The following is a 72089-nucleotide window of genomic DNA, read 5'->3' as shown; positions in this document are numbered from 1 at the left end:
AAGCTATTGCCACTTAAGATTTAGTTATGTTGAAGTTTATACAACACAAGGGAATCCAATCTGAAATATTTTGTGCATCTCTGAGCTCTAGTTTTCATCCATACATAACACAAAGATGCTTTAGCAGTATTTTTCTAAGCAAGCATCTTGATAAGTTTCTTTATTACTGTGGAAGTTAGTCAGTTTGCTCTGCTATTTCACTTAAAAGCCAGATTAATTGGCACTTGCTGAACACCATTAACACTATGAATATTCAAAAAAAATTGCAGAGGCTATCACACTAAAGTAGATACCCTTTAGTCCAGTTGTGCATCTCAGTGACAATACAAGGAATTCTTGGGTTATAGTTGCAGTGACTGCTTCAAAAAGTCTTGCTACAGTGTTAACCTGACTGTATATATTTCACAAATGTTATATATAAACACTTCATAAGATTTAGGTAGTATCCCTTTTTACTAGTAATGAAAAGGAACGAAACACGAACAGAAAAGCAGATAGAATTTATATTTTCTGGTAAAATGTTATCATAAAGATTCACCCTTAAAGCAATAGTATTGTTAGTGTGGACCTAACAGGACCATTTCCGTTCCAACAGTAACGTTCCTCATTTTCATTGTAATTTAGAACATCCTATCTTGTTACTAGTGCATTTTTTAATGTATTTTTCATTGTATGATGAGAAGAAAACAGTCTTTCCTCTTGTTTTGTTTCTTTTATCTTTTTGAGTGGGAAGACAAATATAGACAAAATAGAAGAGATGACAGTATTTTCTTGGTTGAGCTTCTACAAAAAGAGTCGTGGTCTCTTGAATTATCTTCCCCTTCATAACAATGAAAATATTTCCAGTTTCTGCTGACAATGCCCATTCTGACAGAGGCCTGATTATTATGACATCACTTGTTGAAAAAAAGAATAGGCGCCAAGCCTTTATGTACATATCAAATAAACACTTTTACCCTCATAATGCCCTTAGATAGCAACGAACGCTTTCCCTGAGATCACTGTTTCTTTCACAGCAACCTAATAATGGTTTTATTTGTTGGACTTTTTGGCAAAGAACTTAAATGGGAAGGTCTTTGATTTTCCATCTCATTCCTATTCTTTATTTGTATATAGCAGATGTGTGTATGTATGCATGGTGTGCCATGGTTAGGTTCATTTCAGAACACCGTGAAAGTTTCTGGATGCTGGGAATGCTCTCTGCTGCCCGAATGGATTGCACCAAATGCCTGCACTTCTAAACAATTTTGTTTAGGGTTCTTTAACTGTGTCAGTGTACAGTCATGTCAGGGATTAAGTCTTCCACTTTCAGATCTATCCCCAAGCCTCAAATCCACAAAACAGACCATGTAACTTCCATCCCAGTCTCAACATTCTAGATTTTAACCAACGCTGCTCCAACTTGTTAGCAGAATCACACAGACTTTTTCAGTCCATTATTCACTGTTTGAAACCAAAGAAAAAGCAAGATATTCCTAAGAGGTAGATAGCAAAACGCCTTAAAAGTAATGAAGTAGAATTTGTGAAAATGTCAAACCTTGCGTGTGCCCTGTTTTTTAAATTTCATATCACCAATTTAATGAACATGACTTATGTAAGTAATCTTTTCCAAAGTAATAATTAATATCTTTCAGTCAAAGGTTTGCTTATTTAAAGGTGATCACCACATACTCTTCTTCCTCTCAAAAGGTACAGTATTTTCTCATTACCTACTCAGTGGCTTATTTTTCTTGTTTTCAGAACCCTCAATACGTGTATATTTTTGTGTAGACGTGTGGCCTCCTGTAGGAGAGAAGAAACATTCATGTACAAGTATCTGCTTCAGGAATACATTTGGCTTTCAAAATTCAGCATACAGCGAGGTGCAGAAAGATAGATGTTAAAAAGCATACCAGATCCTTGATCAATATCCAATCAAAATCACTCAAAAGCTTCCTCAAGGCTCTGATCTGCTTTCAGATCAACTCCCACAAGTATTAAAAATTAAAAGCAACAGCAGTTCTGAGGATTACTTAGGAGCAAATCATGCTTTCTTGTATTAGAAGTCAAGCTCCATAAGGAGAAGAGAACTCATTTAGACTACTAATTTGTTGCCCAATTGGCATTTTGAAAATGTTGTTGTTTGATTGTCTAGGTTTGCAGAAGTACCCATTCTATGTTCAGGACAGGTCGTAGAGTAGTTTAATCCATTAGGATGTCACCAACTAAAATGAATTCAATCATCCTATTACAGAGCATACTGCACATTTATTTTCATCTGATGACTGTCCACTATTCAGTTTAGCATGACTGACTGGCATTTCATCTGGAAAGGTTAAAGACTTCACTGGAGTTATTAGACACAGACTTGAGTTCCATTGTTAAAAATTTTGAGAGCTGCACAAACACTAATGTGATTAATGGTTGCTGAAATGTAATTTATACAAATCTTTCGTTTACTCTTACTCAACAGCACCATTCATGTTCAAGAAACTGTCATCATGTGAATGTTTAGGAGTAAAGATTTTCCAAAACTGCCACTTAAACTTCCAACTTGTGATCAAAGAGCGAACTTTGGTGGAAACTATCATGATAAAAGAGGAAGAAAAGTCCTGAAACAAAACTTCAAGTGAAAATCTTAGTGGTTTTCTCAAATCAGAACTGTAAACCATGCATTTTAGGTCAAAGTAAAAGAACTGCTTTGGTAATTTTGAAGTATTGTGTTTTGATTTGAACTTTTAACTCTCAGTATAAACTAAGTTATATTTTAAAAATGTTATTTCTCATGAAAAAATGAACTCTTCATTTTGAGAGATCAAGATATGCTAACCTGATTTTTTCTTAAATTATTGTTTTAAAATTTATAACTGACATAAACATTTTCTGTGACAATCTTTTGGTTGTTTTATGAAGAAAGCTCTTTTCTATGGATGAAATCCTGAATCTCTACCTGTAGGAACATCAAATCAAAAACTGGGGTATCCAACACCTATCAAAAACAGCCCATGCATTGTGAATCTGAATGACAAGAAAGTGAATTTTAAGCAACTTCTGTTTAAAACCTCAGATCTTTAAGGACAGAGCAACAGGAGAGTACTGATAGAGTGGGGAGCTACCTAGAAAACTGTTGATGTGTTTCCAGATCTGTTACACAAGCACACTTGGAACAAAGCTCTTTTTTTTTCCTACTTCTGCTTCCTGGAGAGTTTCTTCATCACTGTAATATGAATGATGGCACTTTAAATGTCTTGTCATTCTTGATCAAAAGGCCCTCTAGCTACATTTGTGTTATCTTCCCAGGGTAGTCTTGAGGCTGGGATGATGGACAGCCATTAGTGATGGATGACTTGATGATTAATGATTGTCCCTGTTGACATTAAAGAGGATCACTGCAGGTGGATTTACTGTTGATCAGCTTTTACACATAAGGTTGGAGCTGAGGCAATATGTAGTTTATAACTGGCATTGGGGGGGAGGTGTTACTTGCATTTCACCCCAATTCCTGGTCTGGAAAGATTCTAGCATTTTTTTATTTGGCTCTCCCCCATGTAGATACATCTAAATATAGGTGATCTCCCAGCTCGGTCTTGGATCATTGCCAAGTCGAAATGGTAAGATGCATAAACCTGCATAGACCTTAGTTTATAATACGAATGCCCGCTGAACCCTAACTGCAGTCACATGAGAAAATCCCATAGATGTTTGTCTTCTCTAATAATGATGAATCATGTTAAAGTTAGTTGTCTTGGATATGAAAGACATTTACTATTGTACTAAATGAATACATTCTTTTTGGCACCAATTTTCTAAATGCAGACGCATGACATTGACACTGATAAATTCTTATTTTAATAACCACAAAAAGAATTGTTGATAGAAACTAAAAATATCATATATGCCAGTGAAGGCAAAAATAACAGGACATTCCTAATTTTCTAGTGTTGAACTGTAAGCCAAGAAATTAGCTATCTCTCTGAAACAGTTTATTGTACACATGACAGAAGTAATGCATCTCCCATTCTAACTGGAGTCTCAAAAATTTGAGAGCGTTGCTGTATTTATAGAACTAATTGACAGGAGATGAATTGCTACCATTAACATGACTGATTGAAACATAATAGAGTACCTGAAAAAAATTATTCTCATTCTTACTTTGTGATCTAATACTTACTTTCTCTTGAGTAGAGCTGGATTCACTGTATTTGACCAAATATTAAACAAGTGACAGAAATTAAGCTGTATATACCCTTTAGGCCTTATATTTATTCAAAGTAAACAATGAAAGCATGTATCCTTTAGAATGAAGACATTCATCTATCAGTTCTAGCCTTCTCATAGAAAAAAAAGAAAAAAAATCCAGAAATTGGCATCTAAAAACATTAAATCTAAGCTGTGTTCTGCATATATGACACTCACCAACATTAATATACATGAAATTATGTGGTGTATGAATGTCCAAAATATATAAAACACTTTTTAAGCATACCTGTAGAGAAAATATCTGATATAACCAACTTGTAGGTGATAATTTTCTTGACCTGTTCAAAGTAGTTTTACCTTTCAGAAGGTAAAAGTGACTTATTTAGTAGTACATCTATTATCTGATAAAGAGTAACTTTACAGGATGATTATGAACACTGGTGCACCTTGTTTACCTTGTTTGATTTACGGATGAACTCAAAATATTCTACAGTCAGCCACTGTCTGAAAATTAGCATCTGAACATCCGAAAAACAACACATAGCATGGCCGCAGTGAGTCTCTAGACCCTCCTCAGGACATGCTGGATATCACAAAACTAATGCTCACTGTTAATACAATTTAGAACTGCAGTCCTTTCTGACTGCTGTTGGCTAATAATGATCTCATTGCACATTTTACAGGACTTGCAATATTGATGCTTGTGTTTCCATCAGACTTTACATTGTCAACTCCATTTCATTCACCCCATTTTCAAGTGTGCATTATATGCCTGTGATTTTCTGTATGTTTTTTATTTTTTTCCCTCAACCATGTTGGAGATAATCCAAGTAGTAAAAGATATGCCTCTTTTTATTCCAGAAGTAGGGACTTTTTGGAAATGGATGAGGCTGTCTTCTCAGTACTTGCTTAATACATATCACAGCTCTGCAGGTTCCTCCTGGAACAGTAAATACACTGATCTAAAACAGTCAGATCTGCTTTTGTGTTGCCTTTAATCTACTTTGCTCTAGTTCCACCCAGAATGGACAAGATAAATAGATTGGGGAAGCTGCAGCAGACTTTGAGTACAGTACGAGAGCCTCCAATTTAGAATAAAAACTGGAGTATCCCTGGGTGGTCTTTCAGCTCCTTAAGGTACGTTTCAGTCATGCCTTAAAACAGCTGCAAGGCTAGACAAAACTGGAAAGCTTTAAGCATGCCTATAAAAAGTTTATAAACTTTCCAGATCCCATTATCATCCAAAATGTCCATAGTACAGGCAATGTTAGCTTTGCCTTCCACATACCTAGCACATCTGTAGCCCAGGAAAGACAGCAGGCTTTGATACTGTATTCTTGGTGATCACTCTATTTTCCACAGACCCTGCTCTGCAGAAATCCTCTCCATTGGCCATATACAGCTTAGAGCAGTTTTGCCCCCTTATTTTCCTTTTAACTTTTCTCAGAATAGATATTGGCATTTTACCCTAGATTTACTACAGCTCAGTCCTGACCTCTCCAGCCAAGCGGCACATCTCTAACAGCAAAATAATATTCCCTATCCCTGAAACAGAATGGTGGGGGGTACCTCAAGTCTAGCTGGTTAGACTCTCCTCTTCCAACAAACAGGCTGGCTTCATATATACCCTTTACTGCTCCCCACATTGTCCCTCTGATCATGCCCCTAAACTGTTCGGGAGTGTGGTATTTGGCTCAGGCTAAGTCCATTCTAGTGAACGTGCAAATAATTAAATACTATGTATGACCATGGGGCAGTGCTTGAGCTGCCTGGCCCCGCTTAGATTCTTTGTAAAGATATAGTCAGTAATTGCACAAGCAGCAAACTCAGTTTACTAGTAAAAAAAGAAATCAGAACAACTGAATTCCCCTTACACAAACCCATGATACCTTATTCATGAAAAAAAGATTAGCTACTGCAGTCATGTTTGCTTTCTGAGCCTAGTTTTAGAATACAGGAGGAATTGCAGTGTTACTGTTACTGATATATTAAACAAAACAGAAACACAAAAGAGTGAAGAATCACTCATGCTCATGATACACAGATACCTAACCGTGCATAAACTGCACATGAAATTATTCCAGTTAACATATTAATGTGAGACACATAGCAAAGACCCTGAATTATTTACTCATTTCATAATCTAAATAGTTAAAAAAGGTTAAAAAAGGTTAAAAAAGGGTTAAAAAAAGGTTGATTTAAAAGACAACTCTTAATGAAGAAGATTACTTTCTATAATTAGTTGCTATGTCTGTTTTTAATGTAATTTATGGGTCAGGATTAAAGGAAGGGCAGGGACAGGTGACATTATAGTGTCATACAGGCTGCCAGACCAGGAAGACCAAGTGGATGAGACCCTCTATAGACAGGTAGGAGCAGCCTCACTTTCACAAGCCCTGGTCCTTGCGGGGACTTCAACCCCAATATCTGTTGGAGAGACAACACAGCAGGGCGTAAGCAATCCAGGAGGTTCCTGGAATGCACTATTGATAACTTCCTTTTCTAAGTGACAGAGGAGCCAACCAGGAGAGATGCTATGCCAGACCTTGTTCTCACTTACAGGGAGGGGCCGGTGGGGAATGTAAAGCTCAAGGGCAGCCTTGACTGCAGTGACCATGAAATAGTGGAGTTCGAGATCTTTAGGGCAGCAAGAAGGGCGCACAACAAGCTCTGGACTTCAGGTGAGCAGACTTTGACCTCTTCAGGGATATGCTTGGTAGATAGAATACCATGGGATAAAGCCCTGGAGGGAAGAGAGGTCCAAGAAAGCTGGTTGTTATTCAAGGATCACATCCTCCAAGCTCAGGAGCAGTGCTTTGCAACAAAGAGGAAGTCAGGCAAAAACGCTAGGAGGCCTGCATGGATGAACAGGGAGATCCTGGACAAACTCAACCCCAAAAAGGAAGCCTACAAAGGGTGGAAGCAGGGACAGGTAGGCTGGGAGGAACCCAGAGAAATTGTCCGAGCAGCCAGAGATCAGGTTAGGAAAGCCAAGGCCCTGATAGAATTAAATCTGGCGAGGGATGTCAAGGGCAACAAGAAAAGCTTCTATAGATAGGTCAGTGCAAAAATAAGTCTAAGGAAAATGTAGGCCCTCTCCGGAAGTAAACAGGAGACCTGCTTACCCGGAATATGAAGAAGGCTGAGGTACTCAATGAATTTTTTGCCTTGGTCTTTACCAGCAAGTGCTCCAGCCACTCCACCCAGGTCACAGAAGGCAAAAGCAGGGACTGGCAGAATGAAGAACTGCCTGCTGTAGAGGAAGGTCTGATTCAAGAACATCTAAGGCATCTGAAGGTGCACAAGTCCATGGGACCTGATGAGATGCATCCGTGGGTCCTGAGGGAACTGGTGAATGAAGTTGCTAAACCACTATCCATCATCTTTGAGAAGTCATGGCAGTCCTGTGAAGTTTCCACTGATTGGAAAAAGGGAAACATCACCCCCATATTTTTAAAGAGAAGAAAGGAAGACCCAGGGAACTACAGGCCAGTCAGTCTCACCTCTGTGCCTGGAAAGATCATGGAGCAGATCCTCCTGGAAACTACACTAAGGCATGTGGAAAATAAGGAGGTGACTGGTGACAGCCAACATGGCTTCTCTAAGGGTGAACTGTGCCTGACAAATTTGGTGGCCTTCTCTGACAGGGTTATAGCATTGGTGGATAAGGGAAGAGCAACTGACTCATCTCCCTGCATCTGTGCAAAGCATTTGCTACTGTCCCACATGACATCCTTGTCTCTAAATTTGAGAGACATGGATTCGATGGATGGACGACTCAGTGGATAAACAGCTGGCTGCGTGATTGCACTCAAAGAGTTGCAGTCAATGGCTTGATGTCCAAGTGGAGACCAGCGATGAGTGGCATTCCCCAGGAATCAGTACTGGGACCAGTGCTGTTTAATATCTTTGTTGACGACATGGACAGTAGGATTGAGTGCACCCTCAGTATGTTTGCTGATGACACCAAGCTGTGTGGTGTGGTGGACACGCTGGAGGGAAGGGAGGCCATCCAGAGGGACCTGGACAGGCTCGACAGGTGGGCCCATGCAAACCTTATGAAGGCAAGTACAAGGTCCTGCACCTGGGTTGGTGTAATCCCAAATACATACTGGGTGGAGAATGCATTGAGAGCAGTCCTGCGGAGAAGGAGTTGGGGGTGTTCATGGATGAAAAACTGAATATGAGCCACCAATGTGCGCTTGCAGGCCAGAAAGCCCATAGTAGCATGGGCTGCATCAAAAGAAGCATGACAGGCAGGTCAAGGGAGGTGATTCTCCTCTTCTCTGCTTTCTTGAGACCCCACCTGGAGTACTGTGTTCAGCTCTTTGGCCCCAACAGAAGAAGGACCTGGAACTGTTGGAGCAAGTGCAGAGGAGGGCCATGAAGACGATCAGGTGGCTAGAGCTCTCCTATGAAGAAAGGCTGAGAGTGTTAACATTGTTCAGCCTGGAGCAGAGGAGGCTCTGTGGAGACATTATAGCAGCCTTCCAGTATGTAAAGAGGGCCTGCGAGAAAGCTAGAGAGGGACATTTTACAAAGGCGTGTAGGGATAGAATAGAGAAGTTGTAGATGTTGCATCCCTGGAAGTGTTGAAGGCCAGGCTGGATGGGGCTTTGAGCAAACTGCTGTAGTTGAAAGTGTCACTGGCCATGGCAGGGGGGTTAGAACTAGGTTAATTTTAAGGTCCTTTCCAACCTAGATCGTTTTATGTTCCTATGATTCTAACCTTGATCCATTTTAGAAAGAACATGCTCTAAGTATATTGCCAAAGATCTTTTTTTTTTTTTTTCAGTTATTTTACTTGTAAATTTAACGGGAAATCCATGTTTTAAATTTGAGAAACCACAATTTGCCAGCAGGGTGCTCCATCCAGAAAGAATGGCGTATGGGTCTCTGATGAGTAAGGTCCATACTAGTGGGGCTTCTAGCGTAACATTATTTTGGTGGTGTCAAATGTATAAATCACTCATGAAACTCTGTTAGAGCGGAATAAACTTTCACTACCAATACTAATTTTTGCAAATGTATGTTGTTTGGAGTTGCTCATCAGTTGCCTATTAATGGATAGGAATGTCAAGCTGCTAGTTTTGACTAACACTATTGTTAGTCATAATTTATTATTTCTTGAGAACATTTAGTAATAAAGTCACTTCCTGTTGCCTGCCCAACCTGTGCTCCATCCTGAAGCATGGTGAACATCTTGGTTCTGATCTGATAGCTATAAACATGTAGATACACACATTGAGGTTAGTTATGATAATTCAAACTTATATTACTAGAAGGACGATGAATTTTGAACACATCCATTCAGACAGTCTTAGTGCAATGAGAGCTTACATGAGACCTTTCAGGACTCCCTTCATCAAAATATTTTTCTTGGAAAATGCATAAAAATATGCCTTCCAGTGCAGAGTGCTAGTGATCTTTTGTCCTGGTTTGGCTGGGGTACAATCATAGGCCAGCCACGCTAGGCAGGCCATTAGCAGTTTTGAGTCAGCCAGGGCAGCTGGCCTGAGTGAGCTACAGCTGTAGCCCATACCATAGTATCACACTTATTATAAAGGTGGAAGGTTGACTAAGGAAAAGGAGCTCTTGTGAGATTCCTGATGGGGGTGTGGTTGGAGTCCTGCTGGTATTCCCCCTACTCCTCCTTTGGCTTCTCCCTGCTCCTGAGGACTACTCTTCTGTTGATTGTGTCTGCTGCATGTTTTTTTGCCTGAGTATAACTTTGTATGCTTTTGTTGGTATTAGTGATATTTCATTAAATCTGTTTTTGCTTTGACCCATGGGTCTCTTCTCCTTTTCCTGATTCCCTTCCTGGCTAGTGAGGGATTGTGGAGTGATAGACCAACTGTTGTAGTTTAGCCCTGCATATGGGCTAAATGTAGACATCTTTTTGATGACATAATTTCTACTTTAGGTCACAGTAAAATTACCTTGTCATTTACTTTCAGTTCATGAGAAAAAAAAAAAAAAGTACTTGTATGTTGTTCTCCTACCCATCTGAATATCATAACCCTCAAGATCTTAATGAAGTCAACTCAGTTTTACCTATTAGTTAATAATACTGGCAATATGGTATTGTGGACCCTGAATTAAAACTCTTACTGGAAGTGTACTTGAAGTCTCTTGTTATGTGCTTCTGCATGTGTGTGTATGTATGACAATTATTTCCAATAAACAAGGTTTCTTGATATTGTGAAGTAAAGGACATGGTTGGAGGGAAGCATTTCCAGACAAAGAAGCAAATCCTGCCCACTCTTTCTAAGAGTTTATTATATAGCCTGCCCCTTCCCTCTATAGCTCATTAAAAAGTCAAGAAGACAGAATAAGTTTGGGGAAACTGAAGACACTAGTCTTCTTCCTTACAATGATATTGCCTGACTAGATAAACTTAGCCACTTCACTTTGTTGTTCTGTAATTTTGTTTCATCTCTTGTTTTGTCTGTTTAGATTGTCCTGTCAGTCAAATGGGATTTCTCAGCTACCAGTCTTTCTTGGCAGGGTAATGCAAGACATACTGCACTCCATTCTAACGTATTGAGAGTGCTTATGGCTCCTGAACTAGTTTGGTATCTTTATTTTCCGTTGATATTCAAACTGCATATGTAATTTGATTTTTGTCTCATGGAGTTCTGGGCATAGACCAGCACAGAAGCCAAGCTTCTTGGGTGAAGCACTCCTGCAAAACAAATAATCTGAGAGAAAGAAAGGTCTTCCAAATGGAATATATTCAATTATTTCATATTATGTTGTATTATCTAGCAGATGCAATATGATCTTCACCCATCCTGGCAAATGATTTTATCTAATTTTCCCCAATGTTATTTATTTAAGAATTTTCTATGGTGCTCATTGTTAAAGTATTAAATACTTCTAACTTCTTTCTATTAGAAATATCTTATTTACTTTAGATATTGTTTTCAGTTCAGTTACAGGATATGTTATTTTTATTTTAGTGAATTACAGGTTGTACAACTTCTCTGAATTACAGATATCTTTCACTGGTCTTGGTAAGTAGAATATTCTCCATGGTACACAATGAAATACTGAAGGAGGAAGACATCTTGAGTATCACGATCAAAGTAAATATGCTTTGTCATACTTCCAGAAGCCCGTTACTTCTTCTCACATAACTTTAGTCAAACAAAGTATTTATTCTTATCTTTGTAGTTAAATTAATAGGGCAAAGATGTATTTAGATAATTATTTCAATAAAATACTAAGATTAGTTCATAGGTTTTCTGACTTATCCTAGTAATTAAATCATATAACAATGTATGATAATTCATATAGCAAACTTTGCCTTATCAGTTTAGAGGAAGTTTATCACAAGCACAAATATCTTTATTTGTGGGCTTGAATTGATTTCGGTGTTTATGAATGGTGTCTGAATTAGTATGTCAAAGAAGCAAAAGGGTGAAAGTAAAAGCAAAGTAATTATTTTCAACATTACACAACCCCTTTCTTATAGTAGATTAACATTACTATGGAATCAGGAGGTAGATACTAGCATTAATGATTGTGGTGGCTTGACTCTGTCTGGATGCCATGTGTCCACCAAGCTATTCTATCACTCCAGCTGCTCAGCAGGATGGGTGGGGAGAAAATAAGATATAAAACCCCCTCATGGGTCAAGATAAAGACAGCTTAATAAAGAAAAAGCAAAAGATTTATTTCCTAATTCCCATCAGCAGTCAATGTCCTTCCACTTCCTGGGAAGCAGGACTTCAGTAGACATAGTGGTTGCTCAGGAAGACAATCACCGTAATAAAGAATGCCTCCTCCCACCCACTCCTTTCTCTTAGCTTTCATTTCTGAGCATGACATCATATGGTATGGAATATCCCTTTGGTCAGTTTGGGTCAGCTGTCCTAGCAATGTAGTCTCCCAAGATCTTGCCTGCCCCCTAGCCTGCTGATGAGGGGGGAATGTTGGAGAGACAGCCTTGATGCTGTACAAGCACTGCTCAGCAGCAGGCAAAACACTGGTGTGTTATTGACACCTTTACAGCTACCAATACAAAGCAAGGTGCTGCAAGGGCTGCTGTGGGGAATATTAACTCCATGTTGGTCAGACTCAATACAACAATGTGCTGTTACAGCTGCAGAAGTCAGGTATTCCTATTCAGAGCAGTATTATGTATTTAACTTTCTTCTAAAACAGTGAGGTTTTAATATGACCTTAATTTTAGACATATGCTGAACTTATTCAATAAATGAAGATGAAATTGAGTATAGGTTGAAGACTGGGCATATGCTAACTGCTTTACAGAACTAACTTCCTGATTTCCCAGCAAAAAATAGTCTAAGTCCTGACTGCCACAAGAAAATGAACCGTGTTCGTTGTTACACTGAAGAACAAACATGCTCACTTGTGGCATAATTCAGTTGGACAGTTAGATGATTAGGCCAGTATAAATGTGTCTCTAATTAATGCAATTACATAAACTAAAGTAAAAGGGTACATTAATACTCCATGGATTAGCAAGCTAATTAAAATTTTTAGCCTCACCGGTGAAGTTTCCTGACAACTGCAGGGAAAGACATGTGATGAAAGTACAGTAGTATCCTAGACACAGCTGAGTGCTTTAGTCACTGGGTTACAGACTCAGGCCTCCAGTTGCCCATTTTTTTTTCCCAAAATAGTGAATTCTGCTGAGCTAATGTGCAGAAATGAATGTTTCAGTGAAAGTAATGAAGGATGTCCCAATGTACCCAGCTTGCTTTGAACTAACCCTCCCTTTTTATCCTATGGCTGGGTGGCTAGCGCACACTTCCAAATTGGATGAGTTCTAGATTGAAATACCTACATTTAGTGAAGAGGATGGAATTCAGGTTTATTATTTCCAAAGTGACTGATCTACCCAGATATGATACTAAAGTTATATACTGCTACTCACCTCCTCCTTGAAGCCAGGTTTTTTTAATGAAAGGGACTGGGATTGTCCATTTCTGTGCAGTGATGTGTGTTTTAAATGCCTACTAAATCAGAGGCTGCTGTTATTTTAGGTGATGCTTTGTAGCAATTCTGTGTACAGATGGTCAGCAACAGAACTTAAGTGTGAAATGAGTTATCGGACATTTCAAAATGGAGTGTCTGTCTAGATTTAGAATTCTATATTTGTGTATCTAGAGAATATCATGATCCAAAATGTTGGTGCCAGCAGAGCATAAAGCTCTCGAGCGTTTGGAAGCCATAATGAAGGTCTTTTCAGGATTGCAGTGGATTTTTTCATTTCCTAGAATGTTTTTAGTGCTTACTTAAGGTTCATTTAATCTACACTATCTCTGTGTTACGATGGATTGGGCGTGAAGTTTCCCGGCTTCAAAGATCTGCTGTGAGATTGAGTGCATCAGCAAGACCTTTGAGCTCTATGGAAGAACGAACTGTATGAAGTAGTGAAGCTTGACAGAAAAGATTTCCTTCTTGTTAAGTAAAACCAATGATAAAACAGGTTTATCCTTGAAAGATATCCAAAAGATTTAAGAAAAGTAATTTTCTATATTGGCCAAAATATTGATAACATTTTGCTTTACAAAGGAAAAGTGAAGTACTCCATAAAAAAAGAAGGCTGTTAAAAAATTGTCTTTTAGACCTAAAATATTTATATTTTTTAAACAGACTGAAGTAATCATTCTGGATTAATACAGCCATGGATAGTAACTAGAATGTAGGTAAACCATCTTCTTACCATATGTAGTGAGATGAAATCTGCTAGGAAATATTTCGTAACTTATGCAAAACATGGGGGTTATTGGTGTACGGTTTAAGTATTTATGACTAAGCAGAAGCTTAAGATTTTACTAATGCTGAAACAAAATTTTTAAATCAACCTTAATTTTCCTGGACATGATTTCCTAGTTACTGCAAGTAATACAATAGAGACATGTTGAATATGCTTAATACAGTCAAAGCCTAAAGTATTAATAAGCAAAGTGCAGTGGTCAGGGGCAGTCAAACCATGCATTCGAAGCAGGCAATATTTGAAAGTGTGGGTGACGTATGTCCTTTACATTAAGAGCAAGCTACCATGTATATCCTGTATTCTCAAAAGCTACTATAACAATTCATAGATAAGTGTTTCTGTTGATGACTTAATGTTCACAAGCCATGACAATTCACATTTTTGAATGATGTAGGCACACTTAGAAACATTTATTTACTCCTATTATGTCATTAGAAATTTATATCTTCTTGATATCCTTATTTTATACAGATTATTAAAAATATTTTTCTAGTGATTGTTTTTTTTGCATACTGTAAGTTTTACTCGTTTTTGCAATTTTATGAAATTATATAAATGTGCCTTCTTTTTAGTCTAAGTGCAGATTTTGTACTGAACTTCAGGCTGGTAATACAGCTAAAAAATACTCCCTTACTGACAGAATTAATTAATTCCATGTTGGAACCTTCTATTTCCCACCCACCCAAATGAAAACTCCTTAGGCTTCAGTTTGAAGAAGCAGCTACAGTTTGCATTTGCTCCCTCAGGGAACTTGTACTAAGGTAACTGTCTTGATGGGTTCTTCCTATTTTTATTTTCTAGGTATGTTTTTCCTCATAGCCTGTTTTCTTAACTTTGGTTTCCTAACCTGTTTTCACTGTCCATATGTGTAGGTGTGTAAGTGCCACTACTTAACAATTTTTGGAGCAGATTATTAATTCCAACTTAATTTGACATAAAGGGAAAGTCTCAGAGATACTAAGTTCCTAACAATTCTGCAGGACTGAAAAGTTGAGGAAAAATAATCTACCTGATTAGCGTTCTTACAGAGGGAAAGACAGGAGAAGAGTTAGCCTCTACCTATTCTATCTGGCAACACATGGCTGGCCTTCAAAATATGTGCTTTAACTAGTTAAATAGCACAGTCCTAGCCCACAGCCAGCTATGGTATTCATTACCTCTTATTTAGTCAACAGGATTGATGATAATTAATCAAAGAGGGAATACTGCAGAGGACATGGATGGAGCTGGAGGCCAGATTTGTCTCTAGGCATAGGGAAAGCTATTAAAGATAGGAAAGCTATTAAAGATAGCAAATTAGCCCTTGTCTAACTTCTTAGTTTCCCTATGTTGATATTGTAGAAATGAAAGATAAATGCTGTTGATAAGAGGACCAATTTGAGGAGTGATAGCTACTACTGGTGAGGTGACAGCCTTTCCTTTGATTGCACCAAGAGTTAGAAATGTGAGTATCTAGGACTGTTCCCTTCCTTTTGTGCTGCAGCTGCACAACTTTCCTTTTCTTTTCTTCCCATTGTTGGAGTTTGCCAAGGGCCCATCCAGTGTGGACTACTCTGCTGGAAAGCTTTGGGTTAACTCAGCTGGGGGTATGGAATTGTGAAGGACTGAGAAAGAAGGAAAGGATCTAAATGTCCTGAACGTGTTAGGAGGCATGACTAGAATCTTGAGAATGCTATGTTCAGGGACTGGGGGAGTCATTATTTTTGCACTCTGATAGAATTCTTCAGGAATAAATTGGAGATGCAACTTGTAACCGTTAGAAGAGAGTAGCAGAAGACACGCGTATTACTCTTGTTTTTATGGCCACCATGAAATCTTGATAGCCTCCGTTCCCAGATGGCAAGGGACTATTATTTTTAATGATCTGTGCAAGATGAGAACTTTAAAATTTTAGCCCACTAGAGCTGTATTAAGATTTATTGTAGGAAAGTCATCTAACTCATTTTGGAAGTGTCATAGAGGTTTAGATTAATATCTATTTCATTACTTACTACCCTTTTAAACTAGGCTTTAACACATTTGTCTTAATTTCAGCAACCAAGTGAGGTTGAGACCTTGTCATTATTCATTTTTCCATGTCTGTTCCTGCTGAGGCTTACCTAAGCATGAATGAGTTTTCTTGAATTTACCACTACTTCCCATTACTTTTGATATTGTATCCCAGATCTGCAGCTTTGTAATAAGTGCATTTCCTCCATTTATTGCTATTCTTGACATCTCTACCTGAACAATCTGAAGGCTTGACTTGTTGGCCAAATGAAAAGTAATAAAAAAGAGTCAGTGATTACCATGTGTAGGGATGCTGTACATCCTAGGAGGTTACTTGTCAGTCTCAAAAGAATAAACCTCAATGCAATGCAAGATATTATGAATCAGAGAGTTCCTTCTGGTTTCTTTAACTGAACAACCCATTCAGAATAAAATAATTAAATAATTTATATTGGAAAGGACTGCAAAAGATTATCTTGACCACCATTCTGCTTGGAACAGGCTCAGTTTCAAAGTTTGATACAGTTTCTTGGGGCTTAGTTCAGTCAAGATTTGAATTTCTCCAGAGACAACCTTTCTGGGAAACCTCTTCCTGGACTTAACTACCCTATTTGTGGTTTTTGTATATAACCAACTGGAAATTCCTATGCAGTAGCTTATGATCATTGTGTCTTATTCTTTTGCTGTGCCTATCAAGAAGTCTGTCTTCCCTATAACATCTTGTTAGGCTATTGAAGACAGAAGTTAAATTCCCCCTTCTTCTGGAGAAATATCTCTTCAAGATTTCTCCAGGCTAACAAATCCAACTCTTTCAGTCCTTTCCATGTACATCATGTGATTCCATCTCCTAACCATATTTGTGACCTTTCAGCAAATTCATTTGAGTTTGTAAATGTCATTCTTGTGCCAGGGAGCCCAGAACAGTACACAGTACTTCACATGCAGCCTCATGAGTGCTGAAGAGTGGGAAATAATCATTTACCTTGGTCAGCTGGCTATGCTCTTGCTAATGCAACCCAATATGTGTTTTGCCTGGATTGCTTCAAAGGGGTGTTCCTGACTCATGTTCATGGTGATGTCCACCAAGAAAACTTACTGATGGTAATATTTGGAGGATGAAAAAAAATTGCAGAGTAGTTACATTATAACTGAAACAGGTTAATATTTCAATTATTAATTGCTGTCACCGTGAAAAGGGTTTCATGGCAGAGCAAGTTCATTTTACCACAGGAATTAGAAATGCAGTGTCAAAACTAAAGGACAAAAATGTGAATCACACTTGTAGAACTGGAATACAGGCTGATCCTGCAAAAGACTCAAAAGTAATGGTAAATAAACATTTGAGCTCTCAGTACATTCCTGCAAATAATAATATGAGGTTCAGATGCATGTTCTAGGTGATATCAAGCTTTTAAAAGGTGGTGTGTTTCCTGTAAATAACAACAGTGAAGGTTACTACCCTGTTTATGCAGCAGAAAAATAATAAAAATTGGAAGTGGCCAGAAAAGTACTGTAACAATGCTGAATCTTGCTTTCAGAGCGAGTCAATACTTTATCCAAGATGAGATGAAGAACTGACAAGTTCACAACCTATAAGTATTTATAGACAGAAGGTAACATTGAAAACAGAAAAAAAAAAATAATAGAATTGTTCTAGATCTGAAAAGTGAAGCTGAACAAACTAAAAATAAACTACAGTGCACAATTTCAGCACTAAGTGAAAGATAACTAGAAATATGGTAGGGTGTTCAGTAATAGAAATCTAAAAATCAAAAGTGTTCTTCAAAGGACAAATGTCATTGTGAATGAAGTTATGAACTTGGCACAAGTAACTTGGTGAAATTCTGTGAGTGTTAGACAAGATGTCTGAATAGAAGAAATTTGGCTCCCTGTACAGATTTGAGAGCCTTGTCTTTCCTACTGTACCCCCCTCAGAATATTTTTCTTTTTTAGTATAACCTTCCACGTTGATTTATCTAAAATAAACTGTTTAGATAATATGTATTTAAACAACAGAATTATAAATTATTCAGTGTGTGTTCAAAGAGGTATTTCAGTTTTAGTACTTTTCCTGGCTTACTGTGTTTTTCTGCATAATAATTCACCCACTTGTAATCTTACTTACACATTTATTTCATTAAAATTCAGAGCTGACTCTTATTTTGTACTAGCTGGATACAAATGTCCCAATGATGCTGTGCAAGAGTGAGTTCTACTTTTCCATTTAAAGTAAACTTTATGCTAAACAATACCTCTGTCACTTCAGACAAAGGGATGTATCAGCTGTTTATTAAAAATGGACTCTGAGAGAAAATTCTTTGGCGGATAAAAGGAAAACAAACAATAATCACTGGAAAAGGAGAACGTGCAATAACATACATGTTTAATCTTTATTTTTTTTTTCCTTTTTTCTTCTCTGACACCAGTATTTATTTTTATGTGAGCAGATGTAGCTAAATGTTTGGTCTTTTTTATAAAATTTTTTAATTATGTGGTGTGTGTGTGTGTATGTATGTATATATGACTAAAGTAATGTATGTCAAAGACTGTACACTTCATTGTTACCCTTTCAAGACTGCCTAAGGTTAAATCAAAGGAAAAAATCCAAACATTTGTGTTACAAGACTCGTAGGAGGTCAGTGCATTACAGCTTCATTTATTGTTTCACATCTTTATCAATGATCTGGATGAGGGGATTGAGTGCTCCCTCAGTGAGTTTGCAGATGACACTAAATTGGGTGAGAGTGATGAGCTGCTCAAAGGTAGGAAGGCTCTGTAGAGGGATCTGGACAGGCTGGATCGATGGGCTGAGGCCAATTGTATGAGCCTCAACAAGGGCAAGTGCCGGGTCCTGCACTTTGGTCATAACAACCCCATGCAGCGCTACAGGCTTAGGGATGGGTGGCTGGAAAGTGCCAGGCTGAAAAGGGCCTGGGGGTGCTGGTTGACAGCTGGCTGAACATGAGCTGACAGTGTGCCCAGGTGGTCAAGAAAGCCAACAGCATCCTGGCCTGTGTCAGAAATAGTGTGGCCAGCAGGAATAGGGAGGTGATTGTGCCCCTGTTTTCAGCACTGTTGAGGCTGCACCTCGAATACTATATGCAGCTTTGAGTCCCTCACTACAAGAAGGACTTTGAGGTGCTGGAGTGTGTCCAGAGAAGGACAATGAAGTTGGTGAAGGGCCTGGAGAACAGGTCTTATGAGGAGTCACTGAGGGAACTGGGATTGTTTAGGCTGGAGAAGAGGAGGCTGAGAGGAGACTTTATTGCTCTCTGCAACTACCTGAAAGGAGGTTGTAGCAAGGTGGGTGTTGGTCTCTTCTCCCAAGTATCAAGTGATAGGATGAGAGGAAATGGCCTCAAGTTGTGCCAGGAGAGGTCAGACATTAGGAAAAATTTCTTTACTGAAAGTGGTCAAACATTGGATCAGGCTGCCCAGGGAAATAGTGGAGTCACCATCCTTGGAGGTGTTAAAAATGTGTAGATGTGGCATTTTGGGGTATGGTTTAGGGGACATGGTGGTGTTGGATTGATGGTTGGACTTGATGATCTTAGAGGTCTCTGCCAACTTAATGATTCCATCATTCTATGTTTTATTTTTACTCTATTGCTTTGTTTTTAGGATTATTCACTAACAGTGCATGGAGTTGTATTATGCTGTGTGAGATCCTTGCTGGACCAGCCCATTTGGTGACTGTACATTGAAATACAGAATATTTTCATCCCTGTCTGTGGCTCATTGGTGATCTGCCAGATTGATTTTGAACTATTTTTGGTCCCAGTGTTTTAAGAGATACTATTAATAACTTGATTTAAATCAAATCAGAGCTGTTATTGAAGAATTCAGAGGGCATCTTCAGACAGAACAAGAGAATATAATTTTTTTCATACCTTTTAAAGCCTTTCAGTATCTTTTTGTCCCATCTCATTTTACTACTGTATTGAAATCAGACTCAATCAATGTGTAACGTTGTTTGAATGAGGGGGAAATAGACTAGAGGGTCCTGCCTTACAGATATAGTAATAATACTGGTTGTGAGACTGTCAGAAATACGAACACCCAGAAAATTAGAAAGAGACAGGGCTATTGTAGAGATGAATGAAGGTCAGCTATGGAACACGGGTAGCATTGGTTTAATTGCATATATATTGTGATTTGAGAAAATGCTGCATGTCTGCTGTTTGATTTTTGGCATATTCCGTTAACAAATAACAATAAATCAAAATGCACAACTGTGCTTAAAGTGTGCTAGAAGTAACTTCCATTTATGACTTTTTTGTCAAAACTGTTTCAAAAGGAAAAAAGTTACCTTCAGCTAAAAGTAAGGTTCACTTACCTGCTTCTTATAACAGAATACTGTCAAATGTCTCAGAATTGTAGTTTGTAGACAGCATTACAACTACTACTGTAGTTGTCACTGGACTTTCACACTAGAACGCAAGTAATGTCATATCCTATGATTTTTCTTGGATTTCCTCTTTTGCTGTGAGCTAGAAACTTTCAAACACCAATAATGGCTGCTACAGAGGTTTGTCTAGCAACAGTTGTATGCAAACTTATTTGCTAAGAAATCTGATTCAGAAGCAGTTTAATTTTCAACGTATGTGCAGAATTACAACATAATTAATGGCAGTGACAAGGATCCTTTGTGGAGTCTTATGTCAAGTTTATTTTAAAATCATTGTGGTTCATTCTTGCTGGTGCCAGTTTACATCTCTTGTCACCAACATTGATTTACCATCACTGGCCTTTACAAAGGTAACTGTGTAGAAATTAAAGAAACTTAAATGATGCACAGTTTTAAGATATATGTATGTAACTCTTTGAGAAATACTTATCTTAAGATGAAGGATTTCTATCATAGATCCAACTCAAACAACTACAATTGCTTTCCATGATGTTCTGTAGAGTAAATTCTTAGTGTTATAAGTGTTTAGTTTACAAATTATAGCTATTATCTATCATAGTGTCCAATTGTACTGACTATACAAGATTGATGGAAAGTAGTATTTTTCAACTCTGAATCACTTTAGTGCTTTTGATACAACTGATCTTTTGCTTCATAATTAGAAAAGACTTTGCTTAAAAGTAGTCACCCTGTTACATTTGAATGGTAACACAGGGAATCAACGTATATAAACTGTACAACTGAAGACAATATACCGATTCAAATTAATTTAGATGATTAACGTGCTGAAGATAATAAAAATGTCTGTCTCTTCTGTATCCTTACTAATTTTATTTCTGGCAAGCTTTCATTGGTGGGGTAAATTATTTCAGAAGTCTCTGTGTGAGAGATGTAAAAATACTGCATAATGAATCAAACTCATTAATAACACCATCAATAAAGGTAGAGTGAGTTTCTCAATCTTCATTTTACTTTTTAGAAGCATAAAGGAATTTCACTTCTCACATTTGTTGTTGAATTGCTAGTAAATATCCTGTATTAGAAATTTAAAATAAATAAAATTCAGGAATTTTTCAGTGATAAAAAGACTATTAAGATTTACTTTATCCAAATGACCATTTTGCATATTTTAGTTTAATCTGCTATCCTTAGCTCATATCCAGTTCATCTATTTGATCTTTTAAATCGAGTATCAGAATGTATGATTAACTGAAGTCAGTCCTTGACCTCCTATACACATCTCCTAAAATGAAAATCTAAGCCTGTATATTACTTTTAAACTCTTATGAAGCCACCTAGCTTATTTCAGGATTGAAATTATAGAGCTTAATAGATTCAAAGCTAATTATAAAGTCATTCTGAGGCAGAACAGAGACAACTAAACCAGATGGAATCCATTACCAATCATACTCCTGAGACTGTCTGGCATTATTAAAATGAATAATATTTCCATGTAGCAGTGTCTGTTTTAATCAGTTTGGGTACCAACACTAGAACTACTTCTATTAGCTTTATATAGAGGTCAACTCCCCTCATTGTAGCAACAGGTCCTGTCATACCTGACTCTCAATCTAATTAAATGGACAAGTCCAAAAGGAATTGGGAGATTGTAGGAATCTTAGAGGGACAAAATCGCAGAAAAATAGTAATGGAGATATTAAAATGGAAAGAAATATAAAAAGCATGTTAAGAGCTGATGGGAAGACAGTGTTACTTTGGATGAACCGAGAAAGAAATTGTTTTCCATTTGGAAGCCTCAAGGAAAACTTTAGAATAAAAGACCATTTCTGGTTAACAGCCTCACCCCACCCTCTCATCTTAAGGAAGTGAAAGAGTAGGGAAGTAAGGCAGTAAATGCCACTTAAAGATTTTAAGCATCTGGTAATCTTTCAAAATTCATTTCACTGAAAGATAGGTCTCCATTTCTTATTCAGACAGATGAGTCCTTAAACCATCTATACTCCATGATAATGTCTGTGGACTAGTTTGTAGTAAGTCCAGACTAATGTATCTTGCTTCTCATCATGGTGAGTTGGATACTACTCTAACTACTGCTATATCACTTCCAGTGCAGAGCTGGCTTGGGTCCACAGGCCATTGAGCTTATGGAGGGGGGTTGTTTATCTCCAAAACTCTGCATTGACATAACACAGGAACCAGTCTAGATTTCTGTGTAAAAGGGAAATTTCATCAGTAAGAAATAGCTTCTATTATTTTTAAAAATTATCAACAACAGATATTAAATTAGGCATGAAATTACAAGTCTAATCATCTTGGTAGGAAACATAGCCAACATATTTACAGGGTTATTGATTATTCCCTTTTGTTGTTTTAAGTTTCACAGCTGAAGGACAGGCTCATGGAGGTGGAGATGTGGAAAATGAGATTTATAAATTAAGATAATAAGGTCTTAAGTTTCCTGTCACAACATAGTGTTACTCCTCATTGTGCATCACTCACTTCGTCTTGCACACACATGCAAACACAACATGGGGTTTAGCAAGATGGGTTATGAACCCGAGTTTCCTGCAATTGTTCTTATTCATTAAAAATCATGAATGAAAATAGAAATTGGTGGCTTTGACTCTTCTGTGTTACAGTCAGTAAAGCTACAGTATATATGTAGGTATCTAAAATTAAAAAAAAAAAACAACAAGTTCCATGTATAGATGACCCTGTTTAAGTTTAGGGACATGCAGCAAGGTACTACCTTTAAATACTTCCTAACCCAATGTACGTATTTGCTCAAATTTAAAGCAGGTATCAGTGTAAAAAAAAAAAACAAAACCAACCCCAAACCAAACACATACCAATATTATCTTCTGCTTATCAGTATTGGTTTGGATAATGTGTGCTTTGAGCAAGTCTCGTTCCTGCTGTCATCATCTTGGAGAAAGAACCTTGAATTGCTCATTTTGATATATAGTCCATTTCATTCAAATTTCATACTATGTCTGCCAGTTATGCTTTCCAAATTAGATCATTAGTTAAAGAAATTGAGAAGTAATTTGTCAAATACTGTAAAATAATACAGTAAATTCATACTGATATGTTAAAAAGTCACTGGTAAAAGTGCATAAATGGCACGAGGAATTGACCCCCTCTAAGCAGAGAGATGGAGGTTAGATCCTTTGCTTGAAGAATAGAAGCAGTGGACTCAAGACTTGAGGCTCATATAGGATTCAAAGGTTAAGTATCTATTTCTGGGTAAGTCTTCTCACCATGTGGAGCTAGTATAGAAAAGTCTGACTCCTGCTCTGATGTGCATTACCTGCCCTTAGGGAAGGCTTCAGAGCTCTGAACAAGTGGGTGGAGATGCTCACTGATGTTGTGTTGAATATTTATACCCTGTCTGACATCTTCTTCAAGCTAGCCTGAAGAAACTTTCTCCATCAGTTGAGTTGCAGTGCAATGGCTTCTAGCCTTTGTGTGGGAAGAAAATGTGCTTCATTTAGGAGTCCTAATCCAAGATGCACCTTTAAACCTGGATGATTCCCACTCCTGTGGGATTACTTCAGCACAAAAAACCCCCACCCACCTGAAATTAAGGGAAACCAGCCTTCACCCTAAAATTTATCTTTAAGGCAGAAATTTTCTAACAGGGTAGTTTTTCCCAAATTACATCTAGGAAAGTATGTTGTAACCGCCCCTGGAAAGACCACAACAGCACCCAGACTGAGTTGAAAAGGTTCATGTTACTGCTTCTCCAATGTCTTGGACCTTCATTCATCCAAGCTGGAGACTGGCCAGAGTGTAATACTACCCAGGAATCCCACAGTTCTGGGTTTCCATTTACTTTAAAGTAAGTACTACAGGTGAGATGAATCACCAGCTCAAGGTGCTTCTCTCCCCAGCAACTGTAGCAGGGATTTAGATGACTAGGTCAGACTAGAAGCTGAACTCTTAGATAGTAAAGTTAGGCAAGAAGAATCCCAACTTGACTGCACTGAGGCATATCTAGAAATTTCTTATGGATCTAACAGCCATTGGATGCCCTAACACAGAGAGTGAGGAAAAAATATTTTAGCAAAGAGTATGAATCAAGCTATGTTTCATAAATACTAAAATTATTCTTAAAAATAATGCTTTCTGTGTTTTAGTAAGACTAAAATAATTATTTAGATGAAAGGGCAGGAAAAAGAGCTGGTTTCTCCAGTTGCATATTATTGGATTTCTCATTTACGAACTTTATTGAATACATTCGTTTTCAAGCAGGCTAACTGAGCAGAGTTCTATATGAAACATGACAATCAGATCCCTTACCCTTATCAAGCAGATGGAAGACAGGTAGCACTAAAAAAATACTAATAGGGGAATCTAACTGATTAATGTGGCAAAAAATTTCTACACTTGCAGCACTAATGTGTTTATTGGCAGAGATGCAAATATGCATGTGGCCTACTTTCATTTTCCCAGAGCACAACTGAATTAATACTGTCATGTTGCTCAGGGTAACAGACTCCCACCTGAGTCCTCCCACGCCACAAGATCAATGGGACCATGGAAGCTACAGCAGAAAGAAATTAGAACGTGCACCAAATTGTTGAGGCTGATAAAGAAAATGCATTTGCCCTTCATGTATTTTTAAAGAGGTTCTTTTTCATTATGGCTTGTAAAGGGCTCCTCTGTGACCTACACAGATAAAAGTAAAACAGGCTTTTATTTTTTTCCCCTGCTTTTGGAAATTTGCATGGCTCCTGTCCTGAGGTTGCTAATATTTAAGGATCATAGACTAAGCTAGTCCACTTCCCCATTTTGAGTCAAAGTCGAGTATAACTGAACAGTCCCTGACAGATATTTGTCTTGTGTATTAATCATAAAAACACTCAGCACAGGTTCAACAGCTTCCCAGACTATCTGTACAATTAGTAAAATTTTCTAATACCTCACCTTATTAACTGTTGAAGTAAATTTAAATTAAACTGATTTTTTTCATAGTCCTGTGCTCTATAACTGTGGAATGTTACTCATTACTGTCTTCTTTGTTATAACATGTCACATATTCAAAACTTTTTACATTCTTTGCTCTGATTTCCTCCCTGACACTGTTATCCTACCTTTTGCTCTCCAGACTTAATGATCCAAGTCCTCTCAGGCTATACAGATTTTTCCAAATTTCCATTCATACTGATCTTCTCTGAGTTCCCCTTAACTAATTTTAAAATGCTCGAAACTGATCTGTAGATACCAGAAAGACCTTGGTATTAGAATAATTGCTGTCTTAACAATAATACATCTGACAATGACATCTGTATTTAATGGAAATGCAACCTAGTTAAAAACATATTTCCAGACTTTGTATTTCAACACTTTAAGCTTTACTTCTGTAGTAGTATGCTCAGCTAGTTAATTCTCAATTTGTATTTATGTGTTTGATTTTCATTCCTAAAGGTGATATCTCCATTTGATACTGAGAAAAATCTTCCTACTGGTATCACCATTTGTCCAGTTTAGCCACATAATTTTGAATTAAAATCTGATCCTTCAGAGCATTTTAAACCTTTCCCAGGTCAATATCATACAGAGATTTTATAAGCATGTATCCTATTTTATCATCCAAACATCTCACCAGGTATGTCTTTCTGATTGACAACAAACCATTGATAACTACATTGAGAATTCAGGTTTTCAACCATCTGTGCGCTCAATTAACAACATTTCCATCTTTTCTGTCTTTCCCTGACTTCCCCACTGCAATGCTGTATATAACCATGTCCAGAGGGATTTTTGAATCAAGATGCTGCAACCACACCTCTGGTATTCACAGACCAGTTACCCTGTCAAAGGGTTAGACTCATCTGACAATCCTTGCTTTTGACAAATTCATGTTGGTGGGCTGTTAGCTCTTCGGTGTATAAATAAGTTTCAGGCACTAAAGTTGAATGAACTGTTCTGTAGATCCATTGCTCCTGTATTTCTCCATCACAAGTAAGTTTTATCTAACCTGAGCAAATGTTATCTCCCTGTCAGAGAGATGTACAGATGTACTGTGTACCACATTATGGCATTAATAGAACTTCCTGTGGCAAGCGAAGGCCTAAAAGGGAGACACTGGGAGTGGGCAGGAACATCTTGAAAAAATGGATTTCTTCACGCTAGTGCTGGTGGCCTCTGAGCCAGAACAAATCCAGAAATTACTGAAATTATGTCCATGTGGTTAAAAAAACCTCTCTGTAATTACTGTCAGTTGAAAATACCTGTCCTTCCCTGATCTGATCTGAAGACAAGGATTTTGTTATTGATGGGACAAACCAACAGACTTGCAACCTGTCAAGAGACATGATAAGAGTTCTCAGGTTCCAGGTAATGAGAGCTGCAAAGCTAGCCACAGAAATGGGGGAAAAGAAGAAGTTAGAACTGCTCAGTGGATGAAATGGAGATTTCTAGATTGGGGTGAGATAAATCACTCTACTCCATTTACACTATTGACTAGATCTCCACTGACAAGAGGGAGATATGAGGCACTTGGTTTATATGTAGAAATCTTTGTTTAGATGCCTTAATCCACCAACTGAATTTCACTCAGTCTCTGAATGTAGATAAATTAAGTAACATTTCTGTCCTTGTAGGATGACTGTCTACTAATGATCTTCAAAGTAAACTCAAGTTCTCAATTGACCCATTATTTATTTTCCTTTTCATTTATTGCACATTTACCTATGTCACTTCACTGTTGTAAATGCATTCTTTGTGCGTTATATGTTCTTCACTGCTTTTTATTAATTTTGCTGAAATAGTAAGAATCAATCCTTATTATCTACTACTGTGAGAATTTAGATACCTTTGGCAAAACTCCTGAAACTGTATTGATTCCCATCTCAACTTTGGGAATCAGAACTTAACTCCCCCTTAAAAAAATACAAAACAGAACGTAAAACCACTGCAACCACATGATGTTGGCATGACAAACAGTCCCAAGATTGCCACTAATCTGTTTTCCTCATTCTCTGAGCCTGGCTTGAGACCCTGACCACAGCCGTACAAACAAGGGACCATATAATAACAAATTGCGATAAACTAGCTGATTTCTGTAAACTATTTACAGAAACAATCGTCTCAGGCATTTAACCTGAAGCAGTTCAAAACAGTGTCACTTTCTTTAACTTCCTAATGCAGTGTTTGTTCTTGCAATCTTAATAATTCAGTGTAGTCTTATGTATATACGTATGTGTGTAACTGTGTATGCATTGATACTGCATCTAGAATTAGGTTCTTGCCAACAGTTAAAGTTTCTTAAAATTTTGCTCGTGTTTTATTTTTTGGGCTGAAGATTTCCAAGACAACAATTGGAAACAGGCTCAGTTTTATTAGAAGTTTTCCTCTACAATATTTCGGTGATGCTAATATCAGACAATACACACCCCTCTTAAAAAAAAAAAAAGTCATTGTACACTGTGGTACATACACGTTTTGAAATGTAGAAATGAGGCACTCTAGAGTTACAGATACGCTCTGATAATGGTAGTGAAATGTATCGAACATATATATCGTTCCAAAAAGATATCTGTTCATGGTCAGCCACGTGGCTAATGGCCACCTCTGTGCACCAGCTGCTTATTCACTATGTTGACTTGTTACTGCTGAAGGTCTTTAAGGGATGGAAAGACTAAATTTTACTTTTTTCAGTCACTCCTTTTAGCTGATGGACACTATTTTAGGACGAGTTGAATTTGTGTCCTGATCTTGAAGTGAGAGCAGAAAAGCTTCTCCCTGTCATTCCACTATGGCCCAGGGAGCAGGAGGAGGAATGTAATGTAGAATAACTGTGAAACAACCAGTTTATTTGAATGCCAAAGAAGGTTAAAGGAGGCATAAGGCAAGCTAATATGGCACAGAAAGAGAGCACTTTGAAAGCACACAGAGCAAAATGTAAAAGTTTCCCAACTACTTTTCTTGTTCCCATTCCAAAATTCCTGTGACCATGATTCTGCTTGTAAGTAGAATGCAAGTGATTCATAAGGGCTTTAAACCAATTGGTTTTTGTTCCCATGATAGTGTCTTGGCTCTATTCTGCTAATCCTTTCTATGACTTCATTAACAATTTCTACCTGCTCTCTCTTGGAAGATTTCCTTTTCAGTAACCATAAACCTATTACAAGGCTATCTTGCCTTATATGTGTTTCCTGGTAGATACATATGTCAGAATAGGGTAGTATTTCATCTGTGTCTTACTTTTCTTCAAGTTTTAGTTAACATTCTTCTCAATTGGGATACTATTTTCACAAATGAAAAGGAACAATATCACAGTCTCCCAGTTCATGGTGTATTTCCTTCTATATATTAGTCATTAATACTCCAATGCAATTTCTGGAAAATGTTAAACAATTTTTCAGACAAATTATTCAAAGGTGATATTGTTTTTTTCTCTTTATTTTTTAATCATTATTTATATTTTTTAATGCTCTTACTTCGGCTGTTCTATTCTGGAATACAGGCAACAGTAGTAGAGAAAGAAAAGAGGTTTTTAGTCTTCTTTATGTATGAGGAACCATCAAATCTTCTGGGTGCCAGAAGCCTATACCTGGAGGAATTTGATGAACGTTAAGAGAGTTGGGATCTCTCTGAGGCACACACAATGTGCACATAGGTACATGCACACAGGTACATGCAGACTTTCACAGTTTGATCCTGTCAGGCTGCCCTGAGTTCTCCTGGTTTGTCAGATTAGATGTTTCCAGAATGTATCCTAGCAAAGAAATTTTATGTCGTTTGTGCCTGCCTATCAGGTTCACGCCTGTGAAAATATACCTTTTCTTTCAATAAACATCTGTAATATTTTCCTACGTCACAGATTGTCTCCTTGAAACAATACGTGATAACCCTCTGACCTCTTAATTATTATAAACTGGGTTTAGTGTTAGACTATAAGATATATTCTAAATTGGCTTATTTTCTTCTGCTTCCAAAGTTCTCTTGTTTTTTTTTTTGTTTGTTTGTTTGTTTGTTTTTTATAAACACCTCTAGAAAGGATTCTGCTATCATAAAATTAGGTCTAATTTCTAGTTTATGACTGGTGGTTGTATATAAAAGTAAGGGTCATAGCATTAAGTTCCCCAAGATAGGTGCCAGAAGTATAATTCATACACTGTGAAGGAGGACACACAACACATTGCCAGCCTTTCTTCTCATTTTTAAAACAGAAAGAGGAGGGTATGTGGATTTTGACCTGTGATTGTTTGATAATCACAGACAAATATCATACTTTTGCTCCTCATGCACATACAAATGTTCCATGACAGGTCAAACCTTGCAGAAAAGTGAAAACGAGTGAGGAAGTCCCACAGAAACTTAGAGAATGACAGGTAAGTCAATATAAGAATAGTGTACAGTCTTATAAGCAGACTACTTTAACGCTTTTAGTTTATCTGGATTTACACTACAGTTTTACCGTTGGTTGTTATGTTCATTTGGCTAACAGCTTTTCAGACAAGCAAGTGTTTACCAAACATTTGCATTCTGGCACAGAAGGGGAGTATCAACAAGCTTTGCTTTATTTAGTAAAAAGAGAAGAGTAACATTTAGTAAAAAAGTCAATGATCTCATGACAATTGTATATATCTTTTTGAATATAACTAGAGTTTGAGATTTTCTTGCCAGCATCAATTTTAGTAGATTAAAGAGAAAGAAACAGGTAAGGAACAATTAAACTGGCACATTCATATGTTACTGGAAGGCATGAAAGAGTGGTTGTCCAAATGAAAATTATCATGTTGGCCTCTAAAAATTACTGTCGGTCATGTGTTAAGCATAAATCTGTATTTTACAGGAAATTCATCTGAATAAATTTTAGTTTTTGTACGAGGTAGGTATTTGTTCCTGTAAAACTGAAATGTATATAATTTCTTTCTCATTAACTCAGTAGAAAAAATGTGTAACAAGTGATTACTTTCATTCCTCCGCTCTATGTATATATGTATCTTCACCTTGTTCGTAAAGACATGCTGCCTTGCACATGTGCACATACCTATACATTTCTGAGTTGAGAAGGAATCTAGAGCATACCTGTCTTCAAAACATTTTTTTATTTATTTTTAAAGTCTAAGAGTGAATTTGAAAATATAACTTCAGTTTACATCTAAACTTTTATGTTTACTACCATGGATTGTTTCAAAGTACATCCATCCACAAGAGATTCTAAACAACTGTTCATTCAGACATAATGGTAATGCTTCATGTGTTCCCGCTGCTGTTTCTGTATTGTAGCCTGTTCTTCTGAATAATGAAAGTAGTAAAACAGAATGGCACTCAGCAATAGCCAAGGGAGGAAAAGTTAGGGGGGCAGTTTGGAAACAAACTTTCTTACTAGAGATTTGGGCAGATTTGATATAAAAGCAGGCTTGGTAAGAGAATCAGAAAATGGAAAATTACTTCTGCAGAAGTAACCAAGCCCAAGGGAAGAAAGCGGTCCAGCTGCCTTTTTTTCCTATAAACAAAGAGAATTATAAATTGATCAAGCTTTTAGATGTATTCAGGTAAAGGCCATTGCTAATTCTGTGATAATTTCTTTTCAGTTTTAATGTTCTACTGTGACATGCAGTGTTAATTATTTCTTGAAATGTGAAGTTTTACTGAGAATAAGGTTTATGCAGACTAGAAAAAATAGGCACCTGCTGCTCCCATGAAATCCTGCAGTTATTTGTCAACTGTTTCCACAAATCCATTACATATGCAACAGAAAGCATAACTGGCAGAACAAAATAGCAGCTTAAAAAGAGAAACTAACATTTTGGCAGTCCAACGGTTTTCATTTATTTCCCATTTACGGTCATGTAGCTTGACTCTAAGTGTTTGGCAAAAAAAGCAAACCCAAACTGAGTCATAATTTAAAAGCTTGTTTCTATACACATATAGGAATACATGCAGCGTTCCTCTTCCTCTTCTCCATTGTCATCATCAGCAGCAGCTTTTGCACTGTGTGACTTCATTATGACATCACAGAATAACTTGTATTAAACCTACCTTTACTAACTCTCTCACCAGTGTCAAAAGTGTACTTTCTTTCCAAACTGCTTTGACAACGTGGTAAATGGACACATTAACTCTGACAAAAATCTGTGGTAATTTTATACTATGGACAAAAGTCTCCTAGTTCAGAAGAATGAAATCATCAATGTTATGAAGCAAATGTGATTACATGGATTTATATATTTCCACTAAAGTATTTATTTCAGCATAGCTGGCCTATAGTGAAAGAGAAATCACTATTTACTTACGTAATTTTTACATGTTTCCACTGTACAGCAGTTTATACTGATAATTAAACAACAGGTGAAAATGTGGAACATCTTCTGCAGAGTTTACAACCTGATATTCTGTCTATATTTAGTATATTGAACACAATCTGAAGAGCATTTTGTGACTTGCTGATTATATTACATAGGAAGGGATTTAAAAAATATTTTAAACTCTTAGTTAAGGTTTACCATGTGTGTTTTTTCACCTTATGGTATGATTTTTTTTTCTTTCCTTTGTTTTCCTTCCTTTTTTGAATGAATGTACTATCTGTGTGTCTGCCATTCGACATTATACCCTTGTGTGTCATATTTCTCAGGCACTACCAACATAGTCTTATGAACTCTGGTCTTCCCTTGGCTTAGTTCTCTTTCAATTTTTCTCCTTTTATTTTAGAGAATTTTTTAAAGGTTTTCCTGACTCCCCCTTTATTTTCTGCAGCTGTTTCATGAGCCAATGTCCCCAAGCCTGTTAACCTTGTTTCACATCATTTTAGGTTAGATCTCCAATTAAGAACTATCTATGAGATCAAATAGTGGCTGAATTGTGTCCAAGAACATCTTGGCTGCCTTCTGACATTATCTTATATATCCTAGATAAGTTTGCTTTCAGCTGAAGATCGACTTGACTAAAAACTCTCTTAATCTCTCCCACACAAATCTTTCCTTCCCAACTTTCTCAACTGTGATGCCATCTTTCTGCTGACATTTAAAACTCTCCTTTGTCTCAGAGAGCTTTCTGGGTTTTCTTGACTGGGATATGTTTTACTTCAACTTCTATAAAAACATTCGCTCCTCTCTAGCTAGATTCTTTCTCCTGTAAATCTCTGATGGTACAGCAGTCCTTTCTCTGGGCCCAGCAATGCATTATTCCCCTTCTCAACTTGTTTCTCATGTTCAGAACAGAGGCTGGCACTCCAGGCTGGGTAAGAAGTAGAATACGGATTTTCTGTTAATAGATTTTATTGGCAGAAACACAAACAACTGTGAATTCGAATGTAAGATTTGGACACCTAGCAATTATCCAGCTGATTATTGTGTTTGACTGCATGTGACTTGGTCAGGTAGGCAACTCGATGTCGGACAACGGGGAAAAAGTGTAGATCAGGGTTTGTATACTAATAAAATATGTAGTCGTCACTAAACAGTGGTAGTCCAAATTTCAGTCCCAGGAAGTCTTTGTGAACTCTGATTATTTGCTGAGTTTCCACTAGGCTTTTAGTTTCTCCTAAAGAAAATCTTGTGGCCTGCATGGTGGCCTAGCTTAACTGCCAGCAACACTCTAGTGGCAAGTTCTCAGAACAAAAGGATTTGGTGTTCTCTCTTTTTTTTTAATCCCCGGAGAAAATACCAAGTGAAATGTCCTTTAGAAAAACATTTCAGTCAGTTTTCTCTTCTGATCATTGAAAAATAAGAATTACTCTTATCTATGCTGCAGTTTGTTGCTATCATGCTGTTGGACTTCAAACATTGTTCCAATATAGGATTCATTTTTTTTTTTTCCATCCATCTTTAAAACTCTTCTGTGATTCATTCTTCAACCAACTTCACAAATGAAAGAAAGCAGCAGAACTGATAGATCATCAAAGTGGGATTTAGAATCATAGAATTCTTTGGGTTGGAAGGGACCTTAAAGATCATCTATGGTGATCCCCCATGGCCAGAGAAATCATCCACTACTCCAGTTTGCTCAAAGCCCATCCAACCTGGCCTTCAACACTTCCAGGAATGCAGCATCCACAGCTTGTCATCTAACTCATTTGTTTCATCTAACTGCAAGTATGTACAATCCATGCATATGTGAGCTATAATAGCACTGTTATTGTCAACAGAGAAATATAGATACTTTATATATGATTTTTCTGAAATACTTAATTCACCTGTTTTATATTCAATAAATTGTGCCATGGACAGTGAAGTACTGTCTCAGAGAAAGGGCTCCTTTGCAGACATCTGTAACAGGTCAAATGAATCCTAGCCTTGGTGCTCAGTACTAAAATCAGATGATATCTCATGTTAGCCATGGTTCTGGATGCCCTTAAGTTATTTGTTGTCATTTCTTGCCTTTGTGTTATGAAATATCATCTTGTTTTGTATGGTATGGCGCATTGCATCATGGGTCCTGCTTCCCACCTTGGGCTATTTATAACACTATGATAACACTGTGGCACAATAATCAGTAAGCAGACAACAGGTTGAAGATAATTTAAGATTTGTAAAGAGCAAAGAGCACTGGTTCTTAAATCTGTGGAATCTGAGCACTTCTGCTCTTAACTTCCAGTATTTCGGGTTTCATAGAGGGTTTGCCTCAAGGTTGGTATAGTTCACTCATGGAGGCTGTGTATGTGCGGTTTAATTGTTAGGAGCATTGTAAATTCATAAGTCACATTGTTAAATTCTCTTACTCTGTATTTGCTATGGAACCTGTTACAGACAACTCTTCAGTGTCGGATGTGAGTATAAGCTTGTATTAGAACTACGTCGTGCTGAACCGCACCAGTCCTTTTACAAGTGGAGCTCCTGAATCTTTATAGATGGACACTCCTTTTATATTGAGATTACGTTCTTCTGAATATTTTATACTGATGCTGTAGTTAATCCTCAGATAAACTAATCAATTTTTCAGGAGTTCTTTGTGTTTGGAATATCACGACTCCTATTTCACTCTTTTTTCATATTTACTAATGTGTCTGTTACCGTATTTGCACAGGTAGTGTAAAGTTAGCTATTAGACTCAGTGAGCAACACACCTATCCTAGGACAGAAGTAATTTGCCTTGGAACAGTAGTCAGATCATATGACTAAGATTTATGGGTGTCAAACAGTATGACCTCTTGGACATACCTGTCTAAAGGCTCTGATGTATATTTGAATCAAGTCTACAGGATAAGAGATTATAGAAAGATTTTTTTTGATTTATCAAGACCTCGATAGAAACCATCATACCATGTTTTAGTCTTCTACTTGGACTAGTACTAGAGTATTAGTCCTAATTCTTGAAAAGACTTAAGTGTCAATGCAGTAAACATAAAAGCCAGAACTATGATAAAAAGCATACTGTTATTAAAAGGCTGATATCCAATGTAACTGAAAACAAAATTTTATCTAAGATAAGGATCTTGATTTATTCAGCTAAAGAAGGTTTGTGTGTCTAGACTCGTGCTTACCTAGTCTGGAAAACCTGGACTGAATGTTTCAGTAGAACTAGGAGATACCGTTCCAGATAATCATGTAAATGTTTTCTTTGAGAATCATGAGGCTGACTGAGATAAAATAATGAAAGGAATGGATTTTCTGAAATAATTTAATATGTTTTCAATCATATTACAATCAATCCCATCTGTGACTAATACTGCTTATATGATTCTCTCGGTCCTCTCCCCTCCACCCCCAACCCCAATACACACAAGTCTTCTTCACTCACAATTTTGTTTTCTAATAGACTGATGATCTTCATCTGGAGCCAAAGAAACGGGCCAAAGGCTTCTTTTCATGGGAGCATGGGAGCCATTAAACTGCCATTAATTAGTATCTGCCAAGGTCATTAATGAGTTTTCACCATACAGTAACTCATGTTAAAAAAAAAAAAAAAAAAGTCTAAAATAGGTTAAGGTAAAAAAAAAAAACCTAGCAAGCTAGCCACCACTGCAGTGCATGAGAGCTGTTGAAAGCCTCCTGTCACAGAAAAACATCACAAAACTCTTAACCCAAGCTGTTTAATAAAGTTGAAGTGTTAAAGAACAGAACAAAAGCAAAAAATTGACTTGACATACTGCTTCAAGCTACAGCTGCCTCTTCAATATGGTAGATCATATGCTTTTCTGTACCTACTACATTTGTGAAGAGCAAAATACTCAGAAGGGTAGGAAAAGTTACTTGCTTTTAGGTTGATGCTTAATTACTTTGCTCAATATTTATTTAACTCTAGCTCAAAACACCTGTAATTATTACCGTTACCTTGAACAGGCTACTTCTGCTGAATAGCCCATACCTATGGCATGACAGGAGCCAGCTCCTCATGCAGTCTATGTGATATCCAGTCTTTTGTTCCATGCTGTCAGTACAGTCCTGGAGAAGCTCTGCAGTGTGTCAGCTTTGGAAGTGTTTCCATGACATGTATGTTCAGTGGCAATACTGAGACTGGATTGAGGAAGTAATTCACCATTAGAAGAATGCTGCCATTTTTCACCCTACTTTCCAGTCAGCTAAGCCCCACGGAGGTGAGTTCTTTCACCCAGCACTGGATTCTGCTATCCCAGTCATACAAAATGGTACCATATATGTCGAAACAAATGGCAGGAACCTCAAACCAGTGGACATTTTTTACTATGAAAGCCTGGCATTTCTTAATTTAACTTTTAAAAATTTTCTTAATGGTACTGATAGTAGTAGGATCTTGAATTAGATGTTGAAATTATGTTTCTTGTTCAGATAGCATAGCAGCAGTACCTGATTGCTTAACCATAAATAGTCTTATTGTGTCTTAAGTAACTTAACGAACTTGCATTTATATACCTAGCTTGTAGTCATCATCCTACAGGAATTCAGAAGCGACTCCTTGAATATTTACTCCCCTTTCTATGAATATATGGGCCAGTACCGCACATATTTTTCCCTTTTCCACATATGGGAAACCTCAACAAGCAAATCTTGAAGCCCTCACATGACACCATTCAGACTGCTTATGAGAAGTGCTTTTTTATTGTGCTGATATAGCATACTTTTTACCTTGGTCCTCCAGCAGCTCAACGGTGGAAAATCCTGTCAATATAATGATCTCAGAAGTCCCTACACCAAGCTGACTGTCACTACTTCTGTGAGTTATAAAAATAAATCCTGACATGCATCTAATTTCTTTTTTCATTTGCTATGCTATATTCCTTGGCAAAAGCCTTTGCAAATCAGTAACTTCTATGATAAACTGTTTGCTGTCATTGTACATTCAAATGTAATTCCTCTCATGCTCTTGTATTTCAAGAAAAGTCACAATGAATTGCTGTAGTTCATTTTTTTTTTCCCCTTGTTGTCCTTTATATTTACTCAGTGAAACCTTACCCAGAATTTAAATTTCTTAAAAAGCCTTTGAAGGTAATATTCCTGCCCTAGCTAAGGCATAATACCAGAAACACAAATGAAAATTACAATGTTTGCTTTTTCACCCAGGAGCTTCCTGGTCTGTTCCAGTCAAAAGCAGGAACTGGCAAGAGAGTCCGTGTTTTCTGGCGCCATGCTATTAGCTGGAAAAGAATGGTTAATTAAGTGACTATACATCTCTCAGTCCAATTATTTGTCACATGAATGAGGGGAAGACTGACTTAGTCATTCTATCAATACTTTGTCGATGAACACTAAGTAATGGAATTGTTGAATGAACTTTGCATTCAGGCATAGAATTCACCTTGAAGAAACCTTAGTCTTTCCACAAAACAAATTACAATATTCTCCTTTTGCACCATCTTAAAAGCGCACTAGGCAGCATGCTGAAAACAAAAGCTAAGAATATAGCTTTCTACTTGAGATTTTGTTTGCTGATTTCCCTCAGGCCTCTAACTTTGACACTACAAACCAGGGGAGGAAGTGGCATCCTAAGGGAAAAAGAAAAAGAACTTATTCTGAACTTCATCTCTGGCTATGTAAAGAACAAATGCTTACTGGATAGGAGTTCTTTTGGTTTTCCTACAAAAGTTCAGTGACTTCTTTCTGCTTGGAAAGGCTTCAAAATATGGCTGCAAAGCAGTTTATGCTAGGAGGCTGTGGACAGCTATAGCTGACTTCTACAATTTTTCATCCAGACTCCAGCCCATTAAGGAAACAGGCTTTATGCCCTTCTGGGGCTTCACTGAGTGTATTTCTAGTTTCTCATCATAAGAACATTTCAGAGCTCTAAAGAAGACACTGAAACAAACTTTGAAGCTAGAACAAGGAATGGATGAGAATCTCTTTGAGGAAGAAGTCATCAGTCCCTCAAGGTGACCACTGCTTGAAGACTGAAGAATCAGGCCGGAGTTTAGGCAAAGTGAGAAGGATGGAGAAAACTCTTGAGAGTACTCCCTTCCCCCTGGCTTCTGAGCAACTGACTCTGAGCTATCTTTACTGATGGTTGTCTCACTCCTGTATGCAACTATGAAGAACCTTTATAATGTCTATTCTTTCCTGCAGACTTTGTAAAGAAAAGTCTAGTTACCTTCAGCAACTACTTAAGCACTAGTGATGCTTCAAATATACTTCCAGAATAGCTCTAGTTTGCCTGAAATAATTGCAAATAGGCTTAGCCTATATAATCAATATTTTAGAATGTAGGGAATGATTTTATCTTATATGTTTATTGTGGGATAAATACTGATTACAAGAAGATCATAATGGACCAGCAGGTAGGATGTGTGGAGCCCATAGAAATCATACTGTAATATACTAACATTTCCCAGTCTGTGAGGACTGTTCCATTGGCAATGACTGAAACTGGGGCATTCTACCCTAAAACATGTTTCTAGACAGAAAAGACTTTGTACATTCTAGAAGCTGTGAAGTTGTTATTGATCCTGGTCCAAGCCGGAGGATGACTTCTGGATGTCCCTTTCAGCTTGCATGAAGGAGGACAGTAATGACTAATGTTCCCTGTGTCTTAGGCAGAAAGGGAATTCTTAAGTTATTTTCTGCATGTGTTATAAAAGAACATGTTATAAAAATATTTCTTTCTGAAATCTTATCAGGGAGATTTTTTAAAAATATTTCTGTTGTTAAAAAAAGTCCAGGTATAGAAAAGAAAAAAATTGTTGCAAACTGTTTCATCGAGTTTTATGTATATCGGTTGACTGTGACAGCAGATTAGTTGTGTTTCCTGAGACTCATTAGTAGTTCAGATTGCATACTTTGTAAATGGAAATCTTTATATACTGCCTATATAAGCTCCTTTCAAAATTGAGCCAACAAATGAAAATTTTGGTTTTAGAGAACAGGTATTCTTATTACCCACTGCATATATGGTTTATTGGTCCTTGAGAAACTCCTCAGCACCATAGCACAAAGTTCTGATCTGTCTTTACTTCTGATCTGACACAGAACTTTATGATTGTAGCTTATTGTTAAGGGGTATTTAAATGCTCCACCTTTCAGTCTCAGCAAAAGGTAACCCTTGTTCTCATTTCAATGATATTTAATGCAACTCATAGGATAACTTTTTACTAGCTGTTGAAGTTATAAAGAAGCTGTGTAAAATAAATTATAGCCCATGTGACTTCAAAGTTCTGGATTTATAAAATGTTAGTATGCCTTATTTAGGGTATTTCAGGAAAAGGTAAATCAAAGGCACATCACTGTTCTGCGGTGTAGGCAATGCTGCTCATCTCAACATCGCCACACGTGACACCAAGGCATCTTTCCCTGTGCACTCAGAGAGCATGAGCTCATAGAGTGGCAGGTGACAGGAGTAACAGAACAGGGCAGAGGTGGCGTTTCAGGTCAAACACAGAAACCCAGGGGGGACATAAGTTAGAGGCTTTCCATCTCAGGGTAGAATGTACAAGTGAGACAAACTTTAGTGGCCAGAGTGTGACTACACTTGCAATAAGGAGGCCCTAAGTTCAGCAAAGAGTAATTTGATACTAAGCTACAATAGATGAGAAACATGTGGGACCTGCTAATGAGAAAGTTAAGGCACTATGCTGGGAGTTAACTGAGGCTTTAATTATTTTATGTGTGAAGACTGATATTGTAACCTGCCATAAGAGGCATTTTCCTGAAGTGTCCTTCACTATAACCTGACCTGACCTGAAAGTCCTCCACCTTCTGTTGCACTCTGGTGTCTGAGAGCAAACCACTTGGTCCATCATTTTTTGGTGGGACAGAGAAACTTCAAACCTGACATCAGCAAACCTCCTTTTTAAACGAAATATACCTTTATACATTTCTTATTTATACGAAGGTACGTATTTAATTTCAATATTTGCCTAAATCTATATCTATTTAGAATTCTCTCTTCCCAAAGGAGAAGGCAGCATAACAAAAAACAGAGTTAGCAATATATTTTTTAGCATTTCTTCACTCCAAAGAAGTAGTGCAGAAGTAAACTCTTCTAAGACACTTTAAATAATCTGCCTGTCTTTCTCAGTAAGATATTGACATGTCTTAACAATTTTGATACAAACCTATGTTGTTCCACTGTCCCATCTTTAATCAATAGACAATTAACTTTCAGGGCACAAGAGGAATAGTATTTTCTTTGTCTTGACTTAGGTTTTTACTACAGTATAAAAACTTAATCTAACAGGCTTCGACACATCACCTGAAAATAGGATTTCAAAGAAATCTTTTTCCTGTGAAATCTGATGAGATATTTACTGGCTGTCACTGACAATTATGGCAATAACAAGTTTATGACAAGGCTGATAAACAGATTCTTATACAAACTTATAAGAAAGAAACTCCCTCATCACTTCATCATCTAACTCAAGGCCACATCATTGGAGAGATTTGCCTCAAAGTCTTATTTTAGAAGGACCAATGAAAAGAATCTTACAGATGCAGCTCAACAATCCGGAATGGTCTGCAAGTAAAGCCAAGGAGGAAACATTTTCTTCAAGGTTATTAAGGATAAATGAATGTTGTATGGTCATTAGTATTTATTTAAAATTAGCACAGAATTTAATGAGACACACAGGAAAAGTATTAGGTAAAAAAAAAAAAAAAAATCTCAATTTTAGCACTTTAGCATTCGGTAGCATTAAAAATTATTCCCTCTGACTTTTCCCAGGTATGTAATATCAGAAAATTCATCCCCTCAGGAAACACTTCACATTTTCATTTATTCTGTGAATAAATATACAGTTGCTTTTCTTTTCCCTTGTGCTCAGAAAACTGTATCATTCAGTAGTTTACTTTAGCCAGTTAGGACACCTACTCATCTGGAAGACTAAAATTTGAAACTATATTATGAAGATAAACTTTTCAAAGCAGAAAAAAGAGTTTCAATCTGTATGAAGATGCAGACCCTAGACCATAGGGCCTGTCTCTTGGTAGTTATCTTATAAATTTTCTGAATATTCCACACTACAAATCTGTTCTTCCTAGCTCATGGTGTCACTAATGGATTGAACAGTAAGGCAAATTATTGCCTCTCATGTAAAGAAATTAACTAGCTGTCAGAGATGGCATTGAAATGCATTTAAACTCAGATGTCTCTCTAAGAACAAACCAAATTTTCTTTTCTTTTGTTACATTTTTTCCCTAATGTTAAGTAAGTCAGCCTAAGAATGACATATCTGGATCCCAAACTGGAAAGCATTACTTTCTGTTTCTTCATATCTTTTTTCTTTTTTTTTTTTTTTGGTTTTTGAGTGATGCTTACACTGCTGTCCCTATATAACAGGAAGTATCACATCGTTTTTGCAAAGGAACATACAAAAACTACAATAATGGGGATATAGGTTGTTTACCATTTGCCGAGCAGCACATAGCACGAGGATAGAGCTGTTGTCTTGACACCGGGCAGTCAAGCAGGACTCTGAAGATCAAAGTGTCTGTCTTTCCAGCTGCACTGTTTAGGGAATAGTGACATGAAGACCCCTAAATTCAATGGTTTGTTTTTAGAAACAATTCAGTTCAGCTGCAAGAACATCTGACAATCTAATGTTATATGTATACTTTTGTAGCTTCCTTGTGAACTTCAGGTCTTTAGGTCTATTTCTAGAAAATTCATATTGATGGGTTTTCTTCTGTTTTCCTTTTCCCAAAGGTTTGGTAGATTAGTACTTGTGTTAAATTGTAAGCATTTAGAAGAAGCTTATAGAAGCATATAATTAGTGGACTCTCTCCCATTCACACAGGCACCAGTTCTGTCTGGCTGACTGAAAAAAAGAACTCCGTCTCAGAACTATGGAAGAAAATACAGTAGGAATGATGCCATTACAAAACTTACTTCAGAAGCTTAGGGAAGCTTTGACTTAAGTCCTGTTTAGATACCAGGAAACCTAAAATCTTCTAATATCGGCACATAAAATGTGGAAAATGATTTAAGATTGAGAAGACAAAAAACTCATATTTTTTCCCCTTGATTGTGGAGGTTCTACTACACAAAAAGTTCTCACACCGGAAGAAATTTTCCAGTCATCAACAGGAGATAAAAAAAAAAACAGGTAAAAAATACCTCAGGCTCTTGAAAGAAAGATAGATATACATGAATCCCACATCCTGAAGCATATTGTGTTGAATGAAAAAAAGTTTTCAAGCATTAATAGAATTTTTTTTTTATGTTTGTCATATTTTGTAACTGTCTTTTCTGAATACATTTAATTCAAGTTGTCTGAAGCACCAGCTTGGATAACAGCCACATCTTCAGTCTCTTCTCTATGTAAATGAGGTGAACCATGAAGTATTTTGCTGCTCCAGAGTTTCTTTAGAAAAATCCCAGCTCCACATTACTGACTTTTGCTTTATTTCCAAAGTATAAAAGATACACAAATGGGGGTGGGGTAACCAATAAGGGATATGGGCTATCCAATAAGGGATAAAAGACTATGGTTTAAAAAGGACTAAAATTTCTTCAACTTCATGTTAGGCTTGTATTAGTAGATGTTGAACTGCTGGTAAGAGCTGCTCAGCCTGTGCAGGGTATGGAGATGGTCCATTGCTTTTCTTCAGTTAAGAGAAGAACATACCAAATTTTGCAGCTCTTTCTGTTTCTGTGCATTTCTAAAATTGCCTTATGTTTGTTTCTATTCTTGTTCTTCTCCTCTACTCACAGCAGCTTTTTCAGCCTGTCAGCCTTTTAATGTTTGTTTTTAACCTTTCCAGTGAGGTACAGACTTTGGCCTGTGAAATTCAAAGCTCCTTCAGTTTCCCCTGCTGTCAGTGTGGGCTTAGCCCTTGCACCTTAGAGGTTGCACGTACATACCTGACAACATTTGACATGTAAAAAGACGTAGCCTCCATGTTTTTCACTGGGCAACACGATGTTTGTGCTCAACGTGTGAAGCCAACAAAGATATTATGCAACCACTTTGCACTTGTGAGTCCAACGTATATGGGATCTATCACGTCTGAATCCTTCTCTAATGCACGTGATGTGGAGCAAGCCTGATCTCTTCAACTAGATTAGATGTGTTACCCAAGTACACTGAGTCCAGCTTGTCACACAAGCATGTCCGTCACTTCACCTTGCACACAACGGAGCGTAATTCTGGGCATGCACAGCTGGTATGGTTCAGGATTCCCAGATTTCTCTCACCTTAATGGGACTATTTGGGCTACTGCCATTTATGCTTACTAAGCCAGCCAGACTCTGTAAATCTCATAGAGATGGTCAAAGAAGCCTTACAGTGGTCAATGATACCTTAGAAAATGTGCAGGTAGGCAGAATTTCTTGGAAACATGCTTATGGCAACCTTCCCATCTGGATGGTAAGCATTTTCAGCTATGGATTTACAATGCATTTTTGATCTACAGCCAATTTTCTTCAGCTCTTTATTCATCTCCTGTAGTGTACACTGCTGCTTATATATTTTTACAAAGCCATGTCTTGACTAAAGTTACTGCCATTAAACAGTAGAACTCCTTCCAAATCAAGACAAAACTACAAACAGCCTTGAGGAACAGTTGATTGTATCTCAAGGGAAATTAAAAAATACCCCTGCTTTTTACTACCTACATTTAACCTATTTTGTACGGGGTTTTTATGCCATTAGGCACAGGGGAAATAGTGCTGCCAATATTTCAGACCCTCAGGCTTCCATCAGAAATGGTCTGCTTCAAAAAGTGTATTCAACAGTAAGTATTTAAACTGTACTCAGATCATTATATCAGTATCACAAAATTGGCTCCCAGTGGAAGTCTGAGATTTTTCTCCTGAAGAGGGAACACCTCCACAGTTCATTAGCTTCTTTTCTGTATCATATTGCAATAGACCAAACAAAATAAGCAAAAAAAGCATTTAATTAATTTTGTTTCCTAAAATGGGTTATATAATATAAGGCTGCTGGTGCACAAAAGTTGTAAAATATATACATTTAATAAACACTGAAAAGAAATTCTAATTATTTTGCCCAGCAAGCAGAAAGTCGTATATTTCAGAAGTGTTTTTCACCTGTAGATAGCCTATTTTATGAAGTGGGAGAAAAAAGTTTCTGAGCATTACCTGACATTTTTGAATCCCAGGTTTGCAAAAAACTATTATGCTGAAACTTTATGTACCAGGCAAATTGACCCAAAAGGCATACCCACCATAGCTGTTGCCAGTAAAAAACAGCTGGCTGTTTGAAATCCAGCCTGTTCTTTTCTGCCTCCCCTGAAAACTCACTTTCTTCAAAAGGCTTCATGCTGGGAGGTGTGCAGAGGAGTTTCCATGACTGATTAGCTGGCTGCAAAGCATTATCTGTTTGTTTATGAGCTCACAAAGCAATGAGGACACAGCAAAAATGTCCACATCCAATGCTTTGTGCCTGCTATTGCTGCCCCCTTAGTGAAGGAAGGAGAGATGTATGTAATATTACTCAGCTTATAAAAGGTGCATGCTGACTTCACTTTTGTAAAACATGGGCCTGTTTCCTGCTAGCAATGATAATTTGGTGCCAATTTTGGTAATTAGATCATTTTTACATGCCCTAATAATAGCACTCAGTAGTGTACATTAAGCTCCCGCATGGACAACGTCATTAATGCTTTGACTTTTTCCTCATGAGGAAGCAGTAGGCTGGGTAGTAAAATTAGGAATTAGTCATGTTGCCAGGAAGTAAGAGTTTTATATATACAGTATAATCTGTTCTGAATATGGACTGCAGTATTTAATTGCAAAAGTTGCAAAACCGAAAGTTCTGAATGTAGAGTAAAAAGCATTTCCAAGAAAATCAATAACATTTTACACTTTGTTTTAAATATCTAAATTATTTAATTGATGAAGAAAATGCTATCTCTCTGCCAAATTAGGTACAATATTTTCTTGACATTAAAAACTAATTTTACATAAAATCACATATTACATGCCACTAGTCTTTCTTACAATCATGTACTTTTGTTCTGTCTCCATCAACAAAGTTTCACATGTAAACACATAAGAAAAAGGTAAGCTCCTGTCATTTAGACAAATAACAATCAGCTGCCTGAAGAACTATAACCTGAATGATGTTTTAGCTATACTACGTTACGTATCTCCAATAAGTAGGCCTGAATATAAACCTTAGATCTGAATTCTGGATTCATGACCTACACATCATTTTCCTCTTAACTGGCAAAATGTAAATACTCTGTTCTAAACTCTTAAGCAAATAGATTTAGAGACTGAACTTACTGCAGTGTTTGGCTCAGAAACATTTTAAAATAGGTTCAGCCTGCAAACTGGAGCCTTGGTCAGGGCTGATTCTTCAAGAATTTCTTAGTCTTCTTTTCCATGTCTTTCAAAGTGTTTGTGCCTTTTGTCATGTGGCTGTAAGCTGGAGAGACCCGGGTTGAGCAGAAAGGTTAGACAACATGGTAATTTCTGCTGTGTTGGAGAAAACTTATCTAAAAACACTACACAGCAAAGTAAGAGCAGGCTTGTTTTGAACATTGGTCTCATACTGAACCTTCATCCAGCATAAGATTCAAACACTAAGCAACTAGAAGAAAGCCTCCTCATGAAATTCTTATTGATTATAAGATATAGAGTTGCAGACACTGCCCAAATTTATCTGAACCCCCTAAAATCCCATTACAGACCTTTTTCAGACCATCTTTTTTCTGGGTCCCTAGTTCACAGTAACTTTTTGGCCAATTTATCCTTTTGCTGCTCTTATTGTATTCTCTCTGAAACGTTCAGCAGGTGCACAATCTCCCTATGCCTGTTATTAAAGGTGTGAAAATTTTTTGACATTCAGCCCTAGTTGTATCTATATCTCCATAATATATATTATGAATTACAAATTTCAGTTTAAGTGTCCTGGTTTGAGCTAAAACAGAACTAAGAATTAGTTCAATGATTTTAATTTTCAGCTAAGTCTCTTCTAAGTGACTGCACTTTCTGAAGTTAACAGCATGTTTTTCCAGACAGTGTCTGCTTCTAGCAGTGGTAACACTTGGTGTTTATAGGTAATGCCAAAGCATGGTGTGCAGAAAGGCTTTTGCTTATACTTGCTTCTGTAGCAACCAAGGTCACTGCCAAATCTTGCACCCCATGTTGAGGTTCTGTAAGTGAAAGGGGTCATAATGAAGTTAAAGGTCGCAGGGAGGAGTGAGCCAGACAGGTGACCCAGAACTGGCCAGTTCAGTATTCCATCCCATATATGTCATATTCAGTATAAAGCTGAGGGATCACAGGGTTAAGCCTTCCTCTTCGATGGCCAACATTCAAGGAGGATTCTGTCCGGTCTTCTGTCTTCAACCCTGATCTGTACATTCCTGAATCCAGTGCCTGGATCCAGCTACTTCATCCAGTTCCTGTCTGCTGTCGAGTCTAGCCTGGGACTGCCCCAGTGGCAGCCCTGCAGTGTCAGTGATGATGTATGTTGTCCATGGGGTTGGGTTTGGTATTGGTTTTGTGTATATTTGTTTATATTTTATCATTTTCTTATTAGTATTATTATATTTTCTTTTTATTTTTATTGTTTCATTAAAGCTGCTTTAGTTTTTTTTTTTCAAAACCTGTAAGTCTCTTGTTCTCTCTCCCTTTCTCTTCTGGGAGGGGAGACGGATTAGCAGAGAGCATCTGACATTTGTTAGTGGCCAGCCCAGTCCTAACCCATGACATTAAGGAATCCCATCTTTGTTTTAATGCATAATTGATGTTTATGGGCACTGTAAGCTTCGAGGTTTTGTGGCAACTAGATAAAAGATTATTTCATATGAACGGGAAGAAAACTGAGTTCCCTTTCTTTGGTTTATATCACTTGAATGGATATCAAATAGACAGGAGTGTAAAAAACAGCCTCTAATTTGTCTCTGTGTATTAAACATAAAAAGAAGAAGAAAGCTTTTACAATTCAGAGCAATTCTGTCAAAAGATTGCTATATACATGTAGTTATTCCGCTTCACTTCTCATTTGCATATGAAATCCTGATTGACAGATCCCTGAGTGTGGAGTAAATTAGAAAAGTTAACCACCCTTTATCCATTATTTATGTGCTGCATAGTCTAAAATTACTAAGTTTGCTTCATATACAATGTGCAAAGGTACAAAACTAATATTAAAAAAACTAGATCCAGAACTTATTTTTTGTATTTGCTTGAAATAAAAGCATAAAAGCATTAGCAATGTCTTTGGGTTTGGTTTATTTGTTTGGTTTTTGGTTTTTTTTTATTGACCACTGACATTTTAAAGTGTCAAGGTGTATGCTGCAACATAGACCTTTTGAACCTACCCTGAAGAGAAAAGACAGATTGTTATCTAGAAGTTAGTGGATTGAATTCTGTAATGGACTGGGTAGAGCTAATTGATATGAAGCAATAAGAAAACCTGGCAAAAACGGAAAGAAAAAATCTTAACTGATGTGAAGTGACGCGACCCAGGAGAACTGATGACAGAGAGTAAATCAGACAGTAAGCAAACAGTAGGGGCTCGTAAAGTTGTAATTAGAGTATCCATTGAATAAATTTGTACTGAAGGATTGTTGTATGACTTCCACAGTTTAAAGGAGAATTCCTGATATATAAGGAACCATCTTATCTCAGTCCGTAGAAAAATCAAAAAAGAAAGAGTGAAATACGTATACTTCAGTTTCAGACACTGTTTTTCTAATTGAACATTTAATATATTAACTTTGAAAAAAAGACCTAGTAGACTACATTTTGGGCTTAATTTCAACTGTATATCCTCTCTCTAACACTTTTATTTGTGTGAAGTAGGCAAAACTTTCACATGGCCAGAACTACCATCATCTAAATAGACATAGATGTCATTGTGTTAATACTTTTTTGGAAGACTCTGTTACCTTCTCTCATTTCCACATTGTAAATCTTTCACCTGAAGAGATTTTTTAAAGAAAATCCCACTCCCTACTGCCCAGAGCCATTTATTAATGATATCCTCTTACTTGTTATTCACAGAATCATAGAATAGTTTGGGTTGGAAGGGACCTTTAGGGGTTGTCAAGTTTAACCCCCTGAAGTGAGCAGGAACATCTTTAGCTCGATCAGGTTGCTCAGAGCCCTGTCCAACCTCACCTTGAATGTTTCCAGGGATGGGCCTTCTACCACCTCTCTGGGCAACCTGTGCTTCTCCAGGTGGAGTCTCATGAGAGTGGAGCAGAGGGGAAGAATCACCTCCCTTGACCTGCTGACCACGCTCCTTTTTCTGCAGCCCAGGATCCTCAGCTGTGCCAGTGCAACAGTTTGCATGGCCACACAGTGAAATGGACTAGTGAAATTGTCCAATTTAAAAATAAAGTTTCTCTTCCAAAGCTGGTTCTTATATTTAACATGTGTCATTAAACAGAACTGTCAGATGAACAACTGGACCAGCAGAGTAAGGAGGAGAGTAACCTCCAGCAAGAAGAAGAAAAAAGGAATCTGCAGGAGGATGGGGTGGGAATTTTTGGTATGGTGCCCTTAAGATGGGTGATAGAAAAGGATCCAGCAGCCGAATGATGAGTGCTTTCCTGGAAAGTGAGATGAGTTATTTAGCCTAAGATTTAAACTACAGCTCTTACTTCCCATATTAACATCCTAATTACCTGTATATAAACTGCTCTAACACACTAGGGTGTATAAATCACTGCTTATCCTGCTGAAGACATCCTATAGTTCACAAGCTCGCAGGGCCATTGAGCGAGCAAGAGGAGCCCAAGCTCTGTAGCTCAATGATTCAAGCACTTGTCTGGAAGAAGAACACCCAGCTTTCCAGAATATCAAATGCATTACACACTATGCTTTGCTGGATGAAAATAACTACTAGCCTTAACGAGCTAAAAGTGACTGGATCTGTGAATTTCAGTATGACATATATGTCTTATTGCAGTCTAAAGATAAGTATTTAGGTACCCAGTAATGACAGATTTTAAAACTCACTCATGTTCAGCATTTCCTCTTTGCCAAGTTTCGTAGTTCCCAATCTGACACACTGACTGTTGTGATCCTGTGTGAAGTCCTGTGTTTCCCCAGTTTAGGAGATTTGGTATTTACCACAGACTGCAGATTCCAGTCTCAGAGTATATGCTTCAAAGTTAGGTGTGGTAATGCTGAGAAAAACAGTGCATAAACCACTTTGTGAAAGTACTCCCAAATGCTCAGGGCTTTTAGTAGTAGCAAAAATGAGAGACTGGATAGTCAGATTTCCATTCTCTGTTGCTTCTCATATGTTGCCCAAATTCTGACTTCAGATAAAAGTAACTGATCCCAATTTAAAGTTAAAAAAAAATATATCCCTATGTATTCTAAGTGAAATGTCTAAAAATAATGTTTTGCTGAGGTGAGGATAAATATTTAATTTTCTGGGGTTGGAAAAGCCCCCTATATCTGAGTCATGTTTCTGGTATAAACTCACCACAATCTGGGAAATCTGCAGGAGTGCAAACAGAATGAAATTTTCCATAAACTGGTGTCATCATAATGTGCACTGTGTAAGGTTCAGTTTACAAACATTTAGAAAAAAATATCAGAAGTCTGCAACTGGATGAGATCTTTTAAATATATCTGAAGAAGCTTTTGGCAAAGTAGAAAAGTAGATATTCATTCATGGATTATCTCCTGCAAAATCTCTTTTTTTAAATAATGTCATAATGATTTCTAGCAAAAAAAAGTCCTTACATAAAAAAGAACTTGCCAGTTTCTCTCAAAAAACCTATTTGATAATGTAGGATTATCCTGTACATTGAATATTGTTAATTTTTATAATTAGTTTTATTTCAGGACATTTAATTCATGGAAGTTGATAGACGTTGAAATAAGTTTTGTGAAAATGTTTACAGAGCCAGACATGGAGTGCATATGGATAACAGCATGGTGACAAGCTCACTAAGGTGCTGGAGAAAAGATAGAGAGTTTAGTCTGATCACAAGATAAAATGAACTTTATAAAATAAGGACCTGGTGATGGAAGATATTTTGGTGCTGAAACATGTAAATAGGTGCATAGTGGCTTTTTCTAAACACAAAGTACAAAATACACCTAAGGAGTTTAGCTGACTCACATTGATTTCAAAGAGGGTAGAACTTTATCATCATCAGTGACACAGGAAGAACACCAAACAAGTGATGGAAATTTCACAAGATGCATGTATACATACATACAGTGTGCATCACAGCATGTGTAGGTATCACAGTGATGACAAATAAGGGTGCTATTTTTTTTTCCTTGATTATTTAGGTCTCTGAAATTCAGGTACGTATTTTCAGAATGGTGGTAAACCTGAAACAGGTCATTTATCCTAGGTGCATTTGTAAATAGCAAGCTTTAGGATTAGGGAAAAGGGCTGCAAAGAGCCTTCTCCTTCACCAACCTGCTCCTTCAAGGCAGTGAGGCCTGTCCCACCATCATTTAGTTGTCTGTGGGTGTTTGAGCTCTAGAAGAAAACAAAGCTTTATACCTCTGATGAACCACTTCTAGCAGCCAAGTTGTCCTGCATGCTGAGAGCTGAGCAGGAAACTGGGGCTTTGTGAGCAGCAGTCTAGTTCACAAAACAAAAAGTCACAAGTTCAAAGTTGGGCCTAGAGCAGTAACCCATGCATGTATCTAATGCAGTCTCAAGTCTTCAGTTAGCCAGCACAAGAGTATATGTTAACATGGAGAGTCAGGAGTTTAAGCGTAAGTTTGGTAGGCTGACACAAACCACTGGTGAAGGTGAAGAGTGTTGTGGACCTTTCAGTATACAATTTTAACAATTTTCCTTGCAAAAATGAAACTGCACTTAAATTATAGTTGAGCAGAGCATGGTATTACTCTGATATCAGATAGAACCATAATTAAGATAATTAAGACCCTGAATGAAGATGAACTGTCCCAAACTTAGCAAGTTTTTGAGATGCTGCCTTAATTGTGTTTGGTTCCTTATTTTGACTTTCAAAGCAATTCATAAACAAAACAGATGTATTAGTTCAGTCTACTCAGATAACAGCATCTGTTACTCTAGGACAAAGCTATTCTCTGCTGCCTTTGAATTAGAATCAACAGGAGCTTAAAGTCACGCATATGTATGAGCAATATGCTGATTTGAAGTCATAATGAGAATTCCATCATTTAACAAGAAGCCCTGCATGTTTTTAAATATAACCTTAAATATAACTTGAAGTAGCAAATTACTTTTCGATATTCAGTGACACACAGAAGGGCAGCCAAAAATAGAAAAAATGTACTCATGATTTGCATAAAAATCATAAAAAGAAAGAATGTTCTGTGGTCAGAAAGATAAAAATGACAAACCAATGAGAATAGTGGGAAATAATATAAATCTTGTGTAAAGTAGTTCTGGTTTGAGACACTGGATATTTTAAAGAAAAGTTAAATGTGCTTATTTTAAATCTGTAGAACTCAAAAACTGGTGAGAATATTGCTAAAATCTGACTGTAACAAACAACATAAAGAAGACTTTGCCAAAGTAGATATTGAGAAAGAGAAGCCAAGGAGTCTCTTAAAAAATCAGAACAGAAGCAAGTCAGTCATTCCAAACAATCTGCATCTTAAGGGAAATAACAAATAAATTCACACAAACCTCTGGCCGTCTAGCTTTCTAAAAAGGAAGAAAATTGACGAGATAGAGGAATATGTCAGAAAGAAAAATTAACTCTGTCTCTAAGATTTTAGGCAAAAATTTCAGTCTATTGTTCTAGCTTAATCCCTAATTCTTCTATTAATGGCTGCAATGTTCTCAGCTGTATTCTTGTATGTAATATTACAAAGCATCCACTATCCACAAACAGCTGGTCACTGCCGTTATGAAATACTTTATAATAAGGAAAAATTTGATGGTTCAATCTATTATTAATTTTTAAAGATTATTTTAATAATGATATTTGCTGTTGTGTTATACACTTTGTCTTTTTTCTTTGACAATTTAACAGCTTACCATGCAAACATCATGTAATGCTCGTTACTACGTGTAGCTCCTTCAGTAATACGGTAATTCATAGTACACGTGAAACTCAAAGCGGTAGGCACCCAGGGCTTGTTCCTGAAAGATGCAGAGTAGCCTGGCTCTCACCCAGTAAAGCACTTAAGCACATATTTACAGTTTGGGTAATTGATTTTTTGTCCAGAGATGTACTGAAATAAAGCACATGATTAAAGCCTTTGCTGAAGCAATTCCAGAGTGCTCAGGACCACCTACGTCTAATAAAGCTGTATGTTTGCTAACAAAGTTGTTTGCAGGATCAGGCCTACTTCTAATATCACTTTTAACTTTAATTTTATCCTATCATAAATGACAAAGCTTCTCTACAGCTGTTTTGGAGCATGATAACAGTGGTTGACGTAGCATCAATGTTCTCTTTCCTTAGTCTCAAGATGCTGATATTGATGCGAAGCCACAATAGCTATACCTCTATCATTATCCCATCCCTTTTGCCATACTGTCCTCCACTTTTCCCCCAGCGTTATTATTGATGTGAAAACCCCTTTCTAGTCCAGTGAAGCTAATATTCACTGGGCAAAGAAAAAGATTTACTACCCTAATTGGAAGTGCTCTGTCTGAATGCTTTCACCGGTGAGAAACCAGAATGATGTAGCATATACTTTAATAAAGTCTCTTTAAACTGAGGATCACAAAGAGACTTAAATAAAATAAAGCCCACACCCACAACTCTCATAGATACCTGTATTTTGACAGGTATATTGGACTTATTTTTGAAGACAGATTTGCATTGGTGATAGATAAAATTTAAAAATATGTATCCCATGCAGGTTGGACACATTTGTAGAACAGCTTGTATTACAAAATCCTGTCACATTCACCTGTTCTTAGATAACTAAAAGCAGCCAAGAAAAATAAACATATTTTCAGTTAAGAAACATCACCTCCATTCTCTTCTGATGCAGATTTACTCATATCCCTAGCCTGTCCTGATCTGGTTGATATGAACAGAAGCTGTTAGATATCCAAAACATCTTGATAAGAAGGTTTTGTGGTCTTCCCTTACATTGCTTGGAATGTCTTCTTTTTATTGTCTTCAGGAAGAAGAAAATGAAGGGGATTTAACTGTGAGATGCAAGGGTGAGGAAGGACAGGGGCACTTATCAAAGCATTCTTGCTGTCCATCTTGGACCCTGCCACAGAATACCCCACTCAGCCCAGTGACTTGTGAAAGAGGATGCTCCAACTTGCCACGGAGAAAACTTTTCTGAGAAGGGGCTTGTGCTTGTCATACTGTTCTCAGGGGTATGAGGGCTAATAGGAAGTATAGCCACCATATTTCCATGGGGACAATATTAAAAAGCCTGGATGGCTGAGTGAAGCTATTTCGTTCAAGCAAACTTCTTTATATGCCGTTTGTGTATTCTTACTTCTTAACCCAAAATTTCCACCTCTGTGAAGGACAATGGTAAGAATTCTCACAGGGCAGAATGGGAAATAAACGGGTAGGCTGCAGTAGTAAGGATGGCAGAGAAAGGTTGTATATATTTTGTCCTGGAGACTGAAAGATTTTCCAGTCATCTTGATGTATGTGCCAAAAGACCTTAGGGAGGATCCAAAATTTATCCTTTGAGCTAAAAAAACAATGTGGAGGCATCCTGCCTAACTTTGCTGGTCCTCATTCTCACAAAGGATTAACCTATCATGATGCCATGTGAGTGTTTACGGGTGAAAGGACCTCAAACATTTTCATGGGCATAAGGCATAATAATAATAGTAATACTAATAATGCATGAGGCATAGCGTTAAGTAAATCTGGTTGGATGGTTTGCCCATTAGTAGTAGTGGTAAAATTAATCATGGATATTTAAGGACAGAAAAGAATGACTTCATCGATGTGATTGTCAGTGCAAATCTTTATGTGGTTTTAGTTTGAATTATTTTCACAGGAAAGCGAGTGTATTCCAGATGTCAAATTTTGTAAGGGAATAGACGTACCTACAGGTATTTGGTAAGAATTCACAATATGGAATGATTCACTTTGAGCTCATAAAAGCATGAAAGACTGAAAAATAGACATATTAATTGTCCTCCTGTCTGCTGTCTTCTCTTTTAGTTTCTTTGGATTATTTCTCATTTCAAACCAATAAGTAGCTTAACTTTTAGAGGAGCGTCTGCAGTTTTGACATGAATTCTCTGAAGCACCAATCAGATTTTTTTGCTGACTGGATTTGACAAGTAAGTTCTAAAATCACAGAACAGTTTTTAAAAACCAGTCAAAACCACTTACCAAAGCTATAAGGAAAAATAAATAAATAATGATGCTGCTTAGAATAGTTACGCTTTTGTTCACAATGCTGTACATAAGTAACGTTGTCACTAAATCTGACAATATTGAAGAAAACAGCCCTCTAAATAGATACATTTCAGTGCTTTTTGGACATGAAGAAATATGGTTAGTGAAGTTATTGCATGGATGAGTGAGAAAAAGCATATAACCTATAACAAAGAGCTGGTTCAGCTGAATTTTATTCAAAAGTTTCCATTGTAAAGTTTAGCTGACAGAAAAAGAACAACTAAATGCATATATTTTTCTATAATTAAGACTAGATACAAGGCATGAATGTTGAAAAGGTTATGAGGCATTGTAAAATAAAATAACACCTGAGTATTACCTCTGGATTCAGATAATGAATTCTCTTTGCTGAGGGAACATTTATCACATGGGCTTCTGAGCTTGTATATGCATAGATGTTTCATGCTTTCAGTCTGTTATTCATTATAACATAAATACTAGTACATTAGTTTGTTTTAAAAAAAAAAAAAGTTAAGATTTCTATGACTTAAAATACACAAAATCATTATTACAATTTGCCTATCTACATCATGTTCAGCAATACATATTTTAAAATTTTTGTTTCAGGAAGAAATGAACAAAAAGAAGAGAAAATAACCATACTTTACTTGTTATGGAATATCTTCTGACCATGAAAGAATCATAGCATAAAATCAGAGAAAAAAATAACCTGACAAACAAGTAAGAATTTTATTATTTTGCCAAGATGACAGCACATCTACTGTAAGAGTTAGCTTATGAATTTCAGGTGAGGAGGTTTTGTCTGCAAGTGAATGCTTCATCTACAGTGGCATTCAACTTGAAACTGAAAAAAAAGGTGTACATGTAGGTGCCTATAAATAATGCTGGGTGAATTAGAGTATCTAGACTATACAGCCGAGGGAAGCCAGAGGGCAAATCACCTGTGCAGCCAGGAAAGCCTTATTCAGGGAGAATTAAATTACAGTCCATTTTCTTGGAGTGGGATTCAGCTGCCTAAGTAGATTCAGCTGGTGGCACTGCCAGTGCTGCGAGACATACCATGTCACGTGCAGGCTGTTTCACAAATGTGCAGATTTCCTGTAAGCCCTGCATTGTATCAAGTAGCTCTGTGACTTGGATTCTCCTGCCATCTCAAATGACATTAACACCTGTGTTTAGGGAACTGAAGCCTTCCCCAAATCTGCTTTGACTGGAGCTTGGACTCAGCGCTCACTGGATTTATTGCTAGCACATATGTACTTGTATTCAGGTAGCTTCCTCTGGAGCCAAAGTCATCACAAGTGCCCATAAATTGCTGGCTACGCCACAGGACATGTGGAAAGGGCAGATATAGAACTAGGAAATTGTGGTGTTGTCCTTTCCTAAGTGTCCTGAGCACAGAGAGTTGTGCAAAGGGGGTGACAGTCAGATGTAGCTAGTTTCATACCAATGATCAAGGAAAAAACAAAAGTGCAGGTATAGAAAGGGGGTAGGCTGAATAAGCCCAAAAATTTGGCAGAAAGCAGAATCCTGGTTTCACTGTCAGAATTATCCAGAGTCATCTAATAACAATAATCAAAAACTAAAAATGAAAGAATAATCATATGACTCTGAGGCCCCAGGCAGTCTGCCTGCTTGTGGCAGTCTTGTCTTGATGCTGTGCAATATCCTTAAGGTGATTTACAGCTATCTAGTTGTCAAAGTTGGATTCCAGTATGTGGTTGAAGAAGTAAGGCTTAGATTGATTTCTCATACTTCCTTCAGTTGTAGAGCCATATGGCACAAAAAAATGCCTGCTTATTTGTTTCCAGTATTTTGAGCTCAGGTGATAGTGGATTTACTTATACTTCAGTATAGGAGATAGAAATCATACCACAGAACTTTTGGCCATGTAAGTACTCATTCCTTCCCCTAAACCAGCTTCTAGGTTCCTGAAGTTTTCAATGCAAACAGTGATTTATCCCACTCTAAGGCAGGTATCAAGCAGAATACAATTCGAGGAAAAGCCTCTCCCTGTAAGTCCCATTGAGGAGGTCCGAATAATTTCACGACTCCACAAATTCATTTTTTAATACTGTGGAGAAGAACACCTTTAAATTTTCAGGAACCTTGATGACAATGTGCTCAGGGCTTGACTGTATGCATGGCATGCAGATTTCCCTTGGGTGTATCAGCCCAGGGATTTGTGTGCGTTGTGTCAGCTGCTGATGCCTGGGAGCCAGCTGTGGCAATCTCTTTAGCAGAACCCAACATGCAACCCAGGCTCACTGAAAATGTTTCATCTACGGGTGCGTAGATCCAGATTTACACTTTGTAGTCATCTTGATAGGAAGGAAATGAATTGTTATTATCTCAAGATGCAGTTACAAATCTTTCTACACTAATCTTTTGCATAGTATATGAATAACTTTTGTACTTGATAAGTATAATACTGTTTACACAGCCCCTGCTAAGCTGAGTGGTACTGAGCACACGAGATACATTTTGCCTGTCTAGACACTTTACAGAAGGCTGACTTAACAGGTCAATGGTAAATCTAATGGAAATATTTTTAGCAGAAATTACTTCAATTTCTTCCCTTAAACCAAAAAAAAAAAAAAAAAAAAAAAAAAAGCCTGTTTTGGTGATGAATAAACAGTCATTTCAGTCTTATAGTTATTTTGTTGCCTACAAAAGATCTTTGTCTTTGTAAAAGTATAAAGAAATGTTCAGTGAGCCTGAAATTAGAGATTCAGTTTCTGCCAGTCAGAAAGTGGTGAGGACTCTAAAGTTGAGAACATCAAAATTCAGGTTCTAAAAATTAACGGTCACTGTTCAAAACTGCTCGACTGATCAATCTGTTCTCCTGCATGGCACATGTCTTAGTAATAGAAAAAACCATTATCCTGGCTATTAAGAGAACAAGTAGAAAGATAACTGTCTAGAAGATGTGAGGGACCAATGCTAAAATCTGACGTCATGAGAAGACGGTTCTCTTAAGCTGCATATACAATGCTTCCCAAAATGGTTACAACTGGGAGCTGTATCCCTGCCCTTTCATTTTTAGGACTTATGCTTACAGTGCCGGAAATCAGATATTGCCAAGAACCACAGAAACCATGCACCCTTCCCTTCCCTTCCCTTCCCTTCCCTTCCCTTCCCTTCCCTTCCCTTCCCTTCCCTTCCCTTCCCTTCCCTTCCCTTCCCTTCCCTTCCCTTCCCTTCCCTTCCCTTCCCTTCCCTTCCCTTCCCTTCCCTTCCCTTCCCTTCCCTTCCCTTCCCTTCCCTTCCCTTCCCTTCCCTTCCCTTCCCTTCCCTTCCCTTCCCTTCCCTTCCCTTCCCTTCCCTTCCCTTCCCTTCCCTTCCCTTCCCTTCCCTTCCCTTCCCTTCCCTTCCCTTCCCTTCCCTTCCCTTCCCTTCCCTTCCCTTCCCTTCCCTTCCCTTCCCTTCCCTTCCCTTCCCTTCCCTTCCCTTCCCTTCCCTTCCCTTCCCTTCCCTTCCCTTCCCTTCCCTTCCCTTCCCTTCCCTTCCCTTCCCTTCCCTTCCCTTCCCTTCCCTTCCCTTCCCTTCCCTTCCCTTCCCTTCCCTTCCCTTCCCTTCCCTTCCCTTCCCTTCCCTTCCCTTCCCTTCCCTTCCCTTCCCTTCCCTTCCCTTCCCTTCCCTTCCCTTCCCTTCCCCTCCCTTCCCCTCCCTTCCCTTCCCTTCCCTTCCCTTCCCCTCCCTTCCCTTCCCTTCCCTTCCCTTCCCTTCCCTTCCCTTCCCTTCCCTTCCCTTCCCTTCCCTTCCCTTCCCTTCCCTTCCCTTCCCTTCCCTTCCCTTCCCTTCCCTTCCCTTCCCTTCCCTTCCCTTCCCTTCCCTTCCCTTCCCTTCCCTTCCCTTCCCTTCCCTTCCCTTCCCTTCCCTTCCCTTCCCTTCCCTTCCCTTCCCTTCCCTTCCCTTCCCTTCCCTTCCCTTCCCTTCCCTTCCCTTCCCTTCCCTTCCCTTCCCTTCCCTTCCCTTCCCTTCCCTTCCCCTCTCCCTCTCCCTCTCCCTCTCCCTCTCCCCCTCCCTCTCCCTCTCCCTTTTCTCCTTACACTCTTTCTTGAAAGAAGTACCACATTCTTGCACCAGACAAATGAAGAATTCTGTGCGTTTGCATGTACGTTTGCTTTCAGTGGGACTATAAATTACTAAGACAAACATAGGAGCTGAAGTGTTGTGCTAGATTTGGTCTAAACACTCATCTTTGACTCTGACCTGGCAAAATATTTAAACATGTGCCTGATGCTAAGCTTTTAATTTCCTTGATGAATGTGTGAGACATTAATTGCAGGAAGGTAAAAAGTGGTAAAAAGCATTAACAATTAAGCATGTACATCACTGTTTTTCTGGGCAAAGGCTCAAATGCCTTCTCTTAAACTATTTGTAATAGGTCCTGTATGCTTGCAGCCCATGAGAACTCTGGCTATCAGTGGCATTCCTTTCCATACCCAAATGCCTTTCAAAATTCAGTTCTACTCTCTGGGCTAAAATGAACACTCATAAGAATACAGTAATTAAACACAATTACAAAGATGTGCACATTCCATGCTGAACAATCACAGGCACTTTTCCAACAAGCTTTTTGTTCTTTCTTCATCATCTGTAGTTTTCCTGGCTTCTTATTTATGCTTCTCAGTTATAAAACTGGTTTTGAGGGACCCTCGTAAATTCTTTGTAATTTTGTTGCTGTTGCAGACGCCCATGACACTTCTTTGATGTGCAAAAAAATACAAACCCAGTAAGGTGAGAAGATTCAGAGCTGTGGAATCACAGCTCTGAATCACAGTTTCCATTGGCTTTGCCAGCTTTTACTCAGGGCAGTGTTTATAAAATAACCTAGGGAGACACAAAAAAAATGTGACTTGACCTAACTGCTCCCAGTCCATAACGAAACTGGTGATTGATTTTTGGGGATAACCTTATGAAATAAAGGCCACATTAGGCCTGTTAATACTGGGAGATGTTGGCCTCTAGAGCAGCTGTGCTTCAAACATTGTAAACACTAAAGTTTTCTGAAAGATTTTGTGTCTGTCTTCTTTTTAAAGAACTTCATTGTCAGACCTGCAAGTCAGTTGACTGGATATGGGTGGTTTTTTGCAAAAATATGGTGTTTCCATGACATTATTTTTAATGTCTGGCAGAATAATTTTCAAAATGCACATAGTCTGTGATCTTACATTATCTCTTACTCCATGTAGCTCTTTACTTGTAGTTAAGGAGCAGCAAGTTCTAGGTCTCTTAGTAGCCACCTAAATAGAAGATAAGTGTAATGAACACTGGATGGTATGTATCAAATTTGAGCGTATAATGGTTTAAGCCTTGTTCATCACTTCAGAACTCTGAAATAGTTATTGGAAACAGCAGTCATGGTGGAAAACTTCCACCGCTCTTGGTTAAATTAGCAGGTTAATAATGGCTAGAAAGGGGAAAAAATACTTTGCCAAATCCTTTGTAGCTGTACCGCACTGCAGCTCTTCAACTGCTATAAAGTTTGGCTTATTTATCCCAGGTAAGAATTAAGCTCTGACTCATGCGTCTAAGTCTTCAAATTAGGTTTCTCATAGTTTGGGGAGTATTCATATTACAGAATAACATTAATATATAGAATAATGTATTATTATAATATGTATACTGTCTAGAGAATAATATTCATTTATGTATTCACAATAAGGCAGTAGCATGTTATATCAGAAGCAATCTAGTTTTCTCAGGCTCCAAAAATAGACAATGGATAGACAGGCTTCTCCAAAGAGAGATTCAGAGCATTCGGATGGATTTCTGCACTGAAGCATCCTCTCAGGGAGCTCTTATCCGCCATTGGTTATACAGACAGTCCGGGGAGACAGAAAAAGCAGCGAAATAAGATGCGTGAAATTATGTAAAGAACCCATCCTAATTTTAACCCACCATGGCTCAGAGGAATATTGTACATCGCAGTAGCTTGAGGAAGAGAGGAGGAATAAATGCTCACAGTCATCTATGAGCTGCTCGGCAAACAAAAAGGAGGGACGGAAAAGGGAAGAAAATCACCAATTCTTTCTTTCATTAATGGGAGCTTTGTGAAATTTATTGCTTATCAAAGATTCAATAATATTACTTCTTTGGTTTTGCTTCTCGTGGGCTTATTGTCAACTGTGACAGGCTTTTGCGCTTTTCTTTTGGTTTTGGTTTTGGTTTGGTTTTGTTTTTGTTTTGGCTTTTTTAAAAATAATGTCATCCTAATTCATCCACATAAATCGCACTATTAACTAGATCTCAGGACCTCACACTCAGATTTGCTCAAGAGAGGCCCAAAATGGGAAAAGTAAGTAATACCAGATCACAACTGTGGTACATAGTACTGTTTAGGACAGGCTGCCACCCGCTGATCACTGACTAGTGTCCAAGTCTAGAAGTACAGATGTGCATACCAAACATGGTGTGAGAAATCAGAACCAGAAGAGAAAGAAAAAAAGGAAATAAAAATGAAACTCATCAACAACAAAGAGAAGGAAAACATACTACATACCTTCATGGGGAATCAGAAATTCCTAAACTTTTAAGATTACATTAGATTTGAATATATTACTACTCTTTCTGCATTCCAGAAGTTTTAGGGCTTGCCCTTCCTTTTTCATCCTGTATAAGAGAATACATAACTGCATAATTTGCGTACTTGTGCCCAGCTTTATACTGAAGTGTACTGTAACTACTTTTCATAAGCCAAACATCCTGTGAAATGGCAACAGATTTTAAAAATTAAATTAATGATAACGCTCAATTGCCTTTTGTCATCTAAAGTTGTTGCTAGATGCTGGATGGGAACAGATATGCAAATATTGCTGAAGTGGTTTTGGAAAACAAAAATTGATCAAGAAATACATCTATTTACTTATAGGTCTCACTTGATTATGAAAAAGTATTTAAATCATAATGCTGAAGGGAAATTTCTGGAGAAGCTCCTCTGCAAAATCAAGCATTCAGGTATGGCCTCTGGCTTTGAATCACATACTAAGAAGTTCTAAGGAGAAGTGATTCCTCTTCTCACATCACATGCCAGCAAAAGCTTTACTGAAACCAGCAGGATGACTCATGAATTAAAGACTTTCTCAGTATGAGTAAAAGTAGCTCTTGATCTTTACTTCAGCTGTTTTTGTGGGTACCCAGATGGACTATTATTTCCTTAGTATTCAGTTAGCATTGATTAGTCTATCAAAACTTCTGTCTGTCTATGACTTTAGTGAATATCATCTCTAATATATGATCTTACAAATACTTTCACTTAATTTAAGTATACAAGTAGTCCTACTGACTTCGGTGGAATTACCCACACAAGGTTGTGAGCATATGTATGTCCCTAGACTGAGGGTTGAATTGTAGGAGCTTTAAAAGAGAAATATCTAAAAATTCAGTGTGAATTAAATTATATCTAAACTTTAATTTCTGTCTGGTCACAATCATTGGAATTTAAAAAAAAAAAAAAAAAAAGTGTTTTCTGTGGAGATTCTTAGCTTAAACTTAGTGATCCTCCAGAAATACATTGGCGGTTAAGGTAAGACTTCCAAAAATCAAAATGTCAATAATAATTTACTTGTTGAATACATTGTACCATACCTCCTCACCAAGAATCACAGAATCGTAGAATAGTGTGGGTTGGAAGGGAACTTTAAAGATCATCTAGTCCAACCTCCCTGAAAGAAGCAGTGACATCTTTAGCTCGATCAGGTTGATCAGAGCCCCATCCAACCTGACCGTGAAAGTTTCCAGGGATGGGGCTTCTACCACCTCTCCAGGCAACCTGTTCCCATGTTTCACCACCCTCATTGTAAAAAATTTCTTTCTTATGTTTAGTCTAAATTTGGCCTCTTTCAGTTTAAAGCCATTACTCATGGTCCTATTGCAGCAGGCTCTGCTAAAATGATTGCCTCCATCTTTCTTACAGTCCCCCTTTAAGCCTCTTTAAGTACTGAAAGGCTGCCATAAGGTATCCCCGGAGCTTCTCTTCTCCAGGCTGATCAATTCAAACTCTCTCGGCCTTTTCTCACAGGAAAGTGTGTCCTCTGGGTAGTCCTCTGATAATTTTTGTGGCCCTCCTCTGGAGTCGCTCCAACAGGTCTATGTCTTCCTTGTACTGAGGGCTCCAGAACTGGATTCCAGGCAGGGTCTCATGAGAACAGAGTACAGGGGGAAAGTCACCTCCCTTGACCTGCTGGCCACACTTAGAATCATGGAAGTTTCATCTGGAAGAGACCTTCAAGATCATCGAGTCCAACCTTTGTCCTAGCTCTATCAACACCACTAAACCGTGTCCCTAAGTACAACATCTACCGGTCTCTCCACCACCTCCCTGGGCAGGCTGTTCCAATGCCTGACAACTCTTTTGGTAAAGAAATTCTTCCTAATATCCAGCCTGAGCCTCCCCTGGTGCAGCTTAAGGCCATTTCCCCTTGTTCTATTGCTTGTTACTAGGGAGAACAGACCGACTCCCGCCTCGCTACAACTTCATTTCAGGTAGTTGTAGAAAGCGATAAGGTCTCCTCTCAACCTTCTCTTCTCCAGGCTAAACAGCCCCAGATCCCTCAGCCGCTCCTCATATGAGACATGCCTCAAATCCTTTACTAGCTTGGTAGCCTGCCTCTGGACCCTCCCCAACACCTCAATGTCCTTCTTGTAGAGGAGGGCCCAAAACTGGACACAGTGCTCAAGGTGCGGCCTCATCAGTGCCGAGTACAGGGGCATGATCACCTCCCTCCTCCTGCTGACAACACTATTCCTGATACAGGCCAGGAGGCCATTGGCCTTCTTGGGCACCTGGGCACACTGCTGGCTCGTGTTCAGCCAGCTGTCAATCAACACTCCTCGGTGCCTCTCTGCCTGGAAGCTCTCCAGCCACTCCTCCCCAAGCCTGTAGCTCTGCTGGGGATTGTTGTGGCTGAAGTGCAGGACCCAGCATTTGGCCTTATTGAAACTCATGGAATTGGCCTTGGCCCAGCGATCCAGCCTATGTAGATCCCCCTGTAGAGCTTCCCTACCCTTAATCAGAGTGACACTTCCACCCAGCTTGGTGTCATCTGCAAACTTACTAAGGGTGCGCTCCATCCCCTCGTCCAAATCATTGATAAAGATGTTAAACAAGAGTGGCCTCAGCATTGAGCCCTGGGGGACACCACTCGTGACCGGCTGCCAACTGAGTTTAACACCATTGACCACAACCCTCTGGACTCAGCCATCCAACCAGTTTTCATCTAGCAAAGCATATGCCCATCCAAGCCAAGAGCAGTCAATTTCTGTAGGAGAATGCTGTGGGAAACAGTGTCAAATGCCTTACTAAAGTCGAGGCAGATGACATCCACAGCCTTTCCCTCACCCAACAAGCAGATCAAGCTGTCACAGAAGGAAAGCAGGACCTGCCCTTCATAAGCCCATGCTGACTGGGCCTGATCACCTGGTTGTCCTGCATGTGCTGCGTGATGGAACTCAGGATGATCTGCTCCATCAGCTTCCCTGGCACTGAAGTCAAACTGACAGGCCTGTAATTTTCTGGATCATCCTTCTGTCCCTTCTTATATGTGGGTGTTATATTGGCTGACTTCTTTGATGAAGTCCAGGATATGGTTGGCCTTCTGGTCTGTGAGCACGCATTGCTAACTCATGTCAAGCTTTTCATCCATCCACACACCCAAGTCCTTCTCTACAGGGCTGCTCTCAATCCCTTCATCCCCTAGCCTGTGTTGATACTGGGCATTGCCCCAACCCAGGTGCAGGACCTTGCTCTTGGTCTTGTTGAACCTCATGAGTTCACAATAGCCCGGCTCTCAAGTTTATCCAGGTCCGTCTGAATGTCAGCTGCACCACTCAGCTTGGTGTCGTCTGCAAACTTGCTTAGGGTGCACGTAGTCCTGCTGTCTATGTCACTGATTAAGATATTAAAGAGCACTGGTCCCAGTACAGACCACTGAGGGACACCTCTTATCATCGATCTCCATCTGAAGACCACTACCTTCTGGATGTAACCGTCATCCAGAGACTCTTCTCTAAGGCCTGATCTCAGAGAAGGTAGTAACAAGGAGTAAGACCTTAAAGCCCATTATAGACAGTCATTGCATTGATAAATACACCTGTCTTCACAATGTATTTGTATTTAACATAAAATTACCTTGTTTTGCTAAAAGATATTACATACATTATTTGAAGTGAAATTATTCTTCGGTTTATTCTCATAAAGGCTTTTCAAAATAACTTTTTTCCCCAAAGATGTTTGTTGTTTTTTTTTTTTCCTTTTTAAATTAAATTAATAATATCCAAACCCACAAGTTTCTTGGAATACTCAGCACTGAAAATTAGTTGTAGAACATGCTGGTGTCAGCAGTTGCCTTTTCCTTAAGATGAGCCTTGATCCAGGCCCCATTAAGTGCAATGAGAACATTTCAGTCACTTCAGCAGCGTTTGAAGTATCCAATGTCAGAACAGTGTAAAAGCAAAGAGATATTTATACATCTTTTGGAGTCAGCTTGGCATTATAGTGTTTCCCAACTGCATACAGTTGCTCTCAGGCAATAAATCACAGCACAAAAAATGAAATTTTGTGTTGAGTTGACCTGAGCCAAATTTCTATTTCGGTGTCTGTACTTCTTGTGTTTCTTTTTGTGTGTGTGTGTAAGTACTTCTTGTCAAGAATACTAAACCAAATGCCATCATGATTTCTCAAAAGCTTCTCAAAAACTATTACTATTTCAGTTTTTTTCCTAACTTTGAGTGAAAAAAAAAATATTCATGACAAGGAAAATAAAGTTCAATGAATCCTAGTAATACTGCTAACATACTGTGATGTGATGACAGCGCATGGTAACATAGCTAAATGCACCCCTTTGGAATTTGAAATCAAAGTATTAAATAGGAAGTCTACCTCCTTTGTTCACTCTTCAGTCACCTTTTCACAAGCTATGAGCTGTTTAAACACAGAGCATCCTTGAGAATTTAGAATATTTCACCATTTGATTGCACTGAAATGATTACTATCTATTTATTTATTTATTTGTGAAAAGATAATAAAAATTAGAATTTAGGATGTCAAAATTATGAACAATGAATAATAACAAAAATATTTATAATGAAAGGTAGAGTCTGCAGACAGATGAGTTCAATATGTTATTTATGCCTAATACAATTAGTAGGAAGAAAAGATCCAATAACCCTAGTGTTTTTATTTTTAAAAAAAAAAACAATATTCCTACCAAATGCAATCACTTTGATTAGAGGACCTTTATTCTGTGATGCTTCTGAAGTGCTTTGTTCACAGCTCTTGCCTTATAATCGTTATCATCATGGTATACAATACCTAATTAAAGATCAAGATAAGGTTTACGTGCATTTTATAACTTTACTGGAATCCTGATTTTCTCCTTCTTCTAAAATCTCAGCCTTTACACTAAAATCTCATTTATTTTTTTCCCACAGGATACCATAACTAAATCCACCCTTGTTATACACATATGCATTACAATTATCCCATTCATATATATAGAATTACAAGGATGGAGAAGAGTGGCCAGAAGAACACAGGAAAAGAAAAAAAAAATTCTTGTTGTGACAATCCTGAGCTGGTCATATGAAGATATTATTTCATTTTCTGTTCTGGTCAAATAACCACTTTAAGCATTTTTAAAACTTAAAATAAGGACAATATTTTCCTCCTCCTGTTTTGCCAAATTTTCTTTCTCCTGTTCTACTTAATTCCCGTGGGGATTGTCTGTGCATGATGGCCCATTCCAGGGTCTTGCAAACCTTTAAAAATGGGATATCATACTGTAATTGTCTCTTCTAAATAAGAATTTATGTGCACTTGTGTTTGTATGGGAACCAACACATGCTGTCACAGTGACAAGATGCTGCCATTCTGCTGCTGTGTGGTATCTTCCCTCAGTATGAGACTGAAGACCTCCCAGTTTGCAATTCTCTGCTAGACCTGCTACACACCTGTCTGTCTGTACTAGTGTTGTCTACAATATCTGTTCTCTAAGCAGGAACTCAGTAAAGCTCTGTCCCATGCACAGAAATTCTTGCTTCAGGGAATACGCATTCTATCTCAAAGCAAATATATGATCTTATAGCCTAGTAAGGTGGAAAAGATATGAATAGATTTCAGTCTTTCCTATCTAAAATATGATATAATATATAATACAGTAAATAAACCTTTTGATTATGCTCTATTTTCTGCCTATTTTAATACTTTACAGTGCTTTACTAATTATTACTCCAACGTAATGGAACCTTCAAAACATTATTCCCAATATTCTTCTCTGCTTTCTGGGACAATAACCATTATAACCCTGGTGTAGAATCATCAAAGTGCTCTATAGATATTTTCAGAAGCTTTTGTGATGGGACCTCAAGTCAGCCAAAGCTTTGAGTTGAAACTGTTCAAATCCTGGTTTTAAAGTGAATATTTTAAAGAACAGAAACTAATACCGTTGTCACCAGTCATGCGCTCCTCCAGTCTTGCTTTCCAAGCCATTGACTTCTCAGCAGCTTTCAGCTGAAGCACAGTCCTTTTTGATTCCTCCACAATATTTCCTTCTTTCCTCTCAAGATTTAAGTCTCTGCCCTTGTTCCTTCTTCCCTTCCTGCCACACTTGTTACTTGTTATCTGCTCCACTCAGACAAGGTAAATGGGCTGCCTTATGCTTGCTGCCAGTGACTGTGCTTTAAAAGTTTATATACTGTATTCAGGATGTAAGCCTTTAGCCAACAAATAAAAGAGTTATACCAGCCTTCACAGTCTAGACTGAGGTAAATTTTACCTTTTTCTAGGAAACCTGATACAGACAAATTTTCAGACAGAAAATTTAGCCTTCTGCTCCAAGTCCAATCTCAAAAATCTGGTCTGCTCTTTCATAGTCCTTGGCCAAGGTTTTGAACTTACACACAGTCCACCCTTCTATGAAAATAGCTAACTAAACTGAGAAAATAAAAGAAAATTTGAAGTCACCCATTTATACAATAATAAAGCTTTCAATATCTGGTGTCACTTAATTGTAAAATATTATTCCAGTGATGGAAACATAATTAATGTGAACTCTTGAAAAGATATAACACTACCTGCTTATCCAAATCACATTACTTTTCAGATCACTATGAGCTTGTCTTATTGCAATGCAGTACTTACAATTGTAATTATATGTTGCTCATGTATATTACTGATTTTTTTTTTATAACAAGTGTTTTAGCATAAGATAAAGCAAAAGCAGGAACTGTTGACTAGTTGTATTTGAAACAGAAATTATTTTGTTGGCCACACCAGCAGTAGTAGCAAAGGTGGTAGTAATTTAGCTTATTGTTAACCAACCTGTTTAAATCAGTGAGTTCCAGGATATGCTGGAGGAAATTACTCTTAGTATGCCAGATAGCTTGAGTTTCATTGCACTTGCAAAATGGAAGTTAAGGTCTTGCAGTATTTATAATTTTAATCAATTTTTGCACAAAAATATACATGAACAATATTTTAAATTTCTAGCAACCGTGTGTCTCAGTGACATACTTTCTTCTCCACTGTGTTTATGAGAAACCAGAAGTTTATTACATGCACAACAGAAAGGATGGAAACACACTATGATTTAAAATAACATCAAGATATTCTTGGCAGAGCTGGTGATTCTGAAAATGAAAACCCAATACCTATTATTCCATTAAGTGCAGTCTCTGCTCTCCTTTGTAAATCAAGAAAGATAAAAGAACAGGTTCAGCCATTAAAGGTTTACTGCCATGAAAAGCTATATAGTATACCGTTCTTTCTGAGATATAGAAAACAAGCACTGGTATATAAGACCATAATGCATCGGTTGGTTGAGACATTAGTGAGTCACAGCACAAGGGTTTTATCAGAAGACAAACTGCACAACAGAACAATTTAAATAGTCAATAAGTACTTAGAAACCTGAATATTTTTCATAAGAATAAACATTATTCAATCCTCAGTCAAGATAGGCAAATAGTGAAAATATTTCTGGCAGTATTCAAAAGTAACAAGTGATAGGACAAAAGGAAATGGCCTCAAGTTGCTCCAGGAAAAGTTTAGATTGGACATTAGGAAAAATTTCTTTACTGAAAGAGTGGCCAAACATTGGAACAGGCTGCCCAGGGAAGTGGTGGAGTCACCGTCCCTGAAGGTGTTCAAAAACATGTAGATGAGGTGCTTCGGGACTTGTTTCAGTGGGCATGGTGGTATTAGGTCAACGGTTGGACTTGATGATCTTAGAGGTCTATTCCAACCTAATGATTCCATGTTTCTATGACATTTTTAATGAATACTCTGGTTATGTTGCACTGTTTGTTGTTTTTTTTTTCCTGTCAGTGAACTTTCTGTCACAACTATGTGGTGACAGTGAAGTTAAAATCACAGCAATGTTTCCTACGTGAACAAAAGTTTTTAGCACATATGAATTCTGAGCTAAGACATTGTTTGCACAGTTATCTAAGTCTTGGAGCAAAACTGTGTTGTAGACATTGTCTAAGCAACCAGCACACCCTCAATTGTAAATAAGCATAATGAATTAGCAGTGTAAGAGATTTGCAAATTTATTTATCAATAATTTAAATGCTACTAATCTGAATAAGGAAATAGTTAATCTGAAAGCATTATCTATAAACATATCAAGGGGCTAAACTCACCATACCAGTCCTTTGGTAGGCATCATTTGTTTATTGGTATTTCAAAGATAAAATTGTGATTGAGTTCTCAAGTAGTAGGATATTTAGCATGTGAGTGCTCGCATTGCCAGATTCAGTAACTGCCTTCCAGCTCCCTGCTGATTTAAGTCTCTCCCTCTCTCTCTGGATGTTAAAGGAGGGTGCTTTGAGAGGGCAATGCCTAAATTTGATTTGCTCGTTTCCACTGATTGTAGAGGAACCCTAAGGACAGCACCCTCCTATTTCAAATACCTGTAGTTATTCAACAGTAGATGATGCACTGATGCTACTCCACTGTAGCAAGGAAGGACTTTTCCTTTGATTTGGATGGATGCTGGATTGGTTCCATTGCATTGAGAATACCAGAGTTCTCAGGTTATACTCAAGCACGAAAAACATTAGATCCTAAAACAACACTACTGGGAGGGTTTCATCTGCCAAATCTGACAAAATCTCAGCAACTCAAAGACATTCCTGCCAGATGCAGAATGTGATACCACTGATTAGATTTTGATGAAATGCTCCATGTCCTGCTCTGCTGAAGAATGTCCTTGTGCTCGTGCTCTAAAGATACAAACATAATACTTGTTATCAGTGATGAAATGTAGCAGACATTTGTGTTAAACCTTTATTCTTTAGGTTCCTAAAAGATCTATATCCTAAGTTCCCATTTGCGGTATATATCTTCAGAGCATTACATTTGTTGCAATTTTCTATCAGAACCTACAGCACGGGTTTAAGCAATTTTAATGAGTAGCACAGAAAAATGAACACGCCTGTTCTGTAAGCGATGGGGTGTCTTGGCATTGAACCATGGCTATTCAAAGGTTTTGTTACAAGCAGACAGTGAACTAGATGTCTGTAGAAATTGCTAAAATTTTTGCTTCATTTAAATATACAAAAATCTAAATAGTTTGCTAAAATAGAAAAGTTTTACTGGGGAAAGTAAAATATGTGTACTGTGTTTATTTCAAAGTTATTTAGTTATTCATGCTTAATTTAAAAAATAATATGTACAGAAGTATTGATCAGAGGATAAGGTTCTCTGAATACTATAGGCAAGATTTCAAAGTTACTGATTACAAACCACTCAAAAAAAAGAGACCTACTTTTATGAATTTGAGAGTTCAGCATTTCCTGAAGATTAGTTTGAGGTGTCTCAAATTAGATCCTCAATCATTTTTGAAATTATTACTTAGGACTACAAAAGCATCCCCTGAAATTAAATGGTATGTTGCAACTGCTTAATATACATTATCAGTTTTTAAACATCCTTTACAAAAGGCAACTTTGAACTCCTGGATGTTATTAGTACACAATTTTCTTCCTAGGATCAAAATAGTAACTGAAGTAATTATGTAAGAATCCCTTTTTAAAGTTCCAAATGTTCAGCATGAAAAGTAAGAAACTGGGTACATGGAAATTGTCAACTTGTTGCCTTTTTCCCTGATTCTAGAATCTTACAGAAAATTATTGAACTAACTGAGAGAAATTAAAAGAACTTTTACACTAGATTTGAAATAGACTTTCAAAAATTCAATCCTCCAGCAGGACTTGATTCCTTAACATATACATTGACTTCATTGAATATTCCAAAGTCCAAGGTTTTGAGTTTTCACAGTAACATAGCAACAGAGCTCTCCTACCTTCTCCTTCCTGCTCATCTACTGGGATATAGCTTCTCTTCCTATGGAAATCCTCTTTAAAATACTAAAATATAAAGGTTTTTTCCTACATCCATTCTAACAGGTGGATATAGAAAGAGTGCTGTAATTTTTCCCAGGTTATTGCTGAAACATTTTTTTCTGAAGAAAATTTTGGCCCTCAGGAAGAATTTTTGGCGGTAAGAACAGTGGAGTGACATTAAACAACAAGAAAGGAAAAGGATTAATAAGATAGCCCCATGATAATTTTCAGATTTATTTGAGCAGCGAAATAACACTAGGTCTTTACATTTTTATTTGTTGACTTGTAGGCATGTCCTAAAATAATAAATAAGAGAAGCCAGAATTAAATTGACATGTAGCTATCATCATTCTGAACTTTTACCTTTCTGTTCACTTCTCTGTTTAAGCTGTTTATAGATTTTAAGCACTTGAGGAGAAGATTTATGTCTTACCAAGCTTTTGCAGCAAAGAGGAGACAGAAACATAAATCTTTGTATGGTTCTGTGGATACTGTCTCAATAGAATCAATAATGCAGCTATGTTATTTGAAGACTTCTACAAATAATCTGGTTTCCCCTAGTACCACCTTACCTTACTTATTACGTAGATTGCTCTCTTCCTCAAATCTGTTTCCTATCAATCACAGGAATGGAAGATGATCTATGATTAAAAAAAGTAATAAGCTAAAACTGTAAGACCTTAGTAGAAAAACTCTTCTCGGTCTAAAAATCATCTAATGCATGTCACAGTTTAAAAATCGACAAATATAAAGCTGGATATTCTGTCTGAAGTGTCATGAACAATGGACTAGACAACCTTAATGTGAAACCTAACCTGTCTTTATCTCTATCTTGATTATAAATATATACACAGAAAGAAAAATATACCAGAAATATTTTTTTCTTTGGAGTTTTCTTTTCATGAAAATTACAGGGAAAAATCTTTCATTTTGGAGTCCTTCTAATCTTGGTCAAATAAAGAGGGTAAATTCACAGAATAGAATCAGAGTTGATCAGTCCCTAATGACATTCGCAGTTGTGAAGTCTCAATCCTACATGTAGACACTGGAGCCCAAGCCTAAAATTTCTTAACCAACGGATGAATGCATTACTGGATGGTTCCTTCTCAATCTTACTTAACATTCAGAGGTTTAGTGGAGAACAGACTTATAATGGTTCTGAAAAGTAAAGTAGAGAAATATTCTCTGTGGATCCATGCAAAAAGGAACAGCTCTGGCAGAAGACAGTGAGAATGAATAAACATTTTTCTGAAATGCAGGAGGCTGAGCTGGGTATCTTCAGTGGTGAATGAGGTCCTTTGCAATGGACCTACAGGTTAAATCAAGATTGCCTCCTCCTGTAGGAGTTTTGCAGATATTGAAACCTTTTTTCTACTTGGAGGTGGGGTAGGAGTGGTGGGAAACCCATAAGCGAATAAGTAAGTTTGCTACAAGTTTCAGAACTACTTGCCAAGAGGAAAAAAGTATCCCAGTACAATTTCACAATTCTAATCATAACCAGATTCTGGGGCATACATGTGTTGTGCTTGCATTCTTCAATACGATATTTATTATATACCATATCTGATTTTCAAAAGTTATCACATATTACTGCTTTATTAAATGAGGTACAGTATGTCTCAATATAAGCTTTTAACCATCAAAAATATTTGGGTAAGGAATAATGTAGCTGATGGTGTATGCCAATACTAGTTTTTAGAAAGAAATGTGCATAATATTTGACTTAAAATACAGAGAAATATTTAAGCCAGCAAGAATGCAATTATGACAACTTGCAATTGTCTGCGGTTAGCAAGGTTCCTGCTCATTTGAAAAAGGGTGTGGACTTTTTGTCCACATTAGATTAGAAATAACCAAGGCTATAGCTTTATATTCCAGCTGAGAGATGCGATTTCCAGCACGG

This window comes from Leptosomus discolor, chromosome 1 (assembly GCF_034619465.1).
Source record: "Leptosomus discolor isolate bLepDis1 chromosome 1, bLepDis1.hap2, whole genome shotgun sequence".
NCBI classification, from domain to species: domain Eukaryota; kingdom Metazoa; phylum Chordata; class Aves; order Leptosomiformes; family Leptosomidae; genus Leptosomus; species Leptosomus discolor.
Note: the sequence above shows the minus strand (reverse complement) of the source record.